Source organism: Poromitra crassiceps (assembly GCF_964638095.1).
Source record: "Poromitra crassiceps genome assembly, chromosome: 15".
NCBI classification, from domain to species: Eukaryota; Metazoa; Chordata; class Actinopteri; order Beryciformes; family Melamphaidae; genus Poromitra; species Poromitra crassiceps.
This window is the reverse complement of record NC_139634.1, coordinates 9183971-9246119: the sequence shown is the minus strand read 5'-3', so window position 1 is coordinate 9246119 and position 62149 is coordinate 9183971. Positions and strand designations below refer to the sequence as shown.

The following is a 62149-nucleotide window of genomic DNA, read 5'->3' as shown; positions in this document are numbered from 1 at the left end:
ACATCAAAGTTAACTCAAATTGTTATAATAATATAATCAAACTAGAGCTCATTGGACAAATCCACTCAGTTGGCAACAAGGTATGACAAATATTTGGGTTTGAGGGAATGAGTGAAAATTATGAGCATTCTAATTTGGATCTGTTGTGGAAACCAAACCACGGCTGCTGGTGGTGACAGCAGTGATGTTAAGGATAGAAAGGCTGGTGGTGAAAGGAAGATTGACCATTTTTATTGATATTTTTTTTAAATCTGGGTGGAAGGAAGGAGTGAAGAAACAGCACTCAACAACTACAATCGAATCGAGGATAGCACTGCTCAGCATGCAACTGCTCCAGTGGAGATCATCGATCGACATGTGGAGATGCTCAGTGGGGTGGCCAAGAGAAGGCTGTGGTTGTGCTCTGACATTTCAAGATGTGACTGTCACTGTTCACGTGTGAGAATAGTCCTCCGTCCCTCTGGAACTACCCTTGTTGTAAATAAGATGTGGTGTCAGTTGCCTAAAAGCTAAAAGTAACAGAAGCAGGCTTGCTACCATTGGATAACTTGTTCAAATCCCAGGACTGCCTGCGAAAATCTGGACAGGAAAATGAATCTACTATAAGAATGAGAAGTGTGTGTGTGTGTGTGTGTGTGTGTGTGTGTGTGTGTGTGTGTGTGTGTGTGTGTGTGTGTGTGTGTGTGTGTGTGTGTGTGTGTGTGTGTGTGTGTGTGTGTGTATTGAGTGAGCAGAATTTTGTTCGGCCACAGCTATGCCGTTTTACGTGCGATTTTTAAATTAGGGCAGATTAATTGCCCTAATACCTAATTATGATTGCCCTAAGGCTGAGTGAGAGTATATAAGTTAAATGATGATGTCATCAGTGATGATGTCATCACTGATGTATCACTGTGTTCCAGACCACGGGTCCACGAGTAATAACAGTTTCCCTTCCCCTAACCACAACTGCTGAGGTGCCCTTGAGCAAGGCCCTTAACCCAGTTGGCCAACAGCAGCTCTGGTTAGAGACTATGGTTAACGGCTGCAGCTTGCAGGTGTGTGTATGAATATGTGTGTGTATGAATATGAAGCACAGTATTGCAGAAAATATGCATATTAATAAATAATGGTTATAAAAACATAATCAAACTAGAATGGCAATTAAATTGCACCTACATTTGCAAGCAGTACTTACAGAATAGAAATGATGGGAATGTTGTGAATAATGAATTACCCACTCCATATTGCTAGTGCTACCTTATGTTTTGTGCAGTGTCACAAAACTTAACTTCCAATGAATTTCCAAAACTCATCAGCAAGAACACTGAGTTTTCTGATAGGAAGCGAGAAGCCAGGAACCTGTATGTGAGGTCTGACACCAGCTTGTTTGCAGAGAAGCAATAATTCAACTGAAAAAAGTATTCCAGCACTGATTTTTTTCTGCCAAGATACATTCACAATGAATAACAATGTAGAAAAATAAAAGCATTCTGTTAAGTGACACCAGATGTTTTACGCTTGGGGTCCCTGGTGGACAGGAGCCTTATGTCACTGGTAAATCTCATGTAGAGATTCACTAAGGCCCCACTAGTAGAATATTTTAGATCTGTGATAAATTCAAAATGTAATTGTGCATTAGGGGTACTTCAACAAAGTGTCTCAGAATGTCTCTATATGATGTGAAAATGTAAGCCTTTTTTGTGGGAGGAGTCCATGGTAGAGGGCCCCTGCTTGCTCCATCCTCCCTCTATTTTAATCTGCCATTATTATCTTACAGAAGGTCCTTGGATATTATGGAATCATGTGTAACTTGTGTGATTTGATAGAGTATGGCATTCATTTGTACAGACATCTATCTACATATGAAAGTAATCTAATATTAAATTTAAATTATGAAGTATTAGGACTTTGAGGGTTTATACATTGATCATTCTGTTTTTTCCATGAATTAAACGAGATATCAGTGACCTTGACAATTATAATCTCAAAATGTATGCACTTCTTATGTAAATAACACATTGATTGAAACATGATGATGAGCTGCAATCTAATTTGCAAGGTTCCAATATCTCACTGTTATTCATTATGTCATTCTAAATAATTATTTAGAGGCAATTAACATGAATAAAAATACCAATATATTAGCACTATTATTCCCCTCTATTTTCGTTAATTCCATATTAAGAGTTTACTTCACATGGACTAGTACTGCTAGCGACCAGTTTTAGTTATTGGCCTACCATGTCATGTCTTGACGTTCGTTCTACAGCCTCGTGATATTGGTAAACCTAACATGACGTTGCGGTCTTTCGTTCGATAGGCATCGATTTAGACCAATTGACAACAGACCTTTTTCGCGCTCAACCAATAGGAAGCCGGGATTTTACACCGAGGCGGACTTTCTGAGAAACAGTGCGTAGTGGGTTAGGTTGTTAGAAAGTTAATGGCTGGGGGAAAGAGATCCTCCTCAACCCTCGCTTCGGGAGAGTTTCTGGATTCCCTGAAGTAAAACCACGCAAATATTCTACAAGAAGGAGTCTGGACGGACGTTTAAGTCAACAGCAAGCTCACTAATACACGTATTGTGAATACAAGTATGCAGGATGCTGTAGCCGGGACGGCAATGCTGACGGACGGCTTCGAGGACGAGATTGACTCGGTGACTCCTCGCTCCCCAGCGGTAGGGATGGGGGTAGGAGCAACACCAGGAGGAGTCGGACTCGGGGGCATTGGGATTGGTGTGGGCGGAAAGAAAGTACGTTTGTTCGGTGAGCCCGGTGGGCCTGCAACAGAAAGACTGGATTTCAAACTAGCGGCAGCAGCCGTCCTTTCCTCGGGTCCAGGATCCGGCAGCGACGAAGACGAGGTCTCAGAGGTAGCTACGCTAGCTAAGCGCTAACCAGAGCTAGCCAACATTCCTCTCCTTGCGCGAGCTCAGTGCGCGAGCTGGCTAGCGTTACTAGCTAGCTAGCTAGCTAGCTAGCGAATTAGCTAACTGTTGGCAACCACCCCCTCCCAGGCCGATGAAATTACGTAAAATCCTCCAGCAGTTTAATCGAATAATGTCTCCCAAGAATCCATATGCTTGTGAGGTGTTCGACATCGAGAATATTTGTGAGACACGAGCCATTATTCACGCTAACCAGTTGAAATGTTTTATTTATGCGGCGTAGGCTGTGACCACGGCCTAGTTCGGGTGGAAGCGACTACGGCCTCGTCAGTGCTGTCTACACAGTCTGTCGTCTGCAGCACAGCACACAACACCCATCACAACTTTGCAGCTGAGCTCACCAACAGCTTTCTGGCCCCAGCAAATGGAAGATGCCCGCAAACCCACAGGCGTACATGGTCGGCTAACTATCTGCCATTTCATAGTAGTGGTGCAATTACGTCACCCTTCAAAATTATGTAAATAGACTCACAACTGTCCTTCAACTAACTTTTCGATACGCCTTGATTATGCTTTCCTCGCTAAATTAGTCGAGTTTTCGACAGTCGGTGTGCCAAATAACCTCCATTTGGTTCGTTTCATCTCTCACCCCTATCGGTCTGATAGCCACCACAACAATGTCAACTTGTTTTCTCACATTGTCACGTTGTCACATTTGAAAGCAACCAGAGTTCATGCTGAGAGTGTCCAACTTTCCATGTGCTGGCAGTCACACACTGGGGACAGGTGTTATAGCATCCCGTCAGCTGAGCTCAACATACTATAAGCCTCTTGTGTATTTACTCTGCTGGATGCAAAATGTTCTCTCTACAGTACGATTGCTTTCAATATCCAGGTTAACAAAAATCACCACTACGTCTTGCTGCATGAAAAGGTGTGAGTAAGCCACCACACCGTCCAAGATTTGCATAAAATAATCAAATGGTTACCTGTCGGACTCAGCGTAGCCGTAGCCTATTATATCTTTTCATTATCAGCAAACGTTTTCACAAGGTGTACTTGGTTATGTTAGCTGTCAGTTTAAAGGCATGATGCTTTCTCAACTACACTATTGTCATGTAATTAAGTTTACCAGATCATATGACGGCGGCTGACACAGGAATGGTAACTTGCCAGACGGCTAGATGGCACATATTTGAGTGGCACAAGCCTGTCTAAGGTCTCAGTTAAATTACATTTCCATACTAATTTAATATTCATTAACACTGATAAACGATAAATCCATCTGCCTGGATTGAAAAGATGATGCAGTATTCACTGTCAGAAACCCACTCGTCAAGGATGTGCAGTGGATTGGCACTATTTCTTAATGCACACTACCTGTTGAGCTACCCTTTTAAATCTCTGTGCTACATGACTTGGGAGTATTGATGTCTGAAGATTGCAAGACAGACAAGTACGCCTGTTAGTTTATACTTTTATTTATATATCTATATATATATCTATATAGATATATATATATATATATATCTATATATATAGTCTGTTTTAGCATCTGGTGTTTAGTAGCAGAGGAAGAAAATAAGTTTGACAATCTGTCAGACAACTTAATTGAATCAAATGGCAAATGTATGCCTTCCGTGTCATGTTTCTCCACTCCGGCCGCCTAGAGTGTCAGCCTGAAAGGGAGGGTTTGTTGTGGTGCATTACCCCAGTGGAGAGCTCGCTGCTCTGGGCAGTAGCTAAAATCTGAGCCCCAGGATTAAGCAGATGCCATTCTGGGCCTATCCAGCTCACTGGATACTAACATTCTGGGAACTGTAGTTCATTAATTGTAAGGACTGTGATATCCATTGTTGATTATAAAAGCTTTTCTAGAACTACATCCCCCATGGGTCGCTCTGCATTCCTATCATATAGCCACATTCCTCCACATTGCTGAGTGCCGACTCCCTCCAACATTTGCTCTCTGGACCAGGCCCTAAAAGCCTGCTGCAGTTTATAGATGAAAATAGGATGAGATTTTATTCTGCTCTTTTTTTTATTTAAGTCAGTGATTGTTTTTGCATGCTTATCCAAGCTCTTTCTCAGATTAAGATGTTTTGATGGCCATGCTTTTGAAATTATTATTATTATTGTTTGAAAAGTTTAGAAAACATCAACTTCTAAATAGGATGTTAGCCCAAGTTAATTGTTATGCCTGTCATATTTTAATTCTCAGTATGCTTGATATATGTGCCTCCCTGCCTGGCTCACTAAACAAGGATAGCTGAATGGAGTCAAGACACCTGCAGGCCAGGTAGCATGGTGTTTGGTGCAGCCATGCTGCTGTCTGGCCTTGATCTTGTTACCAGTTACAGTATAGTCACTCACCCGGAACTGCGTGTCGAAACCAGTGCTGTATGTAATATATTGCATGATGCTTTCCTTAATGTTAAACGTCTGCATATGGGTCAATACTCCCAGGTGGCAATACTTTACACTTCCGGGTGTGCTATTCCCATAAAGTATCTGAGATCTCAGGAGAGGGATCTGATGTGTTTTTAATCACAACCTCAACTCCACTATTCATTTGGCCACTGTCTAGTGACGTGAGTCTACTTCACGTTTCACAGGTTGGCAAATTGGTTGATTTTTGAATATACATGTATATCATTATATTGGGCTGACTTTGAGGTTTGTGTTAGGGCTGCACCATTAATTGAAATACTATAAAAATCGCAATATGGCCAAGTGCAATATGCAAATCGCAGGAACTGCAATATTGTGATAAAGGTAAAATGTCTCACAACAACATACAATTAAATGAAGCATTGTATTGCTACAGGGATACCCTAAGTGTACATAAGTATGTTCCCTTGTATGGTACAGACCCCAGTAAAAAAGAAAAAATCAGTGAAAGTGAATTGAAAAAATTCCCATTCACGACTCTTAACCACAGTTGCAATATCTGTCAAGATAATCACAATATATTTTTTGTGCCCTAGTTTGTGTCAGCCATTGTATGCAAAAGGTATCCAGCTGTGTCACGGATCATTTGCACAACTACAATTAGTACAACTATTAAGTATTTAATGACATTTTACAAAAATATTAATTATTTTTATTGACACAGCGCTCCTCTTCCCAGCACCGCACCTGGCGTCTAGCGCTTATGGCGGCTAGTGTTTTTGGGCTGCGCACTCTGGGCGTCTCGAGCAGAAAAAAGTTCCTGCTGCTTGTCAATGTCACTTTTTTCGACGGCAACAATAAGCGCTCCGCGTGCTATGTGTGTCGTTGGATGTGCTCTCGACTGGACATGGTTTCAAAGCACTCCGACCTGGAAAAAAATAAAAATGCTTCGTTCCTATGGATACTAAGGCTGCGATATACGAGATATAATCAGGTGTGAGACTGAGGTGCTTTACTTGGGGCAGGTGACTCACACCTGCATCTCACAACAAGTGCGCAGCCAGTGGTTCGTTTCCTGGCTACAGCACTTCCTCTATTGTGATTCATCTATCTATCTTTATCCCTGTACTCCTTTTCCTTTCCCTCTGTTAAAAGAATTGTAAATATAAATCCTACTCTTTTTTTAAAAAGTTAGCTCAACTGCGGAGCGCTAGAAATGAGCGTGCCATGTCTGTATAACGGCTAATGCGTAATAATTCTACCTGCTCTGTCTGTCTTGTCAGGTGGAGTCGTTCATCCTGGACCAGGAAGACCTGGATAACCCCATCATGAAGACAGCGTCAGAGCTGCTGTTGTCCAGCGCCACAGATGGAGTAGACTTGAGGACGGTTGACGCAGAGACACAGGCCCGCCTCGAGGCTCTGCTGGAGGCTGCAGGTATGACTACCTTTCCTGAAAATTGATTCAGCTTTATTATAAGACCTAACTTCTATTGATTGGTACTACTTTATTGGCCATACCTATTCCAGTCTATGAACTAGCATGTCTAACACGCCTTAATCTGTGCTTTGACATGTCTCGGAATCAATTCGGTGCAATTTCGTGTCGTTCTGCCTCATCCACCACCCCCACCGTCCCCACCACCTCCATTTCAAACCTATGCTGAGGTCTTAGTTTTTATACCACCTAAGGCTGAAATGGAAATAAAGGGGATCTGCCCGTTGTGCAGGTCTTTATATCAGCACATACTTTGAAAGTGGTTTGAGTAAATTAGTTTGATTAGAACTTGTAATCTGGGTCTGAGAGTGACTGTGTGGCTAATCCATCAGGTCTGTGTGTCCTGGCCTGCTTGGGGGCTTATGAACATGGCCAGGCAGATTAACAACACTGCAACTTGCCTGAGCCTCCACACACATCATGCATAGAGACCATGTTGAAAGGCTAACGGCTAATCTCAAATCTATTCTGCCCCCTTTCTCCCCAACTAGTCATACAGAAGACGTGGCCAATTACAACTTTAATGAGAATCATCGGGATGTTCCTAAGCGACTAATTTCCCTGTCGATGAAGCAAAAATTTAAATTTTAGACTAGCAGCCTAGTCTCAAAGTAAGACAACGCCCACGAAACAGTCAACATTGAGCACAGTTTAATCTATACGGTTAAAAACATTCTCCAAAAATAATATTGTGTGTATTTAACAGCCATTGAAACCGTTAATCACATTAGTCAAAAACCAAATCGTTCACATTAAAAAGAATTGCCACTGAAATTTGGCACTTTGCGCCGTTTATTATGAACACTGCTGCACATCCCCCACACTCACACACACACACACACACACACACACATGGTAGGCCTGCTTACTTGACTGACGAAACATTTTTATTCAGTCAACATGTTTGGGTGAAAGACGAGATCTCAGTCTATTAACAATAAGTCCAGCAGCTGAAAAGAATACTCTCAGCAGGCACACAGAGATAGCGTCAAGCCCATCCGCATAGTTTTGGGGAAAGCGTTGCATCTTCCTGCACCACCACAAGGTGGTGCATCATTTGGTGGGATACAGGTTTCCAGTAGCGCTCTAGCTCCACGGTAGTGATGCGCGGGTCAGGGTTTTTTAAGGCCCGCACCAACCCAACGCGTCATTGGAGCCACCCCGCCCTGCCCGGCCCGTTGAAATATCTGAAAATGCCGACCCAACAGCCCGCAACGGCCAATTTAATGTAATATGTCTCTGGACTCAGGAGGAGCACAGCAGAGCTCTCCAAGGTGTGCAAAGTAACTGTCTCCCTCTCTTTCTCTCTCACACACACAGACACTCACATGTGTGCGCGACGACAGATCTTATTCTTCCCCATTTCTTTTAATTACCTCAATTGGTCACGTTGCAGTAGTAGTAGTAGAAAGTACAGCAGGTGCAGACGGCTTGCAGATACGGCTTCAGACTCGCTGTCTGATTTCTTTTAATTACCTTATGCGCTCTCAAATTGGTCACGTAGCCTACTCACGTTGCAGTAAAGTTGACAAATAGATCACAGTCGAGTCCACAACAGAAAATCTGCGGTGGCATTAGTTTTATGGACACTTCAAATAATAATTACAGCGAATAATCCTTCCAAAATGTTTGTTTTGAGAGCACATAGGCTACCTCATTGAAGCGTTTCTTTACTCCATGTAGGCTATAGAGTGCAGCAGGTGCGGCTTCAGAGTCGCCTTGTCTGTCTGATTGTGTGTAGGCCTACGTATGTGTGAGAGAGTGTTCACGTCTTAAAGCCCCAATCAGTAAGATTTTTGACATTTTTTATTGTAATATAAGATCTTTTTAGTCTTAGGACATGGTAGATTGACTGGTAATAGGGAGACTCTCGGCTTTATTTATCCCACATCGCCCTCCATTGGCCAGCACTGGGACTAAGCAGTTTGCTGTCAGCGTCCCGTGTCAATAAAATCGAAAAAAAGAAAAGGATGTGCGCATGCGCTGTACATCGTAAGCGCTGTCTGCCTGAAAGCAAGGAAGTAACTCGATTCGGATTTGCTACGAAAATGATGTTTCACGGAACTATGGATTATTATTTCATCACGTGGTGAGTACCCGATGTCACAACATGTACATGGAGCTTTCTGGCGCTGTGTTTTGTTGACTTTGAACGGCGATATCGTTATCGATACTAATGCACGCAGAGGGCGCAGTTGGAAAAGTTACTGAATGGGGCTTTAATAAAGGGTTACTCTGCGCGTTTCACTGCTCTAAATTATTTAATAATGTTGCTTTGTCACGTTCTGAGCCTGCCCCGCCCGCACCCGCGATATTTTCATAATTTGCCAACCCAGACCGCCTGCGGGGCGGGCCAGCCCGCGGTACTCGGCGGGTTCTGGGTGACCCATGCATCACTACTCCACGGACTCTCCATATCCATCTCGAAATACATTAAAGGAGCTACATGTGATTTTGGAAAAAGATTGAGTCAACACAGTTCTCATTTTCACAGGTTGTCAGTATTTGACGTAACATCTTAGATGCAACTGTTAACCGCCGTTACAATCAGCTGGGCGACTTGTCGCTTTTAACCTCGTCAAAGTAGGCCAGACGGCGTTGTACATTATTAATTTAATAATTAGTTTAACCGTCTAGTATTTCGGCGCCGGCTAGCGAGGGTAGTGGGCATTGAAACAGTTAAACCACTAGTCGCACACATCCCTAGTCATAGGCCTAGTTTACGCGCCAATGCTCCCTGCATAAAATGGCAAACTTTTGTTGCGTTTGAGCCTTCCATTTACATGGCAATGGCATTCTTGAGGCCTGAAAACGCAAAAAAAGTGAAACCAGGTTCCAGAGTGGAAATCTCTGATAACTAGAGATGGGTACCATAGACCGGTTCTAAATTGGTACCGGTTCCTGATTGGTCAGTACCGGAGTATCAATAAGCGTCGTGACGAATGGTATTGCTATCTGTATTTTTATTTATTTATTTACCATCCCCTAATGATGACAAAGCTGCCAGCATCAGGAAGCAATTACGTTTGAGTGATAACACCGCCCTTAACCGTTGCTGTGTAAAGTGGCAAAACACAATTGGCCAGAACGCAATGACAGTTTGCCGTTTTTACGGAGACACTGTCCTCTAAACGTGGTCTTAGTCTGTGAATAACACTTCATAAGGGAAATTGCCTAGTGTTTAGCTTGGGACTTTTCTGTTTGATGCATACAACATCTCATTGTGAAGGGCTATGAATGTCCAGCAGAATTAAAAACAAATAAGAATGCCTAATATACAAGATGACTACGGTGAATTGTATCTCCACTCTGTACCATTTAATAAAGCCGAAGTGTTGGGAAAATGGTCAAAATTTGGGGGAAGGTGTTCAAAAACAAGAATGTAACAAGTCAACAGCGATTCCTATTTCTTTCTTTCTTTCTTTCTGGCCCCCGCAGACTTTAACAAAGGCGCTGAACGTTCTCTCATAGGTAACGATTGAAATTCTGGAAAGAGGGAAGGAGAAAGATCATGTTAGATAGCAGAAGCCTCTCTCATAACATGAAGGTTTCTCACTTAAATTGCAGTATGTCCGGATTTGTTAGAATATCTTGACTTCTTGTTTATTTTGCCAAACCAAAACACCATATGTTTAAAATGGATAGTGATTGCTCTGTAGGCTAAACAAAGTGAGGGTTGTCCCATGCTGAAGGAGTTGATTTTCCGTCCCAGGAAAGTATCTTTTGATTGTAGGGTCCATCACCTCCGATTACGGTCTCTCTTGATCGCGGCATCAATGCGGTTGATCAGCCTGAATTAAATTTATATTTTGTGAATCAGCATCGGTATATACATAGAGTACCGGTATATAAACAAGGTTAGACTTGTGCAGATGCATATTCCTTTAGAGCTGCAAGATAGAAGATATGTTCATGTTATCCATATAAATATTTCCAGAATATTTTGTTGGTTAGCAGTGCAGGAGCCAGGTGCTTATGGGTAAACACGCGGTATCCCACTGTGCTGGGCTCGGCCAGGGCAGGGCAGGCCTTAACCAGTAGCACAACCTTTTACATGTCCATGCAAAGCAACCAGGACGAAGAAGAAAATGACTTGAAATTAAGCCCTTTATTTTCCCATAGACATTTCGTAAAATGCTTATAAAAATAATTTTACTTCGTCGAACCAAACGGTTCAGCTATATTTAGAATCGGGAGAGACTATAGAACATCTCACTCTGACCAAAACTGGGAAAAAAACACAAATAATGTTTTCTCTGCGATTTTTTTAACGTTTTGGTCCGAGTGAAATGTTATGCGGTCTCTCTCCTGTTTCGAAATATATCTGAACCGTTTGGTTTGACGAAGTAAAACTATTTTTATAAGCCTTTTACCAAGTGTCTATGGGAAAATAAATGGCGGATGAAAATCTCTGGTACAGTGCTGAAGCAGGAAGTGACGTTCCACTTTGGCTCTATTCAAATTGCGGAGTTGGTTGGTAGCACAGTTGGTGTAGTTAGCGCAATGCCTGATGGGAAACGCAGTTTCTAAGCTTATCTCACATTTTGCTCACAGTGTGTAAAGACGGTGAGTTATTGTCTGTTTAGGCTAGTTTGAGTGCTAGAACAAAAAGAGCTCAACCTAATCAGGAGAAGGTAAATTATTAAAGCAAGATTCACAGTAATCAGTGATGCAAATTAGTCACCTTTTAGGTGACAAGTCAGGAGGATTTCTGAGTGGCCTGTCACCTTTTTCACAATCCATGTCATCATGACCATGACTTTGCAACCCTGAATTATAGAAAAAGCTGTGTTACAACAAGAGTTTACAAAATGGACCTGTAAAAAAAATAATGATCAGAGAAAATGATCACCCTTAAAGGCATAATAAATCTCCACGACTGATGAATGTGGATTTGAACTAAAGATCTTGGATATAGAAGCAGGTCAGTGAAACGTGGAGGAGGGCACGCTTTGTTTGTTTGTTTCCATCCGACGTGTTTACAGGGCATCCAGCCAAGCTGTATGCTGAGCCTCTGTGGGCCGGTCGACGTCTCTCGCATTCTGGAAGATAAACAGTACATTAATTCATTAATGATCAACCTCCCCAGACCTCTGCTTCCTCTCTGCCGCGGCCAGCGTTGCGAAATCCCTCTCCTGACAGCCGTGCTAAGTTTAGCCTGAGTCACAGGCCTGGTGGTGGTGACAACAACAAGGAGGAGGACCACAAGGACCGGAGCTCACTTCTGCCCAGCTTAATGGATGGGTGGAGGCCCAGGCCCAAAGTTCTAAGCCAACCCTGTTCCTCCTTATTTCCTTTGAGCTCTCTTTGCTCCTCTCACGTCTTCTGGTTTTATAGCCTCAAAACGCGCGGCCGTGCTGCCATTGTCTCACTTAAACACACTTGAATGGTCTCGCTGGTTGGGGAAATGGTCCTTGCTCTGTCTTCTGAAAGACGTCCTTCAATGTAGGTCATTAGAGCTACAAGCTGTTTGCCCCCCCCCCTCCTCCCCTCATGCTTGCTTTAACCCCTCCCCACTCCCCACTCCGGCTTTCTCTTCTCGTTCATGACAGACATACAGTATATACACACACACACGCACAACACACACACACACACACACACACACACACACACACACACACACACACACACACACACACAGTGTACAGTACACACACTTTGCATTTTTTGCTTCCCTCCCAGCTGTGGCTCCCTCCCTTGCTGACCACTGTCTCCTGTTTCTGTCTGTTTCTCAGCCCATCTATAATTGAACGGCCTGAACCTAAACACTTGCTACTAGTATCAACCACAGTATAGAACTAATCAACTAACATACATGACTTGATTGGCTGTGTTCATCCCGTCGCTGGTCACAGATCTGATCTTGCACAGGTGTTCCCAGAGAGGCCGTTTACACCTGGCATTAACATGTGTTTTCTGCCATCAGATTGCAATCTGGTTGTGTTTTACCACTTGAAAGTACAGGTGTAAACACATCCAAAACGCATTGAAGAAGGATTGCAATCTGATCGGCCCAACCACCTCCGGAGGTGGTCAGGGATGCATTGTGTAGTGTACACATTGAACACAAGTGTAAATGCAATGTGTCCTCTCAATCTGGATAGAGCAACTGTATGCGGATTGAGACACCCATTTCTGTCATCAGATTGCAATCTGATGGCAGAAAACACATGTTAACGCCAGGTGGAAATGGCCTCATAGTTGCCCCGTGGAATTGTTTTGTACCTCGCTTACATTTTGATCCATTCATTAGTCAAATAGAAATGATTGAGAGTCACACATGGTATGGACCAATAGTTCTGATTAAAAAAATGTATTTTTGGGCAATATTAACAAATGCTTGTGTGTGTTTTCTGTGTTTGTGTTTTCTGTGTGTGTGTGTGTGTGTTTTCTGTCTGTGTGTGTGTGTGTGTTTTCTGTGTGTGTGTGTGTGTGTGTGATTTGTTTCCTTTGTGTATGCTGCTACTACTAACCCTGGATTGGATTGGCTGGACTGGACTTGCTTCTCCACCTGGTCTCTGTGGCTGGGTGTGGTTGTGCTCCCTCTGGTTTGCCTTGCCCCTGTGCACCTCTGCCCTCCTCTTGGTGTCCGGCAGGCATCGGTAAACTGTCCACTGCCGATGGTAAAGCTTTTGCAGACCCCGAGGTGCTCCGGCGGCTGACGTCATCCGTGAGCTGTGCCCTGGACGAGGCTGCAGCAGCCCTGACCCGTATGAGAGCTGAAAACACACTCAACGCCGGCCAAGCCGACAAGTATGTATCTCACCCATACTGGCACTTCCCGTAATATTCATTTATCTTGTAGACAGTGTATTTTTTTATCAACGTTATCCATCCAGAGATATGCTCAGTCTCCTCCTACACCTTTTTCCCAAATCTGATTTGCATATCTACATCTGCGTGTATATTTGTGCTTTCAAAGTGGGATTGAAGTTGTAGCAGTGAGGGAACTGTTAGGCGCATGTGTGTTCTCCTGTCACAGTGGCAGTAATTGTAGCAGTCTGGTTATTTTCAGCCGTAGTTTAGCGGAGGCGTGCTCAGACGGTGACGTGAACGCAGTGCGCAAACTGCTGGACGAGGGGCGGAGCGTCAACGAACACACAGAGGAGGGAGAGAGCCTGCTGTGCCTGGCCTGCTCTGCTGGCTACTATGAACTTGCACAGGTGTGTGAAACGGTGGAGGTTTGCATGTGGGATGGGAGTTAGTGTGCTCATTCACTAATTACTTGTAGTCGGGCTGCACGATTATGGTCGACATGATCATCACAATTATCTTTGATCAATATTGTGATCATGATTATTTAACACAATTACTCTGGGACCATCATGCATTTATTGAACTAACAAAATAGTAATACAAAAAATAACACTGGGTTTCTTTGAACTTCGTCGTCTTCTACCAAGGAAGATTTAAAAGTAAACGGACGAACGCGCCGGCTCCCTGTTCTCGGCTCGAGCTGAAACTACGCGCACCACGGGGGGGCTTTGGAGGAGGGGCGGAGCTACACGCACCACAGTGTGTTTGGGCTTTGGAGGAGGGGCGGAGCTACACGCACCACAGTGTGTTTGAGCTTTGGAGGAGGGGCGGAGCTACACGCACCACAGTGTTTGAGCTTTGGAGGAGGGGCGGAGCTACACGCACCACAGTGTGTTTGGGCTTGGGAGGAGGGGCGGAGCTACATGCACCACAGGGTGTTTGGGCTTGGGAGGAGGGGCGGAGAGCACCACTCCGAGGGAAAGCGGGGTGCGCTGGATTTACAACACAAGACAAAACGAGAGCAGCATTGCTAAATGCAATGTGGCACGTTTTATGTCTCGATTTTATCATGGTTTTCATGATTGTGGGAAGCCAAAATCTTGATCACGAATAATATGACTAATTGTGCAGCCCGAACCTGTCGTGTGTATGATCTGCTCTGTATTAACCTTACTGCCAAGGAAGGATGAAATCATGATGATGCCATACATTAAAATTGTTATTGGAAAATTCATAAATAGCAAGTGGTCTCCATACATTCTCTAATGTTTGAACCTTTGGTTTGTCCTTAGGTATTGTTGGCCATGCATGCCAATGTGGAGGACCGGGGCATCAAGGGGGACATAACACCACTGATGGCTGCTGCCAGCGGAGGTTACGTGGACATCGTCAAACTGCTCCTGGTCCACGGGGCAGATGTTAACGCACAGTCCTCCACAGGTAAAGCCCCCATGCCCCCCCCCCCCTCCTGCACACTCATTTCTTATACACATTTTCAAGAGTAGGTTTTAATGGCTCTCCTGTCCTTCCTCCATCCAGGCAACACAGCTCTGACGTACGCGTGTGCAGGCGGCTTTGTGGACGTGGTGAAGGTGCTGCTGAAAGAGGGTGCTAACATTGAGGACCACAACGAGAACGGACACACACCTCTGATGGAGGCAGCCAGTGCTGGCCACGTGGAAGTGGCCAGGGTGCTCCTAGAGTACGGCGCCGGCATCAACACACACTCCAACGAGTTCAAGGAGAGCGCGCTCACACTCGCCTGCTACAAAGGTCCGAACTAACACCTCATCGATCATGATGTATATAGGCTCCATACTGTAGGCGTACTATTGACCGATATCCTGTTCATGGTGTCACAAGCTTCTTCTTCATTTTTTAAATCGAGACGTTTTTTTTATTTTTATTCTCTGTAGGTCACTTGGATATGGTGCGTTTTCTCTTGGAGGCTGGAGCCGACCAGGAGCATAAGACAGATGAGATGCACACAGCACTGATGGAGGCTTGCATGGTGAGCATCTGACCCAAATCACACCACCTTCATCTACACCAGTGGTTCCCAAACTTTTTAAAGTCATGTACCCCCTGGAGCATTCAACCTCCTGTCGTGTACCCCCTAGACCTCCACAGACGGACAACTCTCATATGATGTTAAATATGAAGACATGACAGTGTTTTTTTTAACAATTTTGCTGTTTATTCAGCCTCATAAAAAGTCCTCTTAACAAATGACATGTACATTTCCTCAAGCACAATATGAATGACTTCTCTGGAAAAGTTATACATAAAATATGAAAAAAATATCCTCATAACATGGCTAGGCTACAGGTCTCCATTCACTTTCAGCGTTTTGCACGGCACAACTGTAGTCTGCTTTGACGTCTCATCGCCCCTTTCCTCCGCCTCTCATTGGCTAATACTCGTTACATTCGTTGGTAGAGCCAATCAGAGGCAGAGTAGGACGGGTCTAATCAGAGTGCCGGTGTGTGTGTGTGTGTGGCGGGTCATATGTGTGGGTTTAACTTTGCAGGAGGGGGGGAGAAGGGGGGTCAGATTTATTTTGGCGTACCCCCTGTAGTACCTCCACGTACCCCTAGGGGTACGCGTACCCCAGTTTGGGAACCACTGATCTACACCTTTCTTGTTGTCCCCCACCAAAGGGACGGGAAGGGAGCAAATAAACAAACAGTAGCCCTGTTCGAAGCCGTTCCCTCTTACAGAAATAGTGGACTATATCGTGTGTTCATCATTCTTTATTAGTGTCCAAATTCTCAACTGTTAATTTGATTCATTATATAGTCCCACTATAAAATACCCACAATCACTGCTTAGTGAACAGCGAATGTACCCTACATTTTCTCTCATATACCACAATGCAATGTGTTTACCATAGTAGAAGAAGAGTGAGGTAGTGTCCAAAACTCGTTTGGTCGTTCCCCATATAGTTCACTATATATAAACACTACATGGGCAATAGCGAATGAGTGAGCCATTCCGAACGCAGCCAGTGTCTCCATTGTCATGCTGGACATAAACCGTAGCGTGACATTTCTCCCACTCCCGCAAATATATATATATATTGCTGTGACAGAGGAAAAGCTAACAGGAGCTAACCGGTGCTAACAACTGTGGGATTAACTAGAGAGCTACGAGTGCTTGAGCAGCACTAGTGTATGTTAAAATGTACAGTGGGTAATTAGTCACTGTAATGAAGAACATAGCAAAATTAACCAGGTTTAGAGCAGCAAAAACACTAGCAGTAGCACTGCCCTGCATGACGTGTTTAAGGAGCCTCGGTAAATTGTAGCATCTACTGATAGGCAGGCAGACAGACACGGTGAGGCATTTACAGGGATGCTAACACAGCGCTTTTTGGTGCAATCTGCTTTTTTTATGTCGTCAGTTGGGTGACTTCTGTGATTCGTCCAGATCCGAGGAGATTTTTCCAAGGGCGGGTATGGCTGACAGGCCAATCAATCTAGGATTACATCATCGGTTAGGAGTAGCCAGTCCGTGGACTGTATTTTGAGCCAGTCAGAAGGAAATAGGGCGGATTTTCAAGGCTGCTGTATTCCGGCATTTCTATAACAGGATCTTGCAAAGTGAAATCCAACTCCGGTGGGATCCATAGTACTATCGCTAACGTTAAAACGAGAGAGGACAAACAAACAATATGCATGGGCTGAATACGGTTGCAGACGGCAAACCGTCACAAATTAACCCGTTAGCTAGTTTACTATTTGCTAGTTTACTATTTGCTTGTTTTTCTTCTTTGCGCCTTAGGCTGAATTTCCACTGCGAGATGTTTCAAACTAATTAAAATATCAAAGTTGCTGTCCCAGGCATTTTACGATTGGGGCCACTTCTACAAAGCCCTTGTGGAAAATCCAGTACGAGACAGCAGTTTATTTGACGTCTTCTTCGGGACAGCTTGATGGAAAAGTGTATATTCCCCCAATATGTTTGTTCAGGTGCTTATGTCTGTCTCTTTGTGTGTGTCTCTGCGCTGTCCCAGGACGGCCACGTGGAGGTAGCGCGGCTGCTGTTGGACAGCGGTGCGCAGGTCAACATGCCGGCCGACTCCTTCGAGTCGCCCCTCACCCTCGCAGCTTGTGGAGGACACGTGGAGCTGGCAGCACTACTCATAGAGCGAGGAGCCAACTTGGAAGAGGCAAGTAAACACACGTTCATTTATATAAGCAGAATTCCCACACAAGTCCGGGGAAGGATGGGGAAATCAAGCACCCTTTCTGCGAGTGGGTGTGCGTGTCTCTCTCCCTATACCAGTGGTTCTCAACCTAGGGGTCGGGACCCCCCAGGGGATCGCGGGGTCATTGTCATTTTTTCCCCCTCCATTGGTGATTCAATCTCCCATATCAATGATTTACTGTAATATACAGCTATATAAGCTATAAAAACAATTTCACTGAGTGAGTGAAATTAATGTGCGAATGTGTGCGCACTGTCGTTAAGTTGGGTAGGGGCGGGAGCGGGGGGTCGCGAACCCCAGCCTATGAGAGTATCGTTGTACACCAACTTGTGGTTTCACTTATGTAGTTATGTATCATTGCTGTTGGGTGAAACCCTTGTAACTGCTTGCTGCATCCCAGCGCGCAGATCATAGTAAACACAAGCCATAGTCTTCAAATCCAAATCAAGCAATTAGGATCTGGGAAATCATTACATTAAAAAAAACAATCTGACATGTGAGAACACACACGCAGACACAAAACACAAGCCAAGTTCCAGGCAATGGGATTGGATATCCCATACAAAAAACAGTTGTGCAACAGCTTTCAGTGAGCCACACCCACCCCCATGCTTTCTTAGTTCCTTGTGCTTTTGTTTGTGTCCAGGTGAATGATGAGGGCTACACCCCTCTGATGGAGGCAGCCAGAGAAGGCCATGAGGAGATGGTGGCACTGCTGCTGGCTCAAGGTAAGCAAACCTCAGCCCTTGATATAGAAAATGGAACCTTAAAGTGAAATACCACATAACTCAAGAATTTGCATTCTTGTTTCTCCTCTAGTATTTTTTTTTTTTAAGGGGGGGGGGTATTTATTATTATTATTATTAATTATTATTCCATAATGCCAGAGGCATTATGTTTTGCGGTTGTCTGTCCGAGGCTCTTTAACGCGATATCTCAGGAACGACTTGACGGAATTTCTTCACATTTGGCTCAAATGTCCACTTGTACTCGAGGATGGATGATTAGATTTTGGTGGTCAAAGTTCAAGGTCACTGTGACCTCACAAACTCTATTTTCGTGCTCGCGCTAACGTGATATCTCAGGAACGCTGTGCACTAGTGTGTATAGCATTTATTTGTCAAAATTAAAGTAGGCAGATCTTTGATCCTAAGCATTATTAGGCTCTTATGCAATCTGTGCCTGTCCAGGTGCTAACATCAACGCCCAGACGGAGGAGACCCAGGAGACGGCTCTCACCCTGGCTTGCTGTGGAGGTTTCCTGGAAGTGGCCGACTTCCTCATCAAGGCAGGCGCCGACATTGAGCTGGGCTGCTCCACCCCCCTCATGGAAGCTGCACAGGAGGGCCACCTAGAGTTGGTCAAATACCTACTGGCTGCAGGTGAGCCAGGGAGAAGTAGATGTAGGAGAACAGAAGCTAAGCGAGTAGGCTTAGCGGCATTTTTTTTTTAAAATGAACTGCTGTACCACTGTGATTGTTATCCTAATCTGTTTGGTTTTGTCATTCAGGGGCAAACGTTCATGCCACCACGGCCACAGGTGACACTGCGTTGACATATGCATGCGAGAACGGACACACCGATGTCGCAGATGTGCTGCTGCAGGCTGGAGCCAACCTGGTACGCGTCACACCTCATACCATCTCTCTCTTTTTGTCCCTTTTCAATGGCTCTTTGTTCTCGTTAGGCTTGGTTAACACCAAATGTGGAGCGGGCGTGTAGCGGAGCGCGCTCGCTCTGGGCGCCCATGTCAATAGGTTGGAGTGTTCTCCACCGCAGTTCAGAGCGATGCTCCCAGGTCATGTGGACCTGCAGTTCCAGGGTCAAATGTGTTGTTTCTCAAATTCTTTCGCAAAGTCTTCAGAAATACACAGTGAAAATATAATGTTAGATGGCCTTATTTGCATCATATTACACATCATATCAACCTGTCAATGTCTTTACCGTTGTTAGTACATGTGCACTGGTGTACATGTTATGCAATCACCGGTCTAGCTTAAATTAAACTAGATCTTAGTAAATATTTGGGATACATACATCCATGGATGGATGGGTAGATTGAAGTCCACAACGCTACCACATTGGGCGGCAGCAGCATCAAAATGGACTATAGCACCTACTGCCAACATCCAGCAACTGCACCTCCCATCTTGATTATCTTGATCACCTACCTGATTGTATAGTGATATATTTTATATATATTTACATATTCATACTATATTGGAACCCAGTGGAGTTTTCTTTAGACCTCTATACGTCTTTTTCTTCTTGGTACTGGCATACATAGCTTTCCATCATTACAATTAACCAGATTCCAACAGAGAGCTGTGTGTACTATATGCTGTATATCAGTCCTATCTTAATACTAGTTATACTTGTATACTTCTTTATAGACCGTTTTCACGAATTGTGTTGCTAGTAGGGGTGTCACGGTACGTGTATTCGTCCCGTGACATCACGGTATGGGCGTCACGGTTCGGTGCGTGTAGCTATAAGACAATACACACTCGGTTAATTACGTTCGTCATAATCGTCATATCCAAATCATCTTGCGCTGTTTATGAACATTGCACATCAGAAAACATTGACAACTTACCCTAGCACCGTGTATTCAGGCTAAATATGGTCATTATTACGTCATTACTTCTTAAAGGCACAGGACACAACAGCCTGGTTTGTTGAATTTACATCCAGGCATTAGAGGAGGGGGGCTGTTAGTGGCTGTTTATTATTAAGATAATTTAATTATTAGTTTAACCGTATTTTGGTGCCGAGTAGCGAGGGTAGCGGATGTTTAAACGTTTAACCGACTAGTTGCCTGCATCCCCATATGCAGTGGTAGAGCCAGCCCTACATAAAAATATAACCTAATGCAATGTTTACTCATTTAATACACCACAGCTGTACCAATTTATGACACTAGGTGGAGCACTAGTACTGTCTGTTCAAAATCAATGCCACAGGTTCAAAAATAAATCAAAAATATAGCCGCAAGCGGCGATGGGCGGGGTTCAAGCCTTGCGCAGATGACAAAGCTTCTGATTCTGACTAGGACATCCTCCTTGATATATCTGACAAGTTTCGCGATCATTGGACAAACAGGTGTGGAGTTACAGCCTTTTTTATGTTAAGCCACGCCCATTTCTGGCGTTTATGGCGCCCCCTTTTGGTCGAATTGCACAAAATTTGACACACATGGTCTAGGATGGTCTCCGAATACCTCCTGCAAGTTTCGTGAAGATTCCTTAATCGGTCATGAAGTAATGACAATTTAGCTGTGAGGCCACGGCACGCCCTCTCACAACTTTAACGATCAATATCTCCGAAACTAAAGTAGATTTCAAAAATCCACCAATCACGATTGTAGAGCTTGCTCCATAGATGCTTCCTGGCGATTCTGGTGCAAATCGGTTCAACGGTCTAGGAGGAGATGTCAAAAATGTGTTTTCCAAACTTTTCCAAATATCTCAAAAATTTTCCAGACGGACATTGAGGGTCCTTATGGCAAACTTGTAGAGCAGGTTCACCTGAACATCTGGAAAAAAAACGTTGAAAATCGGACCAACGGCGTGGAAGTTATGGCCTTTAACGTAAAACCGTCGATTATAGCGCCACCTTCAGGCCGATTCGAAAAATCTTTCTTGAGCAGCTACCTGCCAACAATATCTGTCATTGGGCCAAATTTCAGGTCTCTACCATTTACCAACTCACGGGAATTTGCGTCGGGGCAGATGGAAAACAACAACAACGACAACAAGAATAATAAACCGGCAGAAAAACAATAGGGTTTCAGCCCCTTCAGGGCTTGAACCCCTAACAAACCTAATCTTATGCATTTGGAATTTTTTTGTTGCCTTTCCCCCCCGTTGTACCGAAGTCGTACCAAAACGTGACCCCGAAACCGAGGTACATTCCGAACCGTGACTTCTGTGTACCGTGACACCCCTAGTTGCTAGGCAACAGTTTGGAACCTAGCTTATGTCCGGGCAGTTATTGTACTAGCAAACAGGAACAGGAAGTAAGCTGGGAGCATTTTAGAGTGTTTATGTTGTCGAGTTGTCCCGTCTATATTGTGTCAAAAGGGGGAAAAGATGTGTGTTCTCCCATTTCTGCTTTTAAACAGAGTGAGTTTTATTGCACAAGATGGACGATGTAAATTTAATCACCGAAGTGGAAAATACAGGGTATGAGCCTCAGCCCCTCAGCATTGCTTCTGCGAAGACAACATAAAAAATGGCAGGATTGGGAAGCTGTTGCAAATATTTTACAGGGCATAACTCCTGCTATGCCTCGGTTGGGCTTCTGGTTTGAACCAAGCTGTATCCAGCATGTTGTAATTTTTTTTTTTTTCGTCCTCCAGGAACATGAGTCTGAAGGGGGGAGGACTCCCTTGATGAAGGCGGCCAGGGCGGGACATCTCTGTACAGTGCAGTTCCTCATCAGTAAAGGTGAGTCTTTGGCTCAAAATGCAGCTCAAAAGTCAGCTGATGGCACAAATTAATTTAATTGAGAATCATGTTTGTTTGAACCTGAATCGATTCACAGGTGATTTTAAGTTACCAATTGAAAAATTAAAATGATGTTGCTACAGACTTCTGAGAAGCCACGTTGTCAAAATGTATATCATCTGAATTTACATTTACTTAAAATGAACATTTGTCCAAATGTTTATTTTAAATTGGCATTGACACATTTGGAAACAGTGCTCTAAGAAAAACACTTCTTGGGGGGAAAGAGGAACAAAGTAAGGTCGGTTTATTTATATGGTGTAAACATGTTGTTTTGGGGAATCCTCCTTTAATATATTAAATTTAGTATTTTGTATTACCCCAAAAAAACTGCAGCACATGTTAGTATAGGTGTTATTCCAAAATTTTGACAGATTTTTTACTTAGTCGTCCATGTATTGGCTGATCTACTTAAAGTACTTGGTACACAAGTTAGTTCTGAAAAGTTGGTACCAGGCACCTCTACTGACATGTCTAGAAACTAAAATGTCAATATCTTACTGGAAAGGGACACCGGGTTTTAACTAGAGATGAAACAATAAACCGTGATAATGATAAATCATGATAAAATTCCTGACGATAACAGCAGTTTCAAATTTTCATTTTCATTAAAACCATGTTACTATGGTTACTGTGATTACAGCTCTTTGAAAAACACAGTAAATGCTCTCCATCATCACATCGACCAATGTTAGCCTTGGTGAAATGATTTCAGTACTTTTTGAACATTCAATGTTGGCACATTTTAACAAAACCGTGATAATACTGATAATTAACGGTGATAATTTTGGTCACTATAATCGTGATATGAAATGTTCATGCCTTTCATCTCTAGTTTTAACTTTGTTTTGACTCCTCTTCCTTTCCCTATCTAGGTGCTAATGTGAACAGAGCTACAGCCAACAATGATCACACGGTGGTGTCTCTGGCCTGTGCTGGTGGGCATCTGGCTGTGGTGGAGTTGCTGCTGGCGCATGGATCTGATCCTACACACAGACTCAAGGTAAAACACGCATACACTGGATAAACCCATTGATACCTGATGCAGCATTTGCGTGTATATCCCACATTTGTGTGTGTATCCCTTTAAGACCGCGAACCGCGTATGACGCGGTTCGCGGTCTTAAAGGGATACACACACACAAATGCTGCATCAGGTATCAATGGGTTAAAGAATAGACCAGTTAGAAGATCTATGGTTACCCAGTTGTAGCTGGTTATACATAATCCTAAACGATGCACCTTTCTCTTTCTAGGATGGCTCGACCATGCTGATAGAAGCTGCTAAAGGGGGCCACACCAATGTGGTGTCCTACCTGCTGGACTACCCCAACAACATTCTGTCTGTCCCAGCCCCTGATCTCGCCCAGCTCACTCCCCCGGCGCAAGATGCCTCTCAGGTAAGCACAGCAGTTGGTAAACATGGAGACATTGGATGACTGCTGGGTAAGCTTAGAACTGACATCTCCCCCTTCGCTCGTCTACAGGTTCCTCGTGTCCCATTCCAAGCTCTCGCCATGGTGGTGCCCCCTCAGGAGCCAGACCGAGCCCCATCAAACATCGCCACGCCCCCACCTGTCTCCAGCAAAGGTGACGACTACTAAACACCTCTCGTCGTCTCACCGAAAGTCTCATGATTTTTAGATTTCTTTGAGTTACTCCACCGTCGTGTCGCCTGTAGCGATGCCATTTTTTTGTATCTGAGCCCATTCTAATCCTCCGTGGCGATCCCGTTTCTCTCTTCTCCAGGTGTGTCCAAACAGAGGCAGGCAGCCCTCCAGCCCGGCGGTCCCAGCAGCACGGTGGGCCGGGGGCCTGAAGCAGAGCCTCTGCCGCCCTTCCACTTGTGCCAGCCCCTCGAATGCATCGTGGAGGAGACGGAGGGCAAGCTGAACGAGCTGGGACAGAGGATCAGCGCCATCGAGAAGGCCCAGCTGCAGTCGCTAGAGCTCATTCAGGGGGAGCCGCTCACCAAAGACAAGATCGAGGAGCTCAAGAAGAGCCGAGAGGAGCAGGTAATGCCACCAATGACCTTTTGACATGGCCTTAGACGAAAATGCATTAAAATATATAGCCTTACTTAGAGATGGTTTTCACAGAATTGTGTTGCTAAGGAACAGTTTGAAGCCTAGCGTTTTTCCTGCACGCTATTGTATTAGCCTCTTAAACGGTATACACCGCAACAGGAAGTTAGCTAGGGGCAATTTAGAATGTTTATGTTGTCGAGTTTAAACCGTCTATAGCGCTGCTTCCACAGTTAAGTTGGTCAGACAGACAAGCAGATGTATTTGACTGTCGCCCTCATAGGTGCAGAAGAAGAAGAAGATCCTGAAAGAGCTGCAGAAGGTGGAGCGCCAGCTGCAGCTGAAGACACAGCAGCAGTTCACCAAAGAGTACATGGAGGCAAAGGGTTTAAAGGAGGAGCAAGAGGCCGGGCAAAGCCAGGGCCCGGGCCCGGGGCCGGGCAGGGCCTCGCCTGGCCCGGGGGCCCTGACCACCATACCAGGGTCCACACACACCGGCTCCGACACAGACGAAGAGGCCAACAGAGATGGGGAGCATGAGGAGCAGACAGGAGAGGAAGGGGAAGAGGTGAAACTCAGTACTTTTTATCTTTGGTATTTGAAATGTCTGCAATGACTTGAATGCAATAACTTGAAAACTGCCTTTATTGACTTAAGTTGTATCTGATTTATAAAATGTTTAGGAGGATGAAGATGACGATGAGGATGAGGATGGTTCGGAGGATGATGAGGCAGACGGAGAAGATGACGACTATCCCAAGCTGCCCCAGGTGGGAACCATCCTCTACAGGGATGGGCAGCAGCCCCTACAGCAGCCTCCTCTGCCCCCTTCGCCCCAGGCCCAGCCTCAGCCCCCTCCACCGCCTCTTCAGGCCACCTTCGTTCCCATCCAGCCCCTGCCAGAGTACAACCCTGCAGACTACCCGGGAAGTACCAGCCCAGAGCTGCAGAGGGTGCTGGTGGGGCAGCAGATGCTGGGGCAGCAGCCGCAGGGCCAGGGTCAACAGTTGGCCGGGTTAGGCCCAGGTATGCTGGCTCAGCAGCCGCCCGATGGGCTCATGGTGGCTACACCTGCACAGACGCTCACGGACACGCTGGACGACATCATGGCAGGTGAGTGGACATCTATGTTAACAGTCTGCTTGAAAGTCTTGAGTTCTATTGATGAAGTGGAAACTCACAGGAAGGGTTCTCTCTGAAGTGATATGAACCGCTTCTCTGTGTCTCTCTTGTGTTGCAGCTGTGAGCAGCCGCGTGCCCATGCTGAACACTACAACCTCACCCACACCCCTGTCCCAGCCGCCCTCACAGACGCCCGCTAACATCGCCTCGCCCCCCTCTGTACTGCCCCTCTACCCCTCCGTTGACATTGATGCACATGTAAGAAACACTGTCAACTGAGACGATGACTCAAAATCCTCCAAAACTGACCAAAGTGCAAGTGAATACACACGCATGCACACAAAGACCTCGACCCTATTGAGAGATATTGTTTTCCCTGCAGACGGAGAGCAATCATGACACTGCGTTGACGCTGGCTTGTGCAGGAGGGCACGAGGAGCTGGTGTCTGTCCTCATCGCACGGGGAGCCAACATTGAGCACCGGGACAAAAAAGGTATGGAGCAAAGGCAGTATGTTTGTGAACAGTGGAGAAAGGGTGAGATTTGCATCTGCAAGTAGATGTTTTATAATCCAGGTAACTCATTATAAACCCATGTCCCTCTCCTGCTCTCCACAGGTTTCACCCCTCTGATCCTGGCTGCCACTGCGGGCCACGTGGGAGTGGTGGAAGTCCTCCTGGACAAAGGGGGCGACATTGAGGCTCAGTCGGAGAGAACCAAAGACACGCCCCTCTCCCTGGCCTGCTCTGGAGGACGCCAGGAGGTAAACATAATATTCACTCCCCCCCCCTGAGTCACCGTCCCCACTTATCCTTCACCCAGACAATACTCAAGACATTTGGGGGAAACACTTTCCCTATGCTAACTACTACGTAGGTGTAACCGTGTCCGTTGTGTTGGTCAGGTGGTGGAGTTGCTGCTGCTACGGGGAGCCAATAAGGAACACCGTAATGTATCGGACTACACACCTCTCAGCCTGGCTGCCTCCGGGGGTTACGTCAACATCATTAAGATCCTCCTCAATGCTGGGGCTGAGATCAACTCCAGGTTAGGAGCAACACCCACATATACATCATTTCACCACTTTGTATCGGTGGGACAATTCACCATATTCCTCATTTGGTAGTGAGATGATTTTTGGGAAAGCTGGGGGAGGGGGCCTTTGCCAATTTTCCTCGTTTTATTTGCTGAAACAAATATTGTAACTCGCCAATAGGGGTGTTTATAAAATATTTCATGGATTATACTACAATCGGCTGCACAGGTAATTGTAGATAATCATCTATTGATAATTGTGTAATTTGGCATATTGACGTTTGTTTTTCAAAAGTCCTGTGTGGTATATCGAGTGCTTCTGTTTAAGTGTGACCAATCACAACCTTTGAACGAGAAGCAGGCAGGCCTAATGGGAAAGATGGAAACCTTACATCTTTGGAAACATTTATCAATGCAAAGTGGAAAAGAATAGACACGTCCAGTGTCCGAGGAAAATCCCTCTCCTGAGTCTGAAAATGCCAAAGCTTTGTTTTAGTTCCTAAAATTGGATCTTCATGTGCCGTTTTCTTGACCAGGACTCCATGGAAGAAGAGATATTGTATCTCAATGGGACCTTCCTGGATAAATAAAGGATAAATATAATAAATGTCATTTGGATTTACTTTGGTTTTGAACCAGATGACAACAAACAAGCACACATTCGTAACGCTGTTTGCCAAAGTTGTGATTATTTGAGATATGTAAATATCAGCAATAAGAGTAAGGTCAAAGAGTGGAACCAAAACATTTTAGCTCTGCTATTTTGATTAAATAAAAGAAAAGAAAATCTAAAATATACAGTAGATTAAGGTGCAAAAGTGCAATGAAATTATGTTAGTGATTAGTAATGATTGTGCTAACTAGGTTTAGCCAAAATAACCGAGATAAACATTTTCACCATAATTGTGCAAGCCTACTAGCATATTTTAGATATTTTGGTGATCATTTTCACTTCCACCGATTTGTCTCCCTCCATATTGCCCAATCCATTCTACTTTGTCTCCATTCCCTAACGGTGAAACGTTTTGTTTTGTTTTGATTGATCAGGACTGGCAGTAAGCTGGGCATCTCTCCTCTGATGCTGGCAGCGATGAACGGTCACGTACCAGCAGTGAAGCTGCTGCTCGACATGGGCTCGGACATCAACGCCCAAATTGAGACCAACCGCAACACGGCTCTGACCCTGGCCTGCTTCCAGGGCCGGGCAGAGGTTGTCAGTCTGCTGCTGGATCGCAAGGCCAACGTGGAGCACCGTGCAAAGGTGAGGTCAGATGCTCAGACCTGAGTGACATATTCGCTGAGGCTCGCATACTTAATTTAGAGGCTTTAATAGCGGTGTCATAATTCTCCGAGCACCGTCGGCTGGCGCCATCATGGAGATCCACAGAATCGGCTCTGTGTAGATAATTGCTAAATATAAGTCCATAACAACCAGGCAAGAAAAGGAGAGATGCCTGAAAAGATCATTCCAGGCTAAATCCAGACACAAACATGCTTTGATATTTTAAAAAAAAGTTTTTGTGTTCTCAAATATGTATGATTTCATGTCACTTATTCAAAAGCAAAAAAAAATGTAAACTGCATCAAAGAGTGTGTATCCGTAACTGACCACCAGTATTTTAGCTAGCGCACACGTGCTGCAGCTATCCGTGATGCAATGATCAGTCTCTCGTCAAAAACAGGGCAGTAATTGACCAAGTCTATTCAGTTCTACGTTGTACATTTAGAAACACAACTAAGCTGTTGGGTTTCGGTGCCCAACAGCCGAGGACCTTCATTATGGGCACCAGAGTGTGTTCTGTCACCTGAAAGCCCCTTTTCCACATGATGAATGTGATACTTTCATGATTCTTTTTGCAGTATCCCCTTTGCATTTTCTTAGCTGCAGGGGGCGCCCACACAACTAGAAAAATGTAAATACAATGAATATTCATCATTAAATAAAAACGGAACCAAAATTGCCCCCCCAAATCTATAAGAAAGAGTGGGAGTCTGGGTCACACATTCACCAATACCGACAGATATTTAATATAGTTAGGAGTAGGGCTGTCTTCTGATATTCATTCATAGTGCTGAAATATATATATTGCTAGAATGAACCTAACCCCAACTAATCATCACTCCTCATGTCCCACAGGCCGATTCATTCATGGATATATAAGGAATGAATCCATTGACTATAAGGATTAGACATCACAGCAGACATTCGAATATTTGTGGAAAACCTCAATAGAATATTGAGGTTCTCAAATGTTTTTCAGCCAAGGACCCCTTACAAGATAGAAAATATACCGGGGACCCCCTTATCCTGATTTGTGATTTTGGGCTAAGCTTAATTGTTTCCACTGTAATGTGCTTGACTTTTAAATTGATAGGTTTGTTAGATTAGAATGTAATCCTTGAACCATTTTAGATTTAAAGCATAAAATATTTCCATTGAACTATGAAGCTTTTGTAAAAAAAAAAAAAGTTAAAATTTGTATTTTCCTGAAAACATTTTGTGGACCCCCTGGCAAAGTGCCACGGACCCCTGGGGGTCCCCGGACCCCCATTTGAGAACCACTGCTGTATACCACATACTGCATGTGATCCAGCCACTGGTCCTTTGTTATTGGTGCTGTATTAGCCATATTGCTAACTGCTTCCTCACTCCGCGCCCCGCAGACTGGTCTGACTCCGCTAATGGAGGCAGCGTCGGGGGGCTACGCAGAGGTGGGCCGAGTGCTGCTGGATAAAGGCGCAGACGTCAACGCCCCTCCTGTCCCGTCGTCTCGAGACACTGCCCTCACCATCGCCGCCGACAAAGGCCACTACAAGTTCTGTGAGCTGCTGATCAACAGGTGAAAGCTGTGCGCTCGCTGCTTCTGTACGCCACCGCTACTTTTCCTATAATGCAATTATCCTCTCCAGTTTCAAAGCGCCTCGCCTCATTGTCTGTCCCGACGTAAACCAAGAGCTCTCCTCGTGAGTGGATTAGCTGCAGTGCTTTTTTGTTTTCACCATTCCTTACTGATTCTGTCTTTCCAGGGGTGCTCACATCGATGTGCGCAACAAGAAAGGGAACACGCCTCTCTGGCTGGCGGCCAACGGTGGCCATTTTGATGTGGTCCAGCTCTTGGTGCACGCTAGTGCTGATGTGGATGCAGCCGACAACCGCAAGATCACCCCACTCATGGCTGCCTTTCGCAAGGTGCGGAGTTGACTGTCATTTTCTGAGAGTGTTGTGGCTTGTAATGTTACCACACTTTGGTCAACCTCAGGTGTCTAACCATGGTACTTTTAATGGTTTTAGGGTCATGTGAAGGTGGTGCAGTACCTTGTGAAGGAGGTCAACCAATTCCCATCAGACATCGAGTGCATGAGATATATTGCCACCATCGCTGACAAGGTAGGACTTGGCTCACTAGTCATTAGTCTATTTACTGATGCTAAAATATTGGCTACTTTTTGCTAGAGCTATTTATATATAACACCTAGGGGGTTTCACAGACTAGCCGACTATCAAAGCCACTAGTCGACACTGTGCATCATAGTCGCCTGCCTAATCGTTGGTGTTAGGGATAAACAATATAAATAAATTGAACATAGATTGGTTTGAACAATCATTTTCTACATTATGCCATGTTAAGTAAACAGAATTTAAGGTATTTATTTAGAGACGTAAAGACTCCCATCTGTTATTACTGCAGTCAAACAGTCGGTATCTCCGGCTCAGACAAGTTGCTGGAGTTTAGTGGTTTATTTGCAAACAGCCTCTCAGAGCCAGCCGAAGACTCTATTTCACATAACTCCAGGTTGGTCCCGCCTATATTAGTTAACCCTGTTTTTGAGGACTTTTTGAAGAGAACTGATCATCATTTTTATTGTGTGAAAAGAAATGATATAGCTCCGAGTCCTGTGACTAGTCGATGAGTACTAAGATGCAGTAGTTGTGAATGCCCTAATAACACCAGCTGTTGGTTCCCTGTTGTTTCAGGAGCTGTTGAAGAAGTGCCACCAGTGCATGGAGACCATTGTCAAAGCCAAAGACCAGCAGGCCGCTGAGGCCAACAAGAACGCTAGCATCCTCCTCAAGGAGCTGGACCTAGAGAAGGTAAAGTGGCTGTGCTCTGGAAGGCATGGCATGCTGAATAAGGCTGTCAATGAATTTCAATGTTCGAGTTTCAGCTGAATGTTCAATTCAATTCAAACCCCAACCTGCCCGGATAGAATCTGAAATCTGAGCATCATCATTATCATCATCATCAGTATATAATGGGAGCTGGGGCTCGGTCTGTTTCTCTGTCCCACTGTGATGTCATAAATGACGTCCTAAATCCCACTGTGACATCATCAGTGATGTCATAAATCCCAGTGATGTCATAAATCCCACTGACATCATCAGTGATGTCATAAATCCCACTGTGACATCATCAGTGATGTCATAAATCCCACTGATGACATCAGTGATGTCATGCGTGCTGCGGCCGAGCTGCGAATGCGAGCTGCAGGACGGGCGAGCTAGGAATTGAGCGCGCGAGATCCCTAGTTTAAAAAAAAAGTGCTTTAAGGCCTAAACATGGTCGTCCGTCAGAGCCTCGCCCCGCCCTCCCCGTATGACGGCGGGTGGAGCGCCGTGCTACGGGGAGGGGGCGCCGTCGGCTGACGGGGGGGCTGCTCGAAAATGTGACTTCACGGCGACGATACGTGCGTGACGTCAGCTGCAGGAGAGTTGTGACTGGCCGTTGCCTTGGCTCTTCGTCGTAAAGTCGCCTTTCAAAGCATGACGTTAGATTATAACGAACTAGTTGTGTGGCTTAGCCTTCCCAAATGTTGAGGGTCGTTTTTTAGAATTTAATACATAGAATTGGGAACGTTACATTCAATTTCATTCAGACTGCCTGGCACACAATCTCCGCCATTTTCACACGGAGCTTCCACAGGAGGAGGGAGGGGGGGTGTAGTGGCGTCCGAGCATGTAGGGCTCGCTGGCGCCGCCAGACGGCGAGACGGCTCCAATAGACCCTTCTCACGGGGGCCATTTTGTGTCGAGAAGCCAGGGTAAACACAGGTGCAAGCAAAACACTAATGAGGGTTTCCAAATCCCAATCATGGAAGTTGGAAACCCTCATTAGTGTTTTGCTTGCACCTGTGTTTACCCTGGCTTCTCGACACAAAATGGCCCCCGTGAGAAGGGTCTATTCGAGGTGGACGGACGACCATGTTTAGGCCTTTATAAATAAAGTGGATTGGATTGAATGTTTTTTCACATGGCTCTGTCATGTGTTCAATCTACAGTCCAGAGAGGAGAGCAAGAAGCAGGCCCTGGCCGTCAAGCGTGAGAAGCGCAAGGAGAAACGCAAGAAGAAGAAGGAGGAGCAGAAGAGGAAGCTGGAGGAAGAGGAGGAGCAGAAAACCAAGGAGGAGTACTTTGAGATGCAGGAGCAGAAGGAGGACTCAGCTGATGGTTAGTGTTGAACATCCACAAGATCGATCCTTTTATATGACTTGCTTAGAAACATCAAAATGTGAGACTTGGGGTCAATGTACTGAATAAAGTGGAATAGCACCTTTCCCGTCTCAATTTGATGCTTTTCCCTTAGAAACGGACGTTCCCATTGAGCCTCCGAGTGCAACCACCACCACCACCATTGGTATTTCTGCCACCTCCGCCACCTTCAGTACCGCCTTTGGTAAGAAGCGAGCTAGCGTGGCCACCACCCCCAGCACCAACCGTAAGAGCAAGAAGAACAAGACCAAGGACTCACCCAACGAACCCATCATATTACAGGATCCACAGGTAATCATGAACTCTTCCACGGAAAGCAGTGACTAAAGTCTCTTCTTGCTGCTACATCATCTTGCAAATTTGCTTCTCATATTCAGACTTGGAAGTACCTTTTTTTTCATTTGTATGGAATACCACAAATATGATGACATCTGTGCCCCTTACCTCTAGGTGGCGCTAGCACAGCACAAGGCTGACAAGAACAAGATCCACGGCGAGCCCCGGGGCGGCGGCGGGGGAGCGACTGGCGGCAACAGCGACTCCGACCCGTTGGACAGCACCGACTGTGCCAGCGAGAGCAGCAGCAGCGGGGGCAAGAGTCAGGAGCTCAACTACCTCCCTGACCTCACCTCGTCCGCCTCCTCCTACTCCTCCTCTTCCTCCTCGTCCTCATGCTCCGCCCCCTCAGGAGCAGCCCTCTCGCATGCCCTCCTCCCCGGCCCGGAGAAGAGACACTGCCCCCAGCTGCAGAGTGACGGCAAGGTGGACCACAAGGTCACGGTCTCCATCTCAAAACCAACGCAAAAGTGAGTCCCCCCGATTTTGGCAGAACCCATTTCTCATCTTGACCTGCATTGCACAGCCAAGTGTGTGCAGCTTACTCGCCCACATGGAACAATGAGTTCTAAAATGCCTCTTTATGGGTCTTTTTGTTAAACTACAGTGGAGAAACTGTTTCATCAGTTGTCAACCAAGATGAACCAGTAGCAGATTATTGTTCGTCGTTCTGGGAACAGCCGAATGTGAACTTTGCCCATTTTGTCTTCCTCCCACAGAGCTCCAGACACGAGCGACTCGACCCCCAGCAGCTCCCTGCCCTCTCCATTCAAGACCATGTCTCTGCCCATCACCTCGCCCAACAGTAAGCTCAGCCTCACCAGCCCCAAGAGGGGCCAGAAGAGAGAGGAGGGATGGAAGGAGGTGGTCCGAAGGTCAGTATCTCACTTCATCATATTGTTTCACTTCATAACCATTTGACTGGGTTTATGTGTACATAGCGAAGTTTCACTATATGTGCCCACGTTCGCAAGAAAGACAATATCTGTTCTGTTTTTTGTGTGCATACAAATCTGCCTTGTATTTTGTATGGATATATATATGCATCAACGCGTGTAAATCCCAAACAGGGTTACCTTGGCTTTAGCCAGTGGTGTAAGACAGGCTACTATAGTAGGTATACCTACTTATTTTTCAGTCGTCATTCTAAATCCCCTCTGATTGGCAGGGCAAGGAGGGTGAACGAATAGGCTATGTAGCTATCAAGAGTGAACGAATAGGCTATGTAGCTATCAAGAGTGAACGAATAGGCTATGTAGTAGGGATGTTCATTTTGAAAAATTTCCAAAATCGATAATTGGTGAAAATTAACGATCAATTATCGATTATCGATCATATTAATACTTAGAAAATTTTCAATATTTTCAATATTTTCATTTTTTTTTTTTTTACAAAATGAATGCCTATGGCAGAAAATACGAAAGACAACGTGTTCTCCTCAATGAGCTCTTTATTTCAATGTGTCTCCTCTCCAACACTGCTGTCCCCGGCGCATGCCGGTGTGAATTTCCCATGTTTAAAACAGTTTTGTTGGCACAAAGGCCCGTGCCCAGCCAGAAAACTAGAGACTATATGAAGCTCCACCTCACGTTAGTCGGCTGTGCAATGGAGTGGGGCGAGGAGGAACGAATTCCACCCAAACCTAGTCCAAAAAAAAAAAAAAAAAAAAATTTTTTTTTTTTTTTTAATAATTAAAAAATCGATCCAAATGCCACAGGATCGATTCCAATCCTTAACGATCAATTATCGATTTTCGATAATTGATGAACATCCCTACTATGTAGCTATCAAGAGTGAACGAATAGGCTATGTAGCTATCAAGAGTGCCACAAGAATGAGTCCTTTTTTTTTTTTTTTTTTTTTTAATGTTTTTTTTTCCCGATTTTTTTATCCCATTTTTATCCCCCGTTTAGTGCTCATTTGAATTACTCAATCCTGGTTGCTACTCCATCCTCTGCCGATCTGGGGAGAGCCGAGACTGATTCCATGCATCCTCCGAGACATGGGCAGTCAAGTCAGCCGCATCTTTTCACCTGCCCGAGGAAGCTCCCCCGGTAGGACATAGCACGTGGGAGGTTCACGCTATTCCAACCAGTTCCCCTCCCTCTGAACAGGCGCCCTTAACGATCAGAGGAGGAACCATATAAGCAACCAGGATGTTGCATGTTTTTGTGAAGGGGGTTCCTATATGAAGGAGACCCCCGGGAGGCACGGGGAGAACATGCAAACTCCACACAGAAAGGCCATTTTGCCGACCCCACCCGGGTGGTGGGCACTCGAGGACATGCGGACGGGCACACATTCCTTCAGCGTTCACATTGGCCCAGGTGGGAATCGAACCCACGACCTTCGAGCTGTGAGGCGATAGTGCTTACCACTGCACCACCGTACCTCCTCACAAGAATGAGTCCTAAAACCCCAGAAGTCAGCATCACCTGGTTCCCATGTCTGGAAGTCAATAGTCTCTCCCCAGACTCGACTACTACGTTGAATCGCTGCGCTCCGCATACTACATAAATGAGTCTGTACCACTTCACAGCCACTGCTGGGGTTTGGTGGGCGCGCGTCTAGGGGGGTGAAATTGAATGAGTGACAGGTCGTAGCACCAATGAGAGAGTGGTTCGAAAAATGGGCTGCGCCTCCCGTGTTGTCTGATCGCAAAGTCGTTACTGATTGGGCAGGACCGTATCCATCCCTGGCATATGACTGGCCAAGTGAACGGTTCCCTTCCATTACCAGCCGGCTGGGGGGAAAGCGTCCCAGACCCAGAGAGAGCTCTGCAGCATGCAGTAACGTACAGTAGTGTATCAGCGTAAGAACTCTCATGGGTCTGGCGTCGAGACTGGGCAGTCAATGGCTTTTTTAAATGTGTTTTTGGTGAGATGCCTGATAACAACGGTTTATTAAACCTGAATCTTGTGTTTAGCAAGATAATCTTCACAAATTAACACAATTTTTACGATTTTTGAAGCGTTTTCTGGCTATCATAATTTCTGGCGATCACTATCGGTATTATAAACTTGTGTTAACCACAGACCTCATTTCAGGCATCTAACCAAAAACTCATTCCAAAATCCCATTGACTTCCAGACCCAGCGCGAAGCTGACTTGTGGGTAGTGCAGTCTATCATATATTATATTTGAGTTAAACTGAATATAGTCATTTAAAAAGTGTCATATAGACAGCCATCAGTCCTGTAACTCCTGAATACAGTACATGCACTGATCTGTTTAACAGAGCCAAAAGGATGCGGGGGTCACATGTTAGAGGAGACAGACCAGCAGTGTTCAGGTGACAAAATGTGTACAAATAAATAAGGCTAAATAAGTGTGTTCCTGCTTTTGGGATGATGATGTTGATGCCATAAAAGTGATGCCCATCTCTTAACTGGCATCCTTGTGTTAAGGAGCTATGTCAGAGCTGTGTGGTTATCTGAAAATGTCAACACCCCTCCAGGACAGTTAGGTGTAATGAGCCTTACTCCTTCAAGTCAAGCAGTAGGCGGTAGTGACGATGTATAAATGCTACTGGCCCATTTTTGGGCGAACTAAAGATGCAAGAGTAGTCACTGTTTATAACACAGGGTGTTTATCCTTTGCTGGACAGGCCGCTTATAAAAAAAGGGGGGGGGGGTAAATTAAGAGTATACCCACTTCTCCAGGCACCACTACACCACTGCCTTTAGCCAGTATTAACGCAGTCAAACCTGCCACTGTTCCTTTTCAAGATCCAAGAAGCTGTCTGTGCCAGCATCGGTGGTGTCTCGGATCATGGGCCGAGGCGGCTGCAACATCACAGCCATCCAGGACGTGACAGGAGCTCACATCGACGTGGACAAACAGAAGGACAAGAACGGGGAGAGGATGATCACTATAAGGTAATGTACTAACTAGACTAGTAGCAAGCCCTCTGCTGGACAATAAACACCACTGCAGTTAAGAGTGCAACTCCATTGGTCACATGAATCAAGCATGTCAGCCTCCCTCCCATTGCTACTGGCCAATCCCACAATGCAATAAATACCAAGATTTTTTTATTTATATATATATATATATAAAACCATGCCACAAGTACCCTGTATAAATTATTTTCCAATCTGACACTTTATTTGAAGTAGGGGGGACAGCATAGAGGTGAACACAGTGCAAACCGAGAAGAATGCTGTGATTTGGTCCTGGTTCAGAGTAGAACATGATGAAGGGAGGGTCATTTTGTCAAACTATCCTTTGTGACGTGTTGATAAAACCATGATAATCAATTGGGCTATATTTAATATTTTCGGAATCACTATTTTACTATTTTGTGCCCAGCAATTAAGTTTAATCAACAAAAGAATAACTTTCGGTACACATACCTTCATTAGATTATTTCTTCTAAAACATAATTAAAAGAAGAACGAGGGGAGAAAGTGGCATCAGTTTGGTCTCTCAAACATATTCAGGCCTGAATCACTTACATTTGGTTTATCATAGTGTGCTTTTGAGATGTTTACGCATCCACATTGCATAGATAGTCTAGTGATTGTGTGCCCTTGTTGTTTCAGAGGAGGCACAGAGTCTACAAGGCATGCAGTCCAGCTGATCAACGCTCTGATCCAAGACCCAGCCAAAGAGCTTGAGGATCTGATCCCCCGAAACCACATCCGAGCCCCCGGCTCTAAGACGAGCTCGGCCGTCTTCCCCAGCGCCACAGGAGCCACCGGTGGCTCAACCGCGGGGCCCAAGTCCCTGAGCTCGTTGGTCACCTCCACCGGGGTCTCCTTCCAGTCCTCCTCATCTTCATCTTCATCCTCCTCTCAGGCCGGCAAGATGGGCAAGGGGCTGTCGTCAGGCGTGAGACAACCCTTCCCCGTGTCTCTGCCCCTCGCGTACGCCCATCCCCAGCTGGCTCTGCTGGCTGCTCAGACCATGCACCAGATCAGACACCCTCGTCTGCCCATGGCCCAGTTTGGCGGCACCTCCTTTCCCGCCGCCAGCACCTGGGGGCCCTTCCCCGTGCGGCCCGTGAGTCCCGGCAGCGCCAACAGCTCCCCCAAGCACAACGGCGGGAGCACCGGTAGTGGAGGCCAGGCCCGATCCAACTCCACCCAGAGCGAGCACAGCTCAGGAGCGCCAGTCACTAGCTCCAGCGCTCCCAACACTCACACGTCGACAGCCGCAGGCTCGTCTCATACCTCTAATCCCACCCCCTACAATCCCCAGCCCAGCGCGCCCACCCCTTCCTCTGTCAGGAAACAGCTCTTCGCCCCCGACCCCAAGACTGCCGGGCTCACCCCCGTGTCGATCACTGCCACCGCTCCTAGTGGCAGCACTGCAGTGCGAGGCACAGGGTCTCCTGCCCACCACAGTACGGCTACAATTACCCCGAATGCCCCTCAGCACCCAGTCGGACCCGTCACGCAGACCCTCATCCAGCCTCCCAAAACAGAGCCCAGCGCCCCCGCACCTCCTGGGAAAGACAAGGCCTCTCTGCCTCTAGAGAGCCAGTCTGTTTCTGTCAGTGAGAGCATCAGCTCTGTGGGTTTCACCGCCCCTGCCATGGCGCTACCCCCCAAGCCAGAGCCCCGACAGCAGTTACCTGCCCCTCCCTCCTCTGGATCCTCCACAGAGGCCCCGCCGCCCCATCACAACCCGCAGCCGAGCTCCCACCCAGCGCCCGCTCCCGTTCCCTCACACAGTGTCGCACACCCCAACAACACCGCGCCCCACGTCTCTGCCCCGGTACTCCGAATCTCCCAACGTACCCAGCCGCCTCCAGGGCCTTACTATTCCCTTCTTGAGCAGCAGCAGCAATCTGTGTTTGTGCCCCTCAATGCTCAACAAGAACCCCTGAAACAGACCCAACCCCAGGCATCCCAGCCCACCACTCTGCCTCCCCAGGCCCAGGCTCCTGGCTCTCTCCAGGTCGCCTCTAACATGGGGATGATCAACGGTTCCCAGATGCAGCATGTGCCCAGTGCGGCCAAGCCTCAGCAAATGCCCCACAACTTCTTCAATTTCAGCAGCTTCTTTGACAACAATAGCCAGGTGAGTTCAGGTACCCTGTACAAATATATATAGTATGAACATGCCTTTTGACATTTTAGACAATTTAGGCATTGGGCTGACAGAGTGGAATAAGGTTCAATGGATTAACAAAAGTAATCAAGACAAAGCGTGCAAAGGGTCTGGGGTCATGTTACACTCACAATTTTGTTGTTACTTTACCGTTACTAATCGTAACCCTAAGCATGTAGTAAGGATGTTACGTTTAACATATACAATTTTGCGCCATCTAATCGTCATTTTTGGTTGTATCAATTGTGCTTGCCTTCCAGGTGGGGAACAACCAGGTGTGGGGCGCATGCCATCTGCCTACTCGCTCACCTCCAGAGCAGACCTACTCGGCCCCACAACCAGCCTACATGGCCCAGATGGAGAATATGATGCCCCCTCCTCCCCCAGACAGCTCCAAAGCCCCTGGATATCGCTCTGCCTCCCAGAGGATGGTCAACAGCCCTATCGGTACGACTCGGGTTCCATTTCCGTTCATACCTGATCTTGTCATCATGTAACCTTTACTTAACCAGGTTAATCCCACTGAGATTAAGAGTCTGTTTTTTCAAGGACAATCTGGCCAAAATAGCAGCATATAAACAGCAAGACAAACATACAAGTTGCAGACTGAGAACAGATAACTGTGTATGCAGAATATAGTCATAGTTATAAAACAAAATATAATAAAACAAAGTCTACTATTTGTTGTAAGCGCTCCAGTAGTCCAGTATCGAACCGGCGGGTTCTCAGAGCCAAACACAATTTATTAAAATTTTGACTAAGTGAAGTGAAGAAACAAGAAACAAGGCCTTTTCATTATTTAAACTCACCAAGAGACACCAACTCTTTCTATTTTCTATGAATAATTTAGTTCTGACCCTAGGGATCAGACAATATTCCTGTGGCAGCAAAAAAGTTATTTCATTTTTTCTTTGTGTAGTAAATATTTTATTGAAGCGAAAAGAGTACAAATAGTTAGGAAGCTGGCCCAGAATGGCCTTGTAGATAAATCTGTACTAATGAATAAGCCGACAAGTGGGCAGTTCAGTGAACCGAAGCATTCAGGCTACAGTCAACAATCAAAAACAAGGTAACGTTTTGAGGTGCATCTGCTTGTGCTTTATGGTGAACTCTCTCTTTTCTGCACCTGCAGCTTTGACCAGTTATGCCACCAATATCTCTGGCAGTCCTGTGTACCTGCACGGCGCGCCCTCGTTCAGCAGACAGCACTTCTCCCCTCACCCATGGAGTGCCTCCACATCAGGTGCCAGACACACACTTATCGGTTTATTTTGTGTTGTCATTTTTCATCTTTAAAAGCACGCGTTAACACACATTTCCGACTAGACAGGTTATCCATCTATCTATATATATTATTATTATATATAAATTTGGCAATGTGGGCTCTGTTCTCTGTCTGTTTGTTCTCCTTTTCCATTTTTGTCCCACTGATGATGTCATCACTGATGTCATAAATCACTGATGATGTGACTGGCGTTTCCCCCCACATGGCCGGATTTAGTGTGAATCCACCCCTCTAACTCTGTTCTCCCACCTCCCTTCTCTCCCAGGTGAGTCTCCTGTACCGCCTCCTTCTACGGTGTCCTCCTCTGCCCACTCTGCCTCGGCTGTGGCCCCTCCACCCCAGCCCAAGCCTGGCAGCTCCTCACAGCAGGACCGGAAGGTTCCCCAGCCCATCGGCACAGAGCGACTGGCCAGGATCAGGCAGACGGGTTCGGTCAACCCGTCTCTCCTCACCACCAGCTACACGGCATCTGTCGGACAGGGCGGCATTTGGTCGTTTGGTGTCGGCAGTGCGTCTGGTAAGGGCCTACCGATTTTTAAGACACAAGTGGGAACAGGGAAAATTCAATCGTGTGTTTGGCTTGTCATTAGTGGCACCACAATCGCATATTTACATCATATTTGGCTGTGACTGGTAAGTGGCATCCGTTGATGAGGCTAACCTCTGGTGTTTTTGTGTTGTGACAGAGGCCACGTCTGGTTAACCTCTGGTGTTTTTGTGTTGTGTGTGACAGAGGCCATGTCTGGTTGGTCCCAGCCCCTGATGAGCAGCCACATGATGCATCCTCAGCTGCAGGCGGAGCAGTCGGCCTTCTCTCAGCACCAGCCCATGGAGCAGGATGACACGGGCATCGCAAACCCTGCTAACAACTACCACCAGCAGCCCCAGCACATGCCCAACAGCTACATGGACTTCCCTAAGGTAACGTTAACACACATTCAAAACCTCTGCAGAAAAAGGAAGCCTGTTCCTCTCACTTTGCAAACAGGTTACCAATGACCAATGTCCCTCTCCCAGGGCATGCCCATGTCGATGTATGGAGGAACCATGCTGCCCCCTCATCCTCCCATGGCAGAGGGGCCGGGGGGACCGATGTACAACGGCTTGCACACTGGTGACCCCGCATGGAGCCCCATTATCAAAGTGGTCCCAAACAATGCAGATAATTCTGACCCACAGCAGGTGAAGTCCCCCTTTTAGCGTGCCTGGTCCTGTCTAGTCCCTATGCTTGAATGTTTAGGCCACCGTTGTCATGCTTGTGTTGATTTCTGTCATTAGGCATATTTCAGTTTTCTCCACAGCAGTTCTGACCGAAGCCTCTCTCTCCCCCTCAGGTGTGGCCTGGTACCTGGGCGCCTCATGTGGGCAATGTGCACCTGAACCACGTCAACTAGACGGCGTCGACAGCAATCAAACGCACACAGCATGACCCACAGCGCAAACACGAATTACCAACTGATGAATAACACCAATGTGACAAAGAAAAAAATACTGCAACATGTTAACTTTAGTAGAGACAAGAGAGTGCAGAGCAGAGGTTGAAGAATTGGAAGTTCTCTTGACACCGTTCTTTGATGTGCCTATCTCAAATAAAAAATAAAGAATTTGGCGAGGGCTGTTCTCAGTGTCCTGATGATGATGCAAACAAACCTGCGTGATCACCTGTTCAACAGGATCATTCTCTGCGTAGTTTAGCGATTTTGACTTAAACCCACATACACCGTTCTTGGGCTGCAGGGGGGGCTCAACATGACGTAGCTATTTAAACTCGGCCCAGAACTAGATGATGATTACCTAAAGAGAGAGAGAAATCAGAACCTTTTAGAGTGGTAAATACATGTATAATTGTTTACATACTAAAAAGGGTTAAAATGAGAGTAAATTTCATGTCGTATAGTGGCTCTACTTTATGTAGCCTGTATTAATGTGAAATATTTACCTTAATATTCAATAAAAAGATTGAAAAGTATTTCTCTGTGTGCTCTTTTATAAAACTTTGCTCGCTGGTTTGGTTGTTGGTCTTTGCTTTGTGTCAGGTTGTGACTCCTGAGCCGCAGATAGAGATCAAGACTCAATAGAAAAATGTAGTTTTCTTAGTGTCATAAAATATTTTCATTTTGTTTATCAATAAGCATTAACATTTGGACAGCTTTTGCAAGTCACGTGCATGTACACAGCTGGACATGTATAAAAAGCTAATACTGTTTACTATAATTTATTACTAACTTAGCTGCTGAGTAATTATTGGATTTTGATTAAGTATACCTCTGCTACTACTGGGCTGGGCACTCACTGCATGACACAATGAATAAAAACAATCTAATCAAACTAATCAAATATCCTCTTAACAAGCTAAACGTTTATTATGTACTAATGCTAACTATATTACTCATGAAATATTAACAAAATAATTCTGGAATTAATTTGAAGCTAAAGTTACTAGCCCCTTTCGGGACTGTTTTTCAGGCATATGACGTGATCATTATTACTAGATCAAAGCAGCAAAGGTTTTGTGTAGTTTTAGGCTACATTTGTAATAATGTAGGTTGTCACAAAATCCCAAGGCCTAGCACACCATTTGGGAACCACTGCTCTAAAGTCATAAGATTAGGCTGAGCTGTTCTCAGTCATTGTTGCTATTAGCTGTGGACCTCCAATATGGCCATCAGAGGGCAGCATCCATCAGCTGAAAGCCCTCTAGAATAATAACCTGATAATCACAGAAATGTCCGCTGTTCAGAGAGCATTGCCTCTGTTTTTTCTTTCCCGATTGGCTTGTTTTGGCCACAATGGCCTACTAGCAAACTCTAACAATACCTGCAGGATCTACAAATGACCACAAGATGTCACTGTCTCCTCTTTCCTGTTCCCAATGCTGTCCTTTGCAATATTATCCAGCTCCAGCCAGGGCCAGTACAGAGCACGCCCATAGGCGAATCCCTCTATCTAAAGAGCACCTCAAACAAACAGTCCAAAGCGCTCCTTCCCAAACAAGAAAATGTTACATAATAAAAAAGAAAAATATGGCATGTTTTACATAATTCTCACAGTGATGTAGATGGATAAATTGTACTACAGGTGAGAGGGAAATGTAGCCTATGTTTTATTTGGCTGAGGTGTTCCTTTCTTTGCGATGAAACACAGCGTTTACATTTCTATGTACATGGTATATCATTCATAATTATTACATCTTTATATCACACAATTGCCCCTATTATCATGTTGTTACTAAGCTGTAATGTGAAGTGCTACCAGTCAGTTCCTTGACAGCCTATTTGTATTATACTGCTTGTGTTTTTGCCAATGCCATCCAGGCAGAACATGTAATGCTGACCAATGCTGACAGTTCACTGTTGGAAACCGGGAGAAGGATACTGCCTCCACAGAGAAGCCAGTGACACACAGAAATTTCAGAATTTTCAAATTTCAGAATCACCTGCCTATTTTCCTATGACAGGTACATTTGATTAAAATGACATGGGTGTATGCTACATGTCATACATGCCACTTTTGCTCTTACACCCTTCCTGAAATTATCAATACTGTGGCCTTTGAGACTTACACTGCTCTCTGTAATGAAGAAGCATTCAAGGATGAAACATCTTAAAGCCATTTAGGACAGAAACAACGTTTTATTGAAATACTGTACTTCCTTATAGGGTGACTCTTCCCCTCGAAGATCTGCACAATACCTTACTTTTAATACAACAAAAATACATTGTGGAATATTATGGTTACATTACAATTTCTGTACAGAATAATCATAATACTCTCAAACTGAAATCATGTCAATCTTAAATAAATTTCTCATTCCACACAAATCACATGACAGAAACCTATGATAAAACTGACTCATGGAATCAAGTATCTTAAAAGTTGCGCCTCTCTCTCTTCCCCTCTCTCTCCCTCAGTCTCTCCCCCCTCCCCTCCCTCTCCCTCAGTCTCTCTCTCTCGGTCTTGTGACTTTGTGTGTGTGTGTGAGTGAGATTGAATTTATGACATCACTGATGTCATCATTGGGATTTATGATATCACTGATGATGTCATCAGTGTGATTTATGACATCACTGATGTCATCAGTGGGACAGACAGACAAACAGACAGATAGGCAGACAGAGCCCTAGGCCTAGCTCCCATTTATACTGATGATTGTTTTATTTTGAAGTCAGGGCAAACTTTAACCGGAAATGTGACGTCCCATCCTCGGGCTAGCTGCAAGACTTCCTGTCCAGTGAGCTAGCAACAATAGGACTTCCGGTTGCCTTCAAAGTAAAAGCGACGTAATGTATGTTTTTAAAAGACAAAAAGTCTTAGTTTGCACATTAAAACAATAACCTAATGTAACACTAGGGTGCGTATGTGAGCAAGCAACTAGCCAGACAACGCCACCTTGGGAATTGCACCCAAGGAAATAATTCAAGGGGGTATAACAAACACCTTAATGGTTACAATGTACGGGGCCCCTTAGGTTCTTTTTAGTGTAATGAAGACAGAGACGTGATTCAAAATCAAAGGTTCAATTTATTTGAATATCTAGAAAGGTATAGCTGGAAGCACCTATGGAAAAAGCAATCAATGGTTACTAGGAAGCTGTGAAGAATTAGGCTACCAAGGTCAGCCAATGATCCTTTATTATACAATTTAATATTCTAAGTAAAAATGCTATAGACTGTAAAAAAAGACACTTCCAACTCACACTGATCCCAGTACTGCTGGTTTACCTATTTAAGTCGTTTTCTCTAGGGGCTGAGCTAAGGGCCAACTGGGGGGAGGTATACTCACGTATCCGGCTATCCACCCAGGTGCACAACCACACAGCAAGCTTAAGAGTGCAGAAAAACGGATGATCACAGTGGAAGAAAACACGGCAAGCTTAACATGCATAGAAAAAGGTGATCACTGCAATTATATCACACGCATGCAAATAGTGGTGGTAGCCTATGCCCGACTAACCCCGCCCGCCAGCCTGGCACCTTGCCCAGGTAAGTAGCTAGAACCCCACAGGTAAGACCAGATTAATAACCGGACCAGTTGGTTTATCACACAAACAAACAATTAAAGTTTCTAGTGGCAATCCCGCAGCCGCAGACAAGCGATGGCGGGAGACAGAACCAAGCAAAATCCTATACAGAGGCAAACAGTTCTTTTATGGCAAACAACAGGTTTTGCCGAAGGCAAAACAGCAGCTAGTGCTCTGACAGCCGACCTATATGGGCAGAATACACAATCCATAAATGAACATTACAATGAAATGCTACAAGCATTAAGACATGGTGTATGTGGGGGGGGATTTCATAATCCCCATTACCTTTGTCAGTGGCATGCATCAAATATCCTGCATTGCATCCGCAACTGTACCTCGGCGGTGGGAACCAGCAATGTTAACGGCCACCAGCCTACAAATACCTGTGCGCAGTGTTCTGACAGCCAACCTACAGGCAAAATACACACAACCCATGAATGAAACAAACATAATGAAATGCTAGACATGTGTATTTAGGGGGAATTTTGTAATCCTATTACCTTTGTCAGTTGCATGAATCGATTACCTACAATACAACAGCAACCTGTACCTCGGCGGTGAGAACCAGCAATGTGTGTAATGGCCACCAGCCTACAAATACCTATGAACAATGGAATACAAGGTTTTAGCGGACACTAATATGTACAGCATTAAGTAGGACTCGAGATGCAATGACATACCTGTAACCCAAACAAGGAGGGACTGGAGGAGAAAGCTCAGAAGAGTCAAGCAAGTGGCAGGGACTGAACAATAGGTCCCCACGGGTTATATAGAAAACACAGGTGGACTGATTACTCATTAGTCACAGGTGGTAGCTGCGCACAGCTCCATGACTCCCTCCTCACCAGTTAATTGACAGGGGCACCTCCACACCAGTTGAGTTGGCAGGGCGGCCCTACTATCACAATCTACCCCCAGCTTTTTCGTCGTCGGCCCGACGGTGCACTTACATCCAAGGCCTAAAGACAACAGAAACAGCATTAGCAGACCCAGGTACCCGGGAGTTCGTAGCCCCTCCTACCCTAATCCCCATTGACTCAGGCAGGTGGTGCACATTACGATGTCTTCCTGCAGTGGCCCGGGTGGTTCTTCGCATGGCCATGTCACTGGTACTTGGCTGGTCCTCCACCACCGGGGTGGTGGTACTTGGCTGGTCCTCCGCCACCGGGGTGGTGGATAGGGGGCCCGCCTGTACTGGTGGACATGAGTGCACAGATGGTGATGGGGCACCCTGCGATTCAGGCCGGACGACCCACAGCTCACCTTCTTCGGCAGAGTTGTCCTCTTCTGGCTCCATCTCAGGCGATTGTTCACTTGCATCCACAGGGTGGGCTCTAAAAGAGTGATCAAGGGGCAGACCTCCATGGTGAACTTTTAGCAATGTTCGGTTAACATGTTTTACCTTGTCCAAGTCGTCGAGGGGTGCGATGGTGTAGACAGATCCTCCATCCTTGGGTGCCTTCAGGACCTGATACAACACAGAGCTCCACAAATCTTGAATTTTGTTGCGGCCTCTCACACTGTGATCCCTCAGATAGACCCGCTGACCTTCTGGAATTGGGGCGTCCCGTACCTTCTGGTCATGCCGTTCCTTGCGTCGATCCGCAGCGGCTCTCAAGCGTCCTCTGGCTCCATCAAACGCCACCTGGAGTCGTGTCTGATGTTCCATCACCCAGTCATGGACTCGACCCTCTGTGGGTTCCTCCACTCTGCCCAACAGAAAGTCAATTGGCAATATGGGGTCTTGGCCAAACATCAGATAAAAGGGGGACTCACCGGTGGATTGGTGGGCTGCTGTGTTGTAGGAGAAGACCACTTGTGGTAGGTAGGATGTCCAGTCTCTCTTCTTGGTCAGCGGCAGGGTACGCAGGAGGTTGTGTAAAGTCCGGTTGAAGCGCTCACACTGGCCATTCCCAGCAGGGTGGTAGGGAGTGGTGCGCGTTTTCTGAATGCCATAAAGGCTGCACAGTTGTTGGATGAGACCACTTTCGAAGTTTCTCCCCTGGTCAGAGTGTAGCCTTCCTGGTACACCAAACTTATAAAACCATTCTTGGACCAGGACCTTGGCTACTGTGGAAGCCCGTTGGTCCCTGCAGGGGACTGCTTGGGTGTACTTGGAAAAGACATCCGTCATCACCAAGACATGCTCCCTCCCATCCTGAGAGGGCTCAAGCAAGGTGAAATCGATGGCAAGGATTTGGTTCGGCTTGGAGGCCAGTAAGTGGCCCATGAACGTCCGTGCTTGAGGCTGGGTGTCCTTGGCTACCATGCACCGCTCGCACTCCTGACACCATTGTCTGACATCTTGAGACATGCTGGGCCAGTAGCACCTCTGCCGTACCAGCTCCATGGTCCGGTCAATGCCTTGATGTCCGTGTTCGTGGTGCAGTTGCCGCAGTACCTCAGTCTTCAGAGTGTTGGGGAGGAGCAGCTGGAGAACCTCCTCTCCCCCATCAGACCGGAATGTCTGACGATAAAGCACCCCATCCTTCTCCAGGACACGATCCCGTTGCTGGAGGAGCCTGAGAACAGGTTTGGGGATTAGATGTCGTTCCTCGGCAGTGGGGCCCTTCTCCCGCCGCCAGAATCTCCGGAACTCACTGAGAATGGAGTCAGCTTCCTGCAAAATACGGAGGTCAGTGAAAGAATGCGAGGGTAGGGCAGAGATGGCAGCCTGAGTTACTGGAGGACCCTGTTCTGGGAGATGCGCCTGTTGTAATAGCTCTGGTAAAGGGGTACCGGGAACTAGTCCTCCCAGGGTTGACGTGGCATGTTCAGGTAGGTATTGCCTTGACAGCGCATCGGCGTTCCCATTACTTCGGCCCGACCGGTATTTGATAATGTAGTCGAAGGCAGCGAGCTCGGATGCCCATCGCTGCTCCGTAGCCCCCAGCTTGGCCGTGTTAAGATGGCTGAGAGGGTTGTTATCTGTATATACCATACATTTCTGGCCAAGCAAATACTCTCTAAACTTTTCAGTCATAGCCCATTTTAACGCCACAAACTCCAACTTCATGGAGCTGTAGTTGGTCATATTGCGTTCAGTGGGCTTAAGACCTCGGCTGGCGTAGGCTATGGGCCTAATCTTCCCCTCCTGCTCCTGGGAAAGAACTGCCCCCAACCCACCGTAGCTAGCGTCCACCTCGAGAATAAAGGGAAGGGAGAAGTTGGCATAAGCCAACACTGGGGCTGACACTAACCTGCCTTTGATGCCTTCAAAGCTCTGTTCACATTCTTCGGTCCATACCTCCTGCAGTCGCCTCCCCGATCCCCTTTTGGTTTTTGTTCCAATCAGCATGGCCACGAGTTTGTGTAGAGGAGCAGCCAGCTTGGCAAACCCCTCTACAAAACGCCTATAATAACTGGCAAAACCGAGAAATGACCTCAGTTCAGAGACATGTTTTGGCCGTTGCCAGTTGGCGACAGCCTCAATTTTGTCCGGGTCAGTCGACACCCCGGCGCTGGAGATTACATGGCCCAGGTACTTTACCTCCTTTTTGAAGAAGGCACACTTCTCCAGCTTGACTTTGAGGCCTTCCTGCTTCAGTCGCCCCAGGACAGCATCAAGGCGCTCCACCTGCTCATCTACAGTGGAAGAGAACACAACAACATCGTCCAAGTACAATAACAAAGAGTTGCAGTGTTGAGCCCCGAACATCCGCTCCATTAGCCTCTGGAATGTACTTGGAGCATTGCACAGCCCAAAGGGCATTCGATTCCATTCGAACAGGCCAAAGGGGGTGCAGAAGGCGGTCTTTGATTTATCCTCCTCGGCTACTGGCACCTGGTTGTACCCGCTGGCGAGGTCCATGGTGGAGAACCATTGGGCTCCGGACAGTGCATCTAAGGATTCCTCAATGCGAGGCAACGGGAATGCATCCTTACGGGTCCTTTGGTTCAAGTGCCGGTAGTCTACACATAGGCGAAGGCTACCATCTTTTTTCTTCACCAAGACAATCGGAGAGGCATAGGGGCTACTACTCTCCCGGATAACCTGGGTCTCCAACAACTGGTGTATATGGGCTTTTACCGACTCATATTCAGAGGGGGGTATACGCCTATACCTCTGTCGCACTGGTGCATCATCCACTAGGGGAATGTGGTGTGCTATAAGGTTGGTACACCCTAGGTCACCTTCATGGGCTGAAAATACTGAGTTGTATTTCTGCAACAAGGACCTTACTTTCCCCTGTTCGTGAGCTGTGAGTGCAGATAGATCAATAGCCTCAATATGGTCTTCACTTGGGCTACTGGCAGTCTGAGAAGAAACCGTAGCAGGGACACCTTCACTGACCTCACAAATGCCTGGCGGTAGACTCACAAGGTGTGCCTGACTTAAGGTGCCAAGAAAAACACGTGGGTAAAGCAAAGCCTCAGTAACCCCTACGTTGACTATTGGGATATAAGCTGTGCCTTGAGTCACCTTAACCACCGCAGGATATGCCAACAAACCAGCTGGCAAACCATTACTAGGGGGCTCGAAAAACACAGTGTCACAGGACTCAAAATGGCGCTGAGAACATGTGGTGGCTACCATCTTCAAAGTACCCGCAGGAATGCGAGAGACCCTCCCGCCCCTCGCCCTTACCCCACCAGAATAACCTGGGGGAGTTAGGATTTGGGCCTGGTGGCACTGTTGCAAAGCTTGTTTCCAGGAGTTAGAAGCCTGGTTGACTGGGGCCAAATCAAAAAGAGCAGTACCATGTTGTCCAAATAACTCGTGGTAACATTCCTTAATGATATTCATACCCATAACGCCCGGGGCCCCTGGCTTTTGTGCACCGTTGGGGGGGTCTCTAACCACCAGCACCCCACGGCTTGGAAGTATCTTGCCAAGGACCTCAATGTCAAGTTCGAGGTAACCTACATAAGGGATGTCGAGGCCATTAGCAGCCCGGAGCTGCAACCACTGGCAGGACTTAAGTTTCTCGTGACCCCATGGCTCAAAGTTTTTCAAAAAGAAGCTTTCGGTAATAGTTGACACCATAGACCCTGTGTCTAACAAACATGAGACCCCAACCCCTCCCATTTCAACTGTCACATAAGGACATGCACTTAACAGACTGGTTGTGGTGTTTTGACTCACCACAGAGGTAGTACTTGAGCCAGCAAGGCCCCCTTCTGAACTGTGGCTCCTCAGGTCAGAGGGGGTCAGTTTTCCGACGGCTGACTGGAGGCTTGGGACGTACATGTCTGAAACTGAGAGGCCTGGGGACGAGAGGAATGAGCCCGGGGACGAGAGGACTGGGGACGAGAGGGCTGGACCTGGGGATGAGAGGACTGGGCCTGGAAAGTGACTCGTTCATTATCACATTCTCTAGCAAAATGGCCTGGTCGTTGACACCTCCTGCAAATGATAGGACCATCACGGTTGAATGGTGTATGCCTGGGTGGGTTCTGGAGAAGAGAAAAACTTTGAGTAAGCTGATGAAGTTGCTCTTGTTGTTTTCGCATCATCTCTTTTAGCTCAGCCAACTCAGACCCTGCAACCACTTGACCTAACCGGGCTTGAGGTGTCCCCTGGACCCCATACTGGGTTCCAAAAGCAGAAGGGACAGAATGGCTTCTCTCTCGCCCACCTCCCGGCATACCCTCCCGCTCCCACCTAATAGCCGCTCCACGAATGTCTAACAAGGTGTAAGTTGGGTGCCGGCGAACTAACTGCTTCAGCTCCCTACGAAGGGCACAATCATGAACATATTCGACGAACTGATCACGCAGCAGAACCTCAGAGTTAGGCATGCCATTAGGGGCCCTGGTCACTACCTTTTCCATGAGACACAACAAGGCATGGGAAAATTCCTGTAAAGTCTCCCCCTCCTGCTGCTTTCTCGAGAAAAAGTTCTCCTGTAAGGAAATGTACGATTGAGAACACCCATACAGTTCTTTAAGTATGGCCAAGAGCTGCTCGGGGCTCTGCCTCTCTGCCGTCGACCGGTACTTTATCTCCTCTTTTGCCTCTCCTTCTAGATGGTCATAAATAAAAAACGCTTGGTCAATACTAGATAGGTGGCGTGCACGCATGTTGGACTGGACCTCCTCTTCCCACTCAGTTATACGTATGCCCGTTTTACCTCTAAACGAAGGACACTTCCTTTCTCTGGGGACATAAACAAGTCGCTCTGTTACTGGGACATTAATACTAGAGGGGGGTCTGGAAACCTGAGGGTTCACATCAGAGCGAGATGGCTCACCTACTACAGACGGCGATGATGCCCTAGAGCTAGCTTCAGAAGTAACTTGTTCCTGCAAACGTTGATTGTCTGCTTTTAGCTGCTTAACCATCTCCCTCAACTCATCTAGCTCTTCGGCCATACTGACCAAGTTAACTGGGAAAAGGAGACAAAATAGATGTGTGGTGATGTTCTCAGGTCCACAGCACCGTGGCTTGAAGGGTGAAGCTCTCCTGGGTCCTCCACACACCAGCTGCTGTTTTGCCTCTAAACTAAAAAAGAAATTCTCTCAACAAGAAAACACTTCATTAGATAGAAAATGCCACTATAAACACTCCACAGGATAAACCAACTGGTACAAATCAAAGAAAAAGAATACACGTCTCTGCTTTTACAAATCCTGCCGACAAACGTCAAAATGTAACACTAGGGTGCGTATGTGAGCAAGCAACTAGCCAGACAACGCCACCTTGGGAATTGCACCCAAGGAAATAATTCAAGGGGGTATAACAAACACCTTAATGGTTACAATGTACGGGGCCCCTTAGGTTCTTTTTAGTGTAATGAAGACAGAGACGTGATTCAAAATCAAAGGTTCAATTTATTTGAATATCTAGAAAGGTATAGCTGGAAGCACCTATGGAAAAAGCAATCAATGGTTACTAGGAAGCTGTGAAGAATTAGGCTACCAAGGTCAGCCAATGATCCTTTATTATACAATTTAATATTCTAAGTAAAAATGCTATAGACTGTAAAAAAAGACACTTCCAACTCACACTGATCCCAGTACTGCTGGTTTACCTATTTAAGTCGTTTTCTCTAGGGGCTGAGCTAAGGGCCAACTGGGGGGAGGTATACTCACGTATCCGGCTATCCACCCAGGTGCACAACCACACAGCAAGCTTAAGAGTGCAGAAAAACGGATGATCACAGTGGAAGAAAACACGGCAAGCTTAACATGCATAGAAAAAGGTGATCACTGCAATTATATCACACGCATGCAAATAGTGGTGGTAGCCTATGCCCGACTAACCCCGCCCGCCAGCCTGGCACCTTGCCCAGGTAAGTAGCTAGAACCCCACAGGTAAGACCAGATTAATAACCGGACCAGTTGGTTTATCACACAAACAAACAATTAAAGTTTCTAGTGGCAATCCCGCAGCCGCAGACAAGCGATGGCGGGAGACAGAACCAAGCAAAATCCTATACAGAGGCAAACAGTTCTTTTATGGCAAACAACAGGTTTTGCCGAAGGCAAAACAGCAGCTAGTGCTCTGACAGCCGACCTATATGGGCAGAATACACAATCCATAAATGAACATTACAATGAAATGCTACAAGCATTAAGACATGGTGTATGTGGGGGGGGATTTCATAATCCCCATTACCTTTGTCAGTGGCATGCATCAAATATCCTGCATTGCATCCGCAACTGTACCTCGGCGGTGGGAACCAGCAATGTTAACGGCCACCAGCCTACAAATACCTGTGCGCAGTGTTCTGACAGCCAACCTACAGGCAAAATACACACAACCCATGAATGAAACAAACATAATGAAATGCTAGACATGTGTATTTAGGGGGAATTTTGTAATCCTATTACCTTTGTCAGTTGCATGAATCGATTACCTACAATACAACAGCAACCTGTACCTCGGCGGTGAGAACCAGCAATGTGTGTAATGGCCACCAGCCTACAAATACCTATGAACAATGGAATACAAGGTTTTAGCGGACACTAATATGTACAGCATTAAGTAGGACTCGAGATGCAATGACATACCTGTAACCCAAACAAGGAGGGACTGGAGGAGAAAGCTCAGAAGAGTCAAGCAAGTGGCAGGGACTGAACAATAGGTCCCCACGGGTTATATAGAAAACACAGGTGGACTGATTACTCATTAGTCACAGGTGGTAGCTGCGCACAGCTCCATGACTCCCTCCTCACCAGTTAATTGACAGGGGCACCTCCACACCAGTTGAGTTGGCAGGGCGGCCCTACTATCACACTAAGCATTTAAACGAAGCTATACAATACAAATTATGTTTTTGTATAACAATAACTGAATAACTTAATAACATTGAGAACATTCTTCTCAGTATGTAAATGCATAAATGCTGTTCACTGGACTGCATAGCCTTTACAAATTGAAAACTGGACAGGTGCGTGTTCAAAGTGGCAGCTTGCCAAACATATACACACGCTCAGGAAGACCACCTCTATGACATCACACTCAGCTAAGCTGGGGAGGAGTAAAAACAAACATGGCAGGCCGTCAAACCCATGGTCAAACCCACCCAGTGACCTCTGGGTCACTATGGCCTGCCATGTTTTTTTTTACTCCTCCCGAGAGCTTAGCTGAGAGTGTGATGTCATAGAGGGGGTCTACCCGAGCGCGTGCATATATCGTTTGTTCTGCCACTTTCGACACAGGGGTGTAGTGTACAGTGTCCAATATTTGTCTGAAAATGTCACTATGATTGACCTCTGGGTGGGTTTGGCGGCCTGCCATGCGGCCTGCCATCTTTTTTTTAACTCCTCCTGTAGCTGACAGTGTGATGTCATAGAGGTCTTCCTGAGGGTGTGCATATGTTTGGCAAGCTGCCACTTTGCAGTCCAGTGAACAGCATTTATCCCTTTAGATACGGAGAAGAATGTTCTCAATGTTATTAAAACAGTTATTGTTATACAGAAACATACTTTGTATTGTATAGCTTCGTTTAAATGCTTAATTTATAGTTTTACTGTGCAAATTGATCATTTTTCAATGGCTTCTGTGTGGTTATTTTACTCTGAAAAACAGCCACCGGAAATGCTTGTTGTTGCTCGTCTTATTGTTGCTGACTGAACAGAGGTTCGGGACTGGAGGAGGCATGGCGGCTGCTACACCCCCAGCAGTCCCAGGACAGACATCAAAAACACCTTCGATGGCAGCTCTCCCTTTTGACTTTTCTCAGCCTCCGACTATTGAAGGATTTTCTCCTTTTCCGAAGCTCAAAGACGAGACAATCAAAGAAAAGTTTCTTAGAAAAACCAAGGAGAACCCATTCGTCCCGATAGGTGAGTTAACGCTAGTTAGTTGCTAGCCAGCTAAACACAACAACAACAACGTTAAAGCCATACCTGTTATGTCTCTATGGTTAAAGCTTGTTCTACATCCTGTAATATAAGTGAGCTGGCTTCTCTATATGCGCAAGTATCCTAACTGGTCATCCCAGATTTGTGACACTCAAACGCCAAACGCCTTTATTGCCTCAGCAAATTGTCCATTCGAACGTACGAGGTGCATTGCTTGCTAGCTATTTACGAGACAAATATTTGCCAACTTGCAACCTCTGCCAACAACAATTTGATGCTAGTATCTTGTTCATAGATGAAGAAAAAAAATCTTAGTGTTGCTGTACTCTTTGCCTGTTTATGAGTTTGTTACTGGAGGGATCTCTTTTGCTGCCAATGGGGACTGTCCTTGAGAGAATGTTGACATTTTGTCAGGTCAGGCCAACGGCTTGACCTGACAACAAACTGTAATGTGGGATAAATATAACTTCTTAGTTACCGTATGTGGATTGCATTTGCCAATATTACAATAGGGAGCCCACCGTGTCTGAATAGTATGTATGTAGTTTTGTTCTACCATATGACACTATTCATAGTATTCCCATGATGTCACAAGCATTTTCCTACCAATATGGCGCTACAATACACACAGCTCATTGGCTGTCTGTGTCACTTTTGATTGTAATCACCTGTTAATTGATTACAATCACCTGTTATTTTCCTACCAAGATGGCCCTGTGGTGATGTAACGCTATCATTAGGACTACTAACTGTTCTACCAGTTGCTGCTTTGGCACCTGAATTTCTCCAGTGGGATTAATACAGTGTTATGTTATCCTAACAGACAGCCTGTCCAGTGCCAGGGTGTTTTTTCATAGTGAACATAAGATCCTGTTTGAACACTGTCTTTTGTTCTCCAGGTTGTTTGGGAACAGCAGGAGCCCTGTTGTTTGGCCTCCGCGCCTTCAAGGAAGGCAAAACCAGACAGTCCCAGGTGATGATGAGGGGGCGCATCTTTGCTCAAGGCTTCACTGTAGTTGCCATTATTGTTGGTGTCTTCGCAACAGCTCTGAAATCCAAGCAATGAAGACGGAGCAAGTCCAGACCTCTTATCAACGTCCATTCAATATGACATCAGGTCGAACTTACGTTAACTGTCGTGAACAAAATGTATGGTTGGATTGCAACCATACATACTTTCTGCAAATTGTTCTTTAATTACTCCTGTTGGAACCACAATTTTGCACCATGTTATTGTCATCTCCTGTCACTGAGCTTGTCAATAAAACTTCTGACATACAATGGAATCTGAACTGGTTGTCCTGTATTTGAGGAAAAAACGACATGCTTTGGGTATTTAGACGACCCATACTTACATAACCTTCATTATCTAGCTGGATAAAGTGGAGCTAAAGTTAGTTGTTCAAGGGCCCCTCAATGGCAACTCTTATAGGTGGGAAATATTTAATGACGAGTTATTAGTGTTCATACTCCATTGTATGTTTTATTGTTTTCCATTTCCCTTTTTAACATTCACTTTTTTCAGGATTCATGTCCGAATAGGCAACATGTGATACGATATAGGCATTACTGTTGAAAGTGACACCTTATTGATTGCTGTCCCAAAAAAAGTAAAACATTACATTGGTGTACAACTGCACAAAATGGTTTTGCTGAGAATATCCAATGAAATGAGGAAGCAAAGTGTAGCACACGCCCTTAATGTGAATTGTGGAAATTTTGATTATAGCAGAATTCTTTGGTTGTGTATACTTCTTTTTGCAGAATAATTGCCCAATTGGAAAGGAAATTAATTAACACACAAACTGGAGTTGCTGGAGTAAAGAGGTGAGATCAAAAAGGCCACAAGCTTATGTATTCGAAAAAGAAAAAAAAGACAGCGACTTAAAATGTGGTAATTAGGAATATCATACAACAAATGTGAACCAAGTATTTGTGATTATGGTTCGTCATTCATGGCAGGCATAGATGGTTACAGTCTATTCCTAAGTAGTGCTTAATAAAGTTAGTGGCTGTTATTGACCAAATATGCAAATTTATATTAAAAAAAAAAGCACATCCAAAATGTTGGCAGAGGCATGCAATAAAGTTGACCTAATAACCTTGTTGAAGGAAAATGTGTTAACTTACAGTAACAATATTGACCTCAGTACAGAGATGAGGTTGTGACTAGCTAAGGGATGTCAAAACAATAAAGCAGTCCTTCATCTTTTCCCAAGAGAGTGAGGTAAAGTATCAATATAATAGACATTAAGAAAGCAGGGAGAGGGTGTTGATTCAAAGGTTATAAACATACCAGGAACGGTTCTGAAATTTACAGAAAAAAGCATAAAAACTTGTGATGCACACTGGATTTTAAAAACTTAAAAGGCAATGTTTCTAGGACAGATTCTCCCCTGCATTGTGCTCTAGCTAGCGAACTAGAGGCGTCTGTTTGAGGGAGATGAGGACAGAACGCATCCGAGAGACGTCCTTTGCCTGCTTGTTGGTTTTGGGGTTGAAGTCACAGAGGCGGGCTACTCTCTCCCACTCTGATCCTCCTGGGCTGTCACCATCGCACTCTGCCAGGAACGCCTCTTCTGACGCTCTGCGGGGGGGGAGACCAGGGGAACACATGGATGAGTTTCAGTATGAGAGGCACTCAAGTCGAATTTCCACACCGGCAAACTATTTCCGAGCAAAATATTGTGCTCAACCACAAAGTTAAATCATGTGAATAGCATATTTGTAACTGCTACACAACAATACGCCCATGCATGTCTTGCCGACGATCATCACACAACCCGTCGGAGCCATGTTCAACGGATACCACAATTGATGAGCACTTACTGTATATCAGGCCTTTGTTAGCATTCACAGTAACCAAAAATGCAAACCGTACCAAACAATATTTCAAAAACTTGTGGTTAATTTAGAGTTGGGTGCATGCATGCATCCAGTGATAATAAAGGAACTAGTGGCAAACTCATGTGCTGTATGTGGGGGGCATCCAACATGAATAAAAAAAGCATAAGAATTCTAAACCTACACAAAGCCTATAACATCAGAGTTGGGCTGTTTGTAGAAAGCCTTGTCAGCAATCCTAGTGCGCAGGCAAGGCCAAGAAAGCAGGAAAGAAGAGGGAGAAAGGAAAACAGTTTTAGTGTCAAACAACACGCAGAGAGAAGTTAGGGCCAGCGGGAGAAAAGGATGATGTAAGCCAGAGGTTTTCAAAGTGGGAGGCGGACCTCCCCGGGAAGGGGGGCTCCGAGCAGTTTCAAGCTTGGTCTGGAAGGGGGGGGGGGGGGGGGGGCCCACAGTCGCAGACATTGAAAACCTCTGATGTAAGCAATTGAGAGAAAGATGGCTCTAATGAGAATGATGGAAATACAAACTGTACGGTTTAGGACTAAATACCCAAAAGCCAATAAAGCACTGCAGCTGATAAACACGTTTGGATGGTCTCTAAGCATTTTTATTATTTTTTTTAGCCAAAGACAGGATGTCTTATGCCTAGACTGCAAAGTGAATGAAAACGGTGACATACTGTCTGAATCCAAATGTCCAGACTTCACTGCACTTTGTGGGCTATGTAAGAAATACCCACTTTGTTTAGCCACAGTCCGGACTTCTTTACAAACACTTCTGTATTTGGAATGAGTGCAGAATATGTTGTATATAAATAAAGGCCCGTCTATCAGCTGCTTATAACATCACAGTGAGTACGAGTGACGTCCGCGAGGGCTCAGTCCACGAGTCCGGTCGGTGCGCATTTGGATTCGGCTGTTTGCATTCCGTCTCGCTAGCTTACTTCCTGTTTAGTTCCCTGGGTTGTATTGACTGGCATCGCAACACTAGACTCATGTCTCATCAGGGGGAGCCTCTCTCAGTGCTTAACAAAGACACAGAGGCAGAAATGGGCCTAAACTAGAGTGATAGATGCAGACTGATACCGTGCCAGACTTGGGCAGAGTCTGTTGGAAAGCGTGAGAGAAGAAGATGTTAGCCTGATCAAGAAAAGGAAAAACTGCAATCTTTTCTTCCGCATAATGTACAACAATAACAGACTGCTAGCAGGCTAAAATCACTGGATTCAAGTCATAGACATGATGTACAAACCGACAGATTGTCTTTACATAAGCAATATGCAACTCTGACCAGCACACTTCTCGTTTTTAATAATTAAAAATGGCCATCTGTTAAATAAATCAGTCCAACAAACCATTCTTGATGCATTGAGGCCAAATGTAACTGTTCTACATTTTCACGTTGCTCATTGAGCATTCAGTCTCCAAAATGTGGGTATAAATAGACATTCATCTGATCTGATGAAGTTTATGGTTTTATTTGCCTTATCCTGTCTTGCTTCTTGTTGATATAAAATGTGTCAGTTGATGTAAAGTGTGTTTGAGTGATCTGAAATGCACTATACAAATAGAATTGAAATTAAATTCAGAATTATTATTCCTTCCGATAGGCTGTTGTTGAGCTAATTGTGTAATTAATTACTAAATATGAGTGGAAGGTTACCACTGTGATTGCAGCTCAGACAAAATGGATACAATGTGGATGGCCTGCCTTCAACAGCTCAGTTCACTATCTTTATACAGGACTGTATGTTTTTAATGGTCACACCAGCAACTGAGCAGCTGTTAACAGAGGAGGAATTTGACGCTAACCTGTTGTTGGCCTTGTTCTTCTCCATCTGCTCATTCTGGTGCACGTGCCAGTCCTCCAGCTCCTTCCTGGCCTTCTCTTTCCACTCTGCCTCTGCGGTCTTGGATGCAGTGTCTTACAGTGCAACAGCCGAGAATAACATTGTTAGTGAGTTGCCATAGTTAACACACGTTATATCCTCAAAATAATCTTTCCCTGGTACAAAGACTACTTTCGGTTATAAGAGTAAGAACATTCATGTAGAATAGATGTTGCATAGATCTTAAAAAGGTAAATCATACAAAATGTAAATGACAGTGGCTCATTACAACTGCAAAGTAGGAAGTGGACAGGAATATTTGCTCACCTAGCTCCTGCAGGCGTGTCTTTTGCTCCTCCCTCCACTTGCGAAGACTCTCTGGCTCTTGCCTCAGCTGATCCACCTGGGCGATGGCTGCATAGCTGTCTGTTGGGCCATTGGACTCCTTTTAGGATGGGGGAAAATGACCCTATTACAAAAAACTATTTTCAAAAATATTCTGCTGGTGACATACTGTATATTCAACAGATCCCTGCCACTGTAAAAACAAATAGGAAATTATTTGAATTTTCTCAGCAAAAAGTTGTTTAAAGTGAGGCAGACGCGCACACACGCACACACACACACACACACACACACACACACACACACACACACACACACACACACACACACACACACACACACACACACACACACACAGACACACACACACACACACACACACACAGACACACACACACACACACACACACACACACACACACAAAACTCACCTGGAACATATCCCCGTTCACAGTGGCAGGTTCCTCTCCAAAATCGTCTATCAGAAAACAACACAAAGTTTGTCTTTTTTAAGCAACGTTTCTTGGCGTTTTGCAGTTAACGTGACTTCCTCCCCTCCTCGCCCTTCTGCAGTGTCACTTTGACAGAGGCGTTGTTTTAGCCTAGCGTTGTTTATCATAGGACCATAGAAATGCAGCAGCACCTGTTTGGGCACTGATGTGATCTGGCCACTGTTTGTTGTGGAACTATTTTCGTGACACTACAACAGGTTCTCCGACAGAATGTAATTGTAAACAGTTAATGTTATTACAATTTACTACTATACTATTGGCTAATTATATACTATTTGCTAATTACTTGCTAGCCCTTCGAATAATCAAAAACACATTATGTCACTCACAACATGACATCTGAATGTGGATGTGGTGCTGGTGTATGACATGTGGACAGGCTGTCAAACTAACCTACGTTGTACTTGTAGTCGGGCTACAGCAAACGCTAGCGTTAGCATAGTATAGTATGAGTAATGTTATGGCAACGTTCCCATGAACGATACGGTCTGATGTTAGTAACACTAACGTTACTATTATGAGTGAATTGAGCCGAGCGAACTAACTCGCAGCACTAGCGTTCAGTAAGTAGCGTTAGGTTAGTTACTGGTAGTTGGTTTTAGTTAGCACGTTAGCTCGTCGGCTTGCTAGCTGACGTTAGCTCATTCACAAACTTACCATAGTTGGGGGGATGCTGATCGAGTTCGGGAAACTGGTGGCCGTCATCCGTTCCTTCCATTTCTCCGAACCCTTCTCCTCCGAACCCGTCTCCAAACCCTTCTCCGTCATTCTCGATCACCGCGATCTCACTCTCTTGTTGAGCCAAGAAAGCTGCGGCTGGGTCCTCTTCAGCTGGGTGCGCTGCTCCATTGTCAGCCATGTTTCATTAAAGTCAAGCGCGTCTGTTTACAAGTTGGCAGCTAACGTTAGCTAGGTAGGTTTTTTAAGCTATAGCTTCAATGTTAGCTAGTCAGAGAGGTAGCTAAACACCCCCAGTTCACCAACGTTAATGGAAAATAACTATGGAATATTTCACTTGGATAGCTATTCCAAATGACTAGCTTTAGCAACAACAGAACGAGCAACTCACTTGGGTACGCGGCTAACCGGTTTATAATGTCTAGCTTCGGTTATGGTCCTTTGACTCCTAGTGATGATTCATGATTTCTTCACTTGTTCAACCACTGTGAAATGATGATGGAGCAGGGCAGTGCCCCGAGGCATCGCCTCCCCTGTTACACTGTGACTTTGTCCCCATCTGCTGGTGAATACAAGTACACGTCAGTCTGCCTAGTACTTGCACCTCCTGACAATGAGATACTGTAACGTTACTCAGTTTTACTGTTAATAAAATGCTACACAATTGATGAAAGTAGCGTAAGCTGATCTTGATTAAATTGCTTTCAATTCGGTTTTTTTCAATCAAAGTGAGAGTCCACGGATCAGAGAGAAATATGACAGCTAGATGTTTTCCCCCGTTTATTTGTTTGTTTATTTGTTTATTCATGCCAGAGCAGTGTGTAAAACCCAACATGTTTGTCTAAATATTGTCACACAAATATTACCTCCTTTAAGTCCCTGTGACCAAATAATAACTAACAAAGCAGTAAAAAGGGTAAATCATTAGCTAACCACACTCATCCGGCTGCTTCTGGGTCGCTTAGCAACCACCGCAGGTGCTGTTCAAGAACCTGACGAGAGAACGGTTCCGCTGCAACCTAGACCCAGAATCGTTGTAAAGCAAGTAAACTATAGGTAAAGCACGCCCCCTGCTGGCGTATTCCTTCATTACACACACAGTATGGAACCTGTATGAAACGAACCGGGGACCCACGTGACCTCTGACGTTTTCGGCGGTGTCCTACTAAAAGGAATTTCAGGGAATGATCGCCGCTGCTCACCAAGGCATCGACGGTGGCTTTCTGACGTCCGCTTTAAGGAAGTCCGAAGTTAAGGCTGGTCGAGCGAGCCTACTACTCGCCGATAGACGTATTATTATTTTTTTCATCATCCGGTAACACCGATTCACGATGTCTGGCGAGCAACGGGAGGGACAAGAGGTAAGACTAATTCATTTGTCCATCCAGACAGTGTCTTGATCTGATGCACCCTCTCTGCCTGTGTGTGTGTGTGTGTGTGTGTGTGCCGAAACTTTTTCACTCAACTTTTCATGTTGCCTTCGTGTGTCTGTGAATAACACACAGCAGGGCTGCTATGCTGCTGGGCTCGCAGTACTTGTGTGCAGTAGTCTGTGGTTTAGGCTGGCGTGTGAACCGCTATGGGCCTGGAGCGGTTCACACCACGAGAGCAGAGAGTTGGTCCACTTTTGTGCGTCTCGTTTCGCTCTCATTGGAGAAATCCCATCGAAATCCAAGGTGTTTTGGGTTTTCAAGGTCTGCCTCCAGCTTCAAAATGCTCTTTAAAGAGTAAAGACCACTCTTTAGGTGCCCATAAATACAAATTAACTACGGGCAAGAAACATAACTATATTATGATGGTAATCCCTTAGATACACTTTCGAAGGATACTACTAGGCTATACATAAAACAGCAAAAAGTAGGAATATTATTATGGTGATATTGATTGATGGAGAGGCTGGTGTTAAATTAACAAAACTATACTTCAACTGTTATTATGATATGTTTCAATGTCACCAGTTTGTAATATATTCTCCCATTTACCTGTTGCTACTGTGTCTTTCATCGTTTGTGTTTGATAATAGTTGAGACTTTTGTTGCTTTTTGTGGCTGCTTGTAGTCTGAGTAAAGTGACAGTGAGC

The 62149-nt window shown here is 45.5% G+C and overlaps 4 protein-coding genes across 8 annotated transcripts in view; 3 read left to right on the top strand and 1 right to left on the bottom strand.

The window, feature by feature from the left end:
• The first annotated feature begins 2441 nt into the window (after positions 1-2441).
• ankhd1 (ankyrin repeat and KH domain containing 1) lies at positions 2442-41553 on the top strand. Of its 4 annotated transcripts, none has more exons than XM_083652120.1 (39): positions 2442-2857; positions 6547-6700; positions 13393-13516; positions 13779-13926; positions 14812-14959; positions 15059-15292; positions 15436-15530; positions 17535-17690; positions 18376-18457; positions 18920-19111; positions 19240-19349; positions 22090-22177; positions 23113-23240; positions 23494-23637; positions 23725-23827; positions 23987-24252; positions 24545-24829; positions 24945-25374; positions 25502-25641; positions 25766-25877; positions 26001-26146; positions 26288-26430; positions 27466-27679; positions 29083-29258; positions 29446-29608; positions 29711-29806; positions 30395-30511; positions 31696-31864; positions 32001-32197; positions 32357-32712; positions 32962-33117; positions 35971-36120; positions 36787-38269; positions 38560-38746; positions 39432-39542; positions 39850-40101; positions 40318-40505; positions 40602-40766; positions 40919-41553. In XM_083652120.1, the coding sequence occupies exons 1-39, from the start codon at positions 2579-2581 to the stop codon at positions 40976-40978; spliced, it is 7947 nt and encodes a 2648-aa protein (XP_083508246.1). In that variant the 5' UTR covers positions 2442-2578; the 3' UTR covers positions 40979-41553. The 4 variants fall into 4 exon arrangements, with proteins under 4 accessions (XP_083508246.1, XP_083508245.1, XP_083508244.1 ...); XM_083652119.1 differs by having other exon boundaries at positions 18893-19111; XM_083652118.1 differs by having other exon boundaries at positions 13360-13516.
• Positions 41554-53645: 12092 nt separating this feature from the next.
• higd2a (HIG1 hypoxia inducible domain family, member 2A) lies at positions 53646-54925 on the top strand (the record flags this gene model as incomplete). The annotated part of the gene is made up of 2 exons (XM_083651564.1): positions 53646-53841; positions 54759-54925. Exons 1-2 carry the CDS (start codon positions 53655-53657, stop codon positions 54923-54925), a joined length of 354 nt encoding a protein of 117 aa, XP_083507690.1. The 5' UTR covers positions 53646-53654.
• Positions 54926-55333: 408 nt separating this feature from the next.
• Positions 55334-60539, bottom strand: cltb (clathrin, light chain B). Its single transcript, XM_083651563.1, has 5 exons — positions 60049-60539; positions 59311-59357; positions 58862-58979; positions 58518-58629; positions 55334-56446 (listed from the first exon to the last, which is right to left on the bottom strand). Exons 1-5 carry the CDS (start codon positions 60248-60250, stop codon positions 56272-56274), a joined length of 654 nt encoding a protein of 217 aa, XP_083507689.1. The 5' UTR covers positions 60251-60539; the 3' UTR covers positions 55334-56271.
• Positions 60540-61255: 716 nt separating this feature from the next.
• The window catches only part of pdlim7 (PDZ and LIM domain 7), a 54145-nt gene continuing 53251 nt past the window's right edge, over positions 61256-62149 (top strand). For both annotated transcript variants that reach the window (XM_083651932.1, XM_083651934.1), the window contains exon 1: positions 61256-61430. In XM_083651932.1, the coding sequence (XP_083508058.1) occupies positions 61401-61430 (30 nt within the window). In that variant the 5' untranslated portion in view covers positions 61256-61400. The remainder of the gene's footprint in view (positions 61431-62149) is intronic.

What these genes read in the sequence shown, in the direction of transcription:
- ankhd1 (XM_083652117.1), top strand. Translation starts at nt 2,579, where the DNA reads ATGCAGGATGCTGTAGCCGGGACGGCAATGCTGACGGACGGCTTCGAG. An exon ending in GGCTCTGCTGGAGGCTGCAG is followed by an intron (nt 6,701 to 13,359) that starts GTATGACTACCT and finishes GGTGTCCGGCAG; the next exon opens with GCATCGGTAAACTGTCCACT. An exon ending in CGGCGCAAGATGCCTCTCAG is followed by an intron (nt 23,638 to 23,724) that starts GTAAGCACAGCA and finishes GCTCGTCTACAG; the next exon opens with GTTCCTCGTGTCCCATTCCA.
- cltb (XM_083651563.1), bottom strand. Translation starts at nt 60,250, where the DNA reads ATGGCTGACAATGGAGCAGCGCACCCAGCTGAAGAGGACCCAGCCGCA. An exon ending in TCAGCATCCCCCCAACTATG is followed by an intron (nt 59,358 to 60,048) that starts GTAAGTTTGTGA and finishes GTTTTCTGATAG; the next exon opens with ACGATTTTGGAGAGGAACCT. An exon ending in TGAACGGGGATATGTTCCAG is followed by an intron (nt 58,980 to 59,310) that starts GTGAGTTTTGTG and finishes CCATCCTAAAAG; the next exon opens with GAGTCCAATGGCCCAACAGA.